Here is a 71,919-nt window from a genome sequence, read left to right as displayed (position 1 = left end):
GGGCCCTATTCTCTCCCTAGTTACCCTTTTGTCCTTAATGTATCTATAAAAACCCTTTGGATTCTCCTTAATTCTATCTGCCAAAGCTATCTCATGTCCCCTTTTTGCCCTCCTGATTTCCCTCTTAAGTATACTCCTACTTCCTTTATACTCTTCTAAGGATTCACTCGATTTATCCTATCTATACTTGACATATGCTTCCTTCCTTTTCTTAACTAAGCCCTCAATTTCTTTAGTCATCCAGCATTCCCTAAACCTTCCAGCCTTCCCTTTCACCCTAACAGGTATTTACTTTGTCTGGATTCTTGTTATCTCATTTCTGAAGGCTTCTCATTTTCCAGCCGTCCCTGTACCTGCGAACATCTGCCTCCAATCAGCTTTCAAAAGTTCTTGCCTAATACCGTCAGAATTGGACTTTCTCCAATTTAGAACTTCAACTTTTAGATCTGGTCTATCCTTTTCCATCACTATATTAAAACGAATAGAATTATGGTCACTGGCCCCAAAGTGCTCCCCCACTAACACCTCAGTCACCTGCTCTGCCTTATTTCCCAAGAGTAGGTCAAGTTTTGCATCTTCTCTAGTAGGTACATCCACATTCGTAATCAGAAAATTGCCTTCTACGCACTTAAGAAATTCCTCTCCATCTAAACCCTTAACACTTTGGCAGTCCCAGTCGATGTTTGGAAAGTTAAAATCCCCTACCATAACCACCCTATTATTCTTACAGATAGCTGAGATCTCCTTACAAGTTTGTTTCTCAATTTCCCTCTGACTATTAGGGGGTCTATAATACAATCCCAATAAGGTGATCATCCCTTTCTTATTTCTCAGTTCCACCCAAATAACTTTCCTGGATGTATTTCCAGTAATATCCTCCCTCAGCACAGCTGTAATGCTATCCCTTATCAAAAATGCCACTCCCCCTCCTCTCTCGCCTCCCTTTCTATCCTTCCTGTAGCATTTGTAAGCTGCCAGTCCTGCCCATCCCTGAGCCATGTTTCTGTAATTGCTATGATATCCCACTCCCATGTTCCTAACCAAGACCTGAGTTCATCTGCCTTCCCTGTTAGGCCCCTTGCATTGAAATAAATGCAGTTTAATTTATTAGTCCTACCTTGTCCCTGCCTGCCCTGACTGTTTGACTCACTTCTGTTCTCAACTGTACCAGTCTCAGATTGATCTCTTTCCTCATTATTTCCCTGGGGTCCCCCCCCCCCCCACCTTACTAGTTTAAATCCTCCCAAGCAGTTCCAGCAAATTTCCCTGCCAGTATATGGGTGGCACGGTGTCTCAATGGTTAGCAATGCTGCCTCTCAGTGCCAGGGACCTAAGTTCAGTGCAGCAGGTCAGACCTGCTGCGCTTTTCCAGCAATACATTTTCAGCTCTGATCTCCAGTCCTCACTTTCTCCACCTTGGTTCAGTTCCAGCCTCAGGCAACTGTCTGTTTGGAGTTTGCACATTCTCCCTGTGTCTGCGTGGGTTTCTTCCCACAGTCCAAAGATGTGCAGGTTAGGTGAATTGGCCATGCTAAATTGCCCATAGTGTTAGGTGTAAGGGAATAGGTCTGGGTGGGTTACTCTTCGGAGGGTCAGTGTGGACTTGTTGGGCCAAAGGGCCTGTTTCCACACTGTAGGGTATCTAATCTAACCTATATTAGTCCCCTTCCAATTTAGGTGCAATCCGTCCTCCTTGTGGAGGTCACTTCTACCCCAAAAGAGATTCCAATGATCCAAAAATGTGAATCCTTCTCCCATACACCAGCTCCTCAGCCATGCATTCATCTGCTCTATCCTCCTATTCCTGCCCTCACTAGCTCGTAGCACTGGGAGTAATCCAGATATTACTACCCTTGGGCACCTCCTTTTTAAATTTCTGCCTAACTCTCTGTAATCTCTCTTCAGAATCTCAACCTTTTCCCTTCCAATGTTAAAAATCACACAACACCAGGTTATAGTCCAACAGGTTTAATTGGAAGCACACTAGCTTTCGGAGCGACGCTCCTTCATCACCTAATGATGTATTGTGATTTTTAACTTTGTATACCCCAGTCCAACACCGTATAGTCCAACAGGTTTAATTGGAAGCACACTAGCTTTCGGAGCGACGCTCCTTCATCACCTAATGAAGGAGCGTCGCTCCGAAAGCTAGTGCGCTTCCAATTAAACCTGTTGGACAACAACCTGGTGTTGTGATTTTTAACTTTGTATACCCCAGTCCAACACCGGCATCTCCCACCAATGTGGACAATGACCTCTTGCTGGCCCCCCCTCCCCCGTGAGAACATTCTGCACCCTGAGACAGCCTTGATCCTAGCACCAGGGAAGCAACAAACCATTCTGCTTTTTCTCTGCTGGCCACAGAAAAGTCTGTCTGTACCTCCTGACTACAGAATCCCCGAACACAATTGATCTCTTGGAAGCTGATGTACCCCTCGCTGCATTAGAGCCAGTCTCAATACCAGAAACTTGGCTGTTTGTGCTACGTTCCCCTGAGAATCCATCACCCCTACATTTTCCAAAACAGCATACCTGTTTCAAATGGGTATATCCACAAAAGACTCTTGCCCTAGGTGCCTACTTCTCTTACCCTTCCTGGAGTTAACCCATCTATGTGACTGTATCTGAGACTTCCTTCCCCCCCCCTCCTTCCCTTCCCTTCCCCCCCCCCCCCTATAACTGCCATCCATCACATACTGTTGCTGTTGCAAATTCCTCATCGCTTCTATCGGTCTCTCCAACCGATCCACTCGATCTGATAAGATTCGCATCCAACATCGTTTATGGCAGATATAATCTGCAGTAACCTTTAAACTCTCCTTAAACTCCCACATCTGACAAGAAGTACCTATCACTATCCACTCGATCTGATAAGATTCGCATCCAACATCGTTTATGGCAGATATAATCTGCAGTAACCTTTAAACTCTCCTTAAACTCCCACATCTGACCTATCACTGCAAAGGCCATTTTTGCTCCTTCACAATCTACAGACCTAGAAAATAACATCGTCTTATTCCTCTACAAAACACTGCACCAGGTTAAATTTTTATATTTTAAATTTAATCAGGAGACTTATCTCCAAAAACACATAATCAAAGAACCCACTGTACTCACTAATACAGCCTTTCTCTTGGACAGACTTAACATAGAATCAGATAAGTTAATTGTTGTTTTATGAACTTCGCCCAAACCGCTTCCTCCAAGATTAGTTGTGAAATTGTGTTCATTTTCCCAGATGCACTCCAAACAATGTCCAGCGACACATGAATTCAAAAACAGCAAAGGCTCTCTCTCCTGCACTGTCCTCACCATGTGCAAAGGACCGAAGGGTCTGTTTCCATGTTGTACATCTTTATGACTCTAAGGCTGTGGTCAGACTGGAATATTGTGAACAGTTTTGGGCCCTGTTTCAGAGGAAGGATGTGGAAGGCCTTGGAGGTGGTCCAGAGGGGGTTTGTAAGAATGATCCCAGGGATGAAGGTTTTGTTACATAGAGGTGTAGTTAAGGACTCCAGTCTGTACTTGATGGCATACCTTTTAGAACTTAGATAAGAAGGAATTTCTTAAGCTAGAATCTGATGGTAAATCTGTAGGACTCATTGTTGCTGAATGCTCTGGAGATGAACTCATTGAGCATATTTAAGTGATAGGTTCTTGATTAGTCAGGGTTATGGGGAGAAGGCAGGAGAATGCATTTGAGAAACAAAGCAGCCATGATCGAATGGTTCAGCAGACTTAATGGGCTGAATGGCCTAATTCTGCTCCTATATCTTATGGAAATTGATGTTAAGGCCAGTCACCCTCATAAGAATTTCATTAGGAGTAAGCAATTCAGGTCCTTGAGCCAGCTCTTCCATTTATTATAATCACAGCTGATCTTATCTCTGCCTCAACTTTTACTTTTCCTGCATGCTTTTCATCCTTCAACCATTACGGATTAAAAATTTGTCTATGTATGTTGTCCTTAAATTTACTCAATATTCCAGCATTCGTCACACTTTGGGGTAGTGAATTCCACAGATTCACAACTCTGGGAGAAGAAATTTCTCATCTCTGTTTTAGATCTGCCCTTAAAATTATGACATTTCAATCTAGATTGTCCCATTTGAAGCATTTTTTTCTATGTTTACTTTGGTGATCAAAAGAATGAAAAGAGTTTTAATTGGTATCTAAGATGCTAAAGGGGATTGACACAAAGTATAGTCTCAAACTGCTCAATCTGTCTTCATGGGACAAATCCTCCTTTCTGGAATCAATGCACTGAAACTCGTCGAAACTTCCTCTAATGCAATTATGTTCCTTTTCAAGAAAGGATCCAAAAATCTTTTGTCCACTATTAAACTAGTGCTGTCATGAGGTTGGGAGTAGAATGGCCCTGCTGATGACCTAAACATCCATGAGCGGAACTGTACAGCATGTTCTAGAGCATACTTCTGTAGTATTATTAGAATGTTCTCAGCCTTTGCAGTAGCCAGGGCCTCCACTTGTTGATCTTTGATACCACGTTGAGTGAATGTGGTGCTGGAAAACAAAGGAGGAGACTGAGCTGGAGTGTTATCTTGGCATTTCTGGATGCAAATATTTCAACCTTGTCTGTAACACTGATGTATAGGGGATATTCTGTCACGAATAATAGCGGACTACTGTTTAACCAATTGGACTGCAAAGCTCCATGCATGTGACATGATATCAGAGCTTTGGTTGTAGGATCACTTTGCATGCTGCTTCAACAGTTAGGAATGTATTGTTGTGTTCGTCTTTCTTGTGAAATAGTGCTTATTGATTTCCATCCTGCCTGTCTCATGATGTTTCCAAATTGGACTGAGAAATACATTAACAAAGCTGTACTTAAGAGCCACATCAAGCTCAGGTTACAATCAACAGCCACCAATGTTTATTTTATCCATATACCTGTATAGATTTATTTCCCAAATGTGCTGCTATTCCTTTATAATTGATTCCAACATTTTACTGACAATAGATGTCATTTCATGTTTTTAAGGTAATGGCTCCAGCCTTCTCTTTGTGCTTTTCCTTATGCTACTGAGCATTGCTACTAGGCTACCCAAACTTCCCCTCATTCTTGTAATGTTGGATCATATGTTCTTCATTCCTGAAGAAGGGCCTGTGCCCGAAACGTCGAATCTCCTGTTCCCTGGATGCTGCCTGACCTGCTGTGCTGTTCCAGCAATAAAGTTTCAACTTTGATCTCCAGCATCTGCAGACCTCACTTTCTCCTCATATGTAATGGAATGGATTTTGGAAAATAGCATGTCAACTTGTTTCTTTGACTGTCAGAAACTGGGAAATATGCACCCAAGTTGATTTCTATAGTGGGTAAAGAGTTTAAGATAAAGGAAGCAATCTAAATTGTTAGTTAAAATCTGAGTCACTACTACCATGGAGGTACCCTAATCTCCAGCAGTAACTTTGCCAGATGTTTATCAGAAACCATATTTTTCTGTGGTTTATGCTCAAGTTACAACATTAGATTAAAAGTGCTCTCAAACTGATTTTTTTCCCCTCAAAGTACAAGTAACTTCAGAGCTAACATTGACCTTTTGGGGGTTAAAAAAATGAAACTCCACAAAGAGCATAAGAAGGGATGTAGCTACTACACAAGCTTATAACGTGCAAGCTGGATTAGTAATTGGTTAGGATTAATAATTGGTTAATGAAAAATAAAAGGGGTTATTCACAATAATAGTTTTAATCAGGAACACAGAACCAGAAGGCATCATGGACCAATCCTGTGATCTGTGCTGTTCATAATGTTAATTGCTTTGACAAAGATATTCAGAGCAGATTTTTAAAAAACATAACAGCAGGATATACCAGGATCAAATAATTTAATCATCTACGTGAGCAAGGTATGATAAATACTATTTAGTACAGTAACAAAGAACTCAACATAGAATCATAGAGATGTACAGCACAGAAACAGACCTTTCGGTCCAACTCGTCAATGCCAACCAGATAGCCCAAAATAATCTACTCCCATTTGCCAGCATTTTGCCCATATCCCTCTAAACTCTTTCTATTCAGATGCCTTTTAAATGTTACAATTGTACCAGCCTCCACCACTTCCTCTGGCAGCTCATTCCATACACGCACCACCCTCTGAATGAAACTTTTGCCCCTCAGGTCCCTTTCATACCTTTTCCCCTCACCCTAAATCGATGCCCTCTAGTTCTGGACTCCTCTACCCAGGGAAGCGACATTGTCTATTTACCCTATCAGTGTCCCTCATGATTTTATAAACCTCTATGAGGTCACCCTTCAGCCTCTGACGCACCAGGGAAAACTGCCCTAGCCTATTGAAGCCTCTCCATATAGCTCAAATCCTCCAACCCTGGCAACATCCTTGTAAATCTTTTCTCAATCCTTTCAAGTTTCACAACATCCTTCCAATAGGAAGGAGACCAGAACTGCACAAAATATTCCAAAAGTGGCCTAACCAATATCCTGTACAGCTGCAACATGACCTCCCAGCTCCTGGACTCAATACTGACCAATTAAGAAAAGCACCTGTGACTCTACTTTTGGCACTCCAAGGTCTCTCGTTCAGCAACATTCCCTAGGACCTTAGTAGAAGTCCTGCTAAGATTTGTTTTCCCAAAATGCAGCACCTCACTTATCTAAATTAAACTCCATCTGCTACTCCTCAGCCCATGGCTCATCTGATCAAGATCCCCTTGTAAAATGAAGTAACCTTCTCCACTGTCCAGTACACCTCCAATTTTTGTGTCATCCGCAAACTTAACTATACCTCCCTATGTTCACCTCCAAATCTTTTATACAAATGATGAAAAGTAGTGGATCCAGCTCCACTGGTCACAGGCTTTCAGTCTGAAAAACAACCCTCCACCACCACCCTCTGTCTCCTATCTTTGAGCCAGTTCTATATCCACATGGCTAGTTCTCCATGTAGACCATGAGATCTAACCTTGCTAACTAGTTTGCCATGGGGAACCTTGTTGAATGCCTTACTGAAGTTCATGTAGATCATGTACACCGCTCGGCCCCCATCAATCCTCTGTTACTTCTTCAAAAAACTCAAATCAAGTTCATGAGACATGATTTCCCATACACAAAGCCATGTTGACTATCCCTAATCAGTCCTGGTCTTTCCTGTCCCTCAGGCTTCCCTCCAACAACTTGCCCACCACCAGTCTATAGTTCCTTGGCTTGTCCTTACCACATTTCTTAAACAGTGATAAGTACTTAGTCCTTTTTGCTTTGACACAAATCTAGATAAGAATAGTTGTGTTGTTTAAAATAACTTTTATCGCCAGTTGATTCCAAAAGACAATGAGCTTGCTGTTATTGCTTATACTGGCTCTGACCCCCACCACAGAATTTTAAACTTGTGTTTCAGAAGACAGCAGAATCCGAATAATTAAAACAATAAAATAAGAATTGTAAATCTTATCTGAAAGTAGAAATGCTGGAAATACACAGTTCAGTCAGCTACTACAGATGACTACATGTTGACTGTAATTAACAACTAAAATGTTATTTGAAAAATGTTTGGTTTTTATTATGATATAAAAGTAGCTGAATAGTATCAGAATTCTAGTGAAATGACTTTGATGACTTATACTTTCTTAATTTGAAGTTTCAGCAATTCAAGTAAGGCCTATGGGGAACACAAACTAGTTTTAGGATTTTATTTCTATCCATCTGTCCTTGGCTGTAGCTAACCTGAATGTAAATCTGAAGGGAAAACTAAATATTTGGATATTCGTTGTTTTGTTCATAAGTTATTAATTAACAATGTTGCTGAAAAAAATACATTTTGTCTAACAGGTACAGCATATTGAACAAAGCGTAGTCAGTTAAAACTCTATTAACATTTGACCATAGGATAGAAGAACATTACATTCCTTGTCCACTGACACTCATGCTGTGAAATGTTTGATATAGATCATGAAATACCAAAACCAATAGAAAGATATTTGGAATTGCTGGTAATTAAACCCTATTGTAATAGAAATTGCATGGCATATACCCTGATGGGATCGATTTCTACTTCCTAACACCCAACTTCAAGGATATTAAGCTAAGGTTGTCAGTCATACTTGTTAAATCAGCCTTTAAGAAATTTGAAGAACAAGGATTTGTAAATACAATCCATGTATCTCTAACCAGCTGAAACTAACACAGAATGGCAAGAATACTAAACAGTAGCAGGAACATGCGAGAGACAATGCTTGGCACACCATCACATCAAAGCTTTCCAGTCCTGTCTCTTCCAGTCATGAAAGGTGATGGACAATTAATCTAAACAAAAGAGGCTCCAGAAACATTCACATCCTCAATTATAATAAAAATAAAACACTGGAATAACTCTGCTTTCTGGTGGAGAGAAACACAGAGTTGATTATTGAGTCCGGTAATGACCTCTTTGGATCTGAAGTAGTCATACAAATTTTAAATCTTTCTCTCTCCACCCATACTGCCAGACCTGCTGAGTTCCTCCAGTACTTTGTTTTTATTTCAGATTTCCAGCATCCACAGTATTTTGCTTTTATTTGCATCTTCAAAACTGGGATCCCTACATATCAGCGCAACATTCAAGGCTGAGGCATTTGCAATCATCAGCCACAAATGCCAGGTAAATGATCCACTCGACTAGAAAGCTACTACAGGCCCTGACATGTTTGCTGGCTATAAAATCAAAGACTTGAGTAATCATGTTTCTTGTATAACAGTTCCAGTACAGGTACAATATTGCCACCAAATAAATTCAGCCAATTATTATCCAATCAGTAAATAAAACTGCAGTTAACTCAGCATTAATGTAATTATCAACGTTCAGTTTTGGTTTTGTTTGAAGCCATATGGTTTAAGACATTGTTGGTCTTGGTCAAAACATGAACAAAAGAACTGAATTCAAGAGATACGTGGAAAGTAAACTATCCCTGTCATCAAAGGAGCATTTGACAGGGATAGCAACAAAGACTGCTAGAAATATTGAAGTCAATGTGAAGCAGTGGAAAATTCTTTCCATTGGTTTAAGTCATAACTAGCCCTGGAGGCTAATCATCTCAGCCCAGGATTTCCAAGCCAAACACCATCCTGACTTAAAAAGAAATAATGGCTTTCATCTATATTGTGATTTCATGACTAATATAACATTGTTTAAACTATGCAATAAAATCATTTTGGGATGTTGCTGTTAATGTTAGAGTTGGGAACTTTATCACCATTACTTCACTGTCACTAGATAAAATTATGGATTTCCCTTCTGAACAGCACTATGGGTCTATATTACCAGCAGTGCAGTTTTTCAAGAGTTGTTCAACGACATTTTCATATAGACAGTGAGGGATAAAATGCTGGCCATGCTAGTGATGCTCACATCCCATGAATGAAAATAAAAAAATTTCTTTTATGGAAAAGAGAATTAGCTGTTTTTTAATATCAAAGTACAAGTGAAACAGTTGAATTGAAGTCCATTTGGTGGCTCAGTGGTTAGCACTGCTGCCTCACAGTGCCAGGAACCTGGGTTCAGTCAGTCTTGGGCACCTGTGTGGAATTTGCAAATTTTCCCAGTGTCTGCATGGATTTTGCCTAGGTGCTCTGGATTCTTCCCAAAGTCCAAAGATGTGCAGGTTAGGTGGACTGGCCTTGCTAAATTGCCCAAGGTGTCCAGTGATTTTTTTTTTTGGACGGGGGATTATCCATGGGAAATGCAGGGTTACAGGGATAAGGTAGAGGGTGGAATGGAGTGATATACTCTTCAGATGGTCAGTGTGGACTCCATGGGCTGAATGGCCTGCTTCCACACTGTAGGGCTTCTATGATGATACATTAAAGTTTGATCAATGACTAACATCTTATCCATGTTAGAAAATTATTTCAAAGACTTGAGAACAAGCTGAATATGAAACGTAGCTGCTTTCTACCCCAATGTCAATGTAGCACACACACCCAATGTCAATGTAGCACACCGACTTTTGCTTCAAAATATCACAACGTTGACTGTATTGGATTCAAACAAGTCATTCGATTCAGTAGTTTTTTTTTGAAAGTTAGGGATTTACTTGCTCAAATTAAGATTGATGAACTAAATAATTTGACAACTCAGGACGGCAAAATGGTGAAAGGTAGAGTTAATGTACCGAATTAACTTTACACCTGGTACTGTTTCTAAAAGATTGCTGGGCTGGTAACTTGTTTTAATGATTACTTATTTTAAAGAAAAACAATTCAGCAAGGAAGCTGCTCTTCATTTAAAACTGGTGAGTAGTTTTCTGTGGTCAACGTCATCAGCTTCAGGGCTGAAGCATCGGTTATTGTCAACAATGAAATGCATTAAGTCACTAGTTTTGTTTAGATGAACTCCCTGATGGGTTGGAATTCAAAACCTAGGGTAAATTTTTGGAGCTGTGAAGATCATACTTAAATGACACTCACTTTAATTTGCAAATAAAACCATCAACTAAATGCTAGATCCATTTAAAATTGATTGGAACTGAAGACAACCAGCCTTCAGCAATTCTTTGTAGGAGGTCAAACACTTATAAAGGACCAATCTCAATCTGTGAACCTGAAACAAAAGTTCAGAAAGGAGAAATCTGTTCCAAAAAACGTGTAAAGCAAGAATATTTTCCAGTTAACGAACGTAAGCTCTGGGAGGAAACATGCAATTCATCTCTGTATAATATTTAGGTGGAATGTACAGAATAAAGTAAATGCCATACAGAAGAAAGAAATGACAGGGGATGCTGATTTCTTTGTTCATACTTGGTTAAATCATAAGTTCAGTTTGTATGTTGATAACGATAGCAGCATTCAGCCACTGAGATGTGATGTGCAAAATAATGAACATTTTTTTTAAAAAAAACTTAAGAATTTAATTTTATATGCAGAGAATTGACTTTGAGATAACTTAATTTTTCATGTGCAATATGGCAGCGATAAAGGTGAACATACAAAAACTTAAAATGCAAGTCGTAAAGTTTCTTTGGAATCCAAAACCATTTGGAAAATTATTTATATAAAACACTATTATTTAAGCAACAAATAAACAGCAGCTAGTTTTGTAGGCCCACAGAAGGTAGTGAAGAAATCATTAACAATAGATACACTTTGTGTAACTCCCAAATTGTAGTCACTGCTTTAGCCTCAGTCGTTAGCAAATCAGTATGCCCAAGTACAAACATTACTAACAATCATTGCTGAGAGAGTTTTATATATCATTCTTTAATACATTTGATATTTTACAACTAAGTAAAATAAACACTACAGCAAATATCTTCAAAATCTGTACAAAGTTTGATACAGAACAACCAGTGGGTTGAAAATAAGAATCTAAAATGAACCACACTGACTTTTCTTTGCAATTATCTACAAAATCCAGTTGGTCTTAATGTTCTTCTAAAATTCCCTTGCATGTATAAAAATAAATTAATAAAACAATACTCTTCCAGTCAACAGCACAACTGCCAATTAGAAATATTATAAACCAAAATATTTAGGTTTTATATTTCATTTTTCCTCACAATTACTCAAATTCACCAAAGAATATTTATAGATGAAGTACAAACTGTGCAACATTCAACCTCGAGATTTATTAGTTCAAATACTCTTACAGTTGGATCTGTGGAGGGGGTCAGACAACAGATTGTTCAAATTGGTTCAGCCATATAGAGAGCTGGGAATTCCCTCCAAGAAGAAAGACTATGTACTATTGGAAATTCCTGCTGCTGTGACAGGAATAGTGATTGTGTGCATACTCAGCTGTCTGGAGTTATTTCACAATGGACCTAGCAACAGGCACTTGGTTAGGCTGACAGCCAACACATCCCTCAAAGGAATCTTCCCCGGTGGCAGGCTAATCCATTTCTTCCACTTTATAGATTGATCTTGTCCCCCAGCAGCCAAAGAAATCTCAGAAGCCTATTGCACCACAACTGACTAGCTATGCCAGCAGTGGTCCTGGAAGCATACCACATTCACAGCAAAGGAACAGGACACAACACACAATGCATGCAATGTAGAACTGAAGTGATGCAAATTTCAAGTCCTGCCTGTCACAGCTGCAGAACTAGGTGCAATTTTTTGCAATGTAACTTGCATTTGTAATTTAAAAGATATCTAGGTTTTATTTAAAAATCATAATTTTACTTCCATCTAAACAGTTCAAGACAAGCACAAAACCAAATGATTCATGTTTTACCAATGAATTTGAAAACAGGTTCATTTTTCGGATTGCTCCATGTCTAATGTCTCTTAAATGAGAGAAGTTTCATATTAGTGCAATCAAGCTGCAAGATTAGTAAACCAAATGTTGTGATATAGGAGCATTTATCAAAATTATTTGGGGTACTTGTTCATATATGGTGACTTTCAGTGTATTTGCCACTCTCCTTTAAGGTCCTCCAACCACACGAGTAAGATTCCATTGGTTAAATTGCTGTGAAAATGGGATAGACGTTCTGGAATTTACAAATCCTGTGTCAACTCTTTTCCTGTGTAACAGGACTTCCTTTGTCACTGAGCCTCTGAAAAAAAGAAAGTACTGTATCAACATTTTTCCACGTGTATAATTAATTTATACAGTGTCTCACTTCCATTTCCTAAGTCCCTTTACTGACAGTCATAGAGTCATGCAGATGTACAGCATGGAAACAGACCCTTCAGTCCAACTCGTCCATGCCGACTAAATAGCCCAACCTCATCTACTCCCATTTGCCAGCCACTTGGTCCATATCCCTCGAAACCCTTCCTATTCATATATCCATCCAGATGCCTTTTAAATGCTGTAACTGTACCAGCCTCCACCACTTTCTCTGGCAGCTCACTCTACAGACGCATCACCCTTTGTATGAAAAGGTTGCCCCTTAGGTCCCTTTTATATCATTCCCCTCTCATCCTAAACCTATGCCCTCCCATTCTTTACGCCTACGCCCCCCCCCCCCCCCCCCCGCCCAGGAAACAAATCTTGTCTATTTATCCTATCCATGTCCCACATGATTTTATAAACCTCTATAAGGTCACCCCTCAGCTTCCAATGCTCCAGTGAAAACAACCCTTATTTCAAATTGCCCACGGTTTCAAAATATTTAGTTTAAAATGTAGTCACAGTATTGCAAAAATGTGTAGGTTAACAAAAACATGATTTTAAGAGAACTGTTCACACCATTCAAACCAAATACAGAGATTCAGATATGTACATATGTTTTAAACAAGTCTAATTAAAGAGTTTGAATTTGTGTTTAAGTTCAGCAGTTTGGAAATACAATTCAATTATACATCAAAAAGCAACAGAATAAAATATCTCCTGTTAGAAGCTAAAGTATACTGTTATAGGCTATGACACTTACTGCAACTTTTGGTGTGCAAGTTTCATTATGAATGGATATGAAAGGATTGGGATGGGCTGAGTGAAGTGGTTGAGTTTGGGCATTTGCCAGTAGGTTATTTATAGGGATTGGTGCTGTTCCAGTGATCTGCAGCTGTTGTAGCTCATGTTGTTGATGATGGTGGTGGTGGTGGTGCTGTTGCTGCATTATCTGATAAAACAGAGCTTGATGTTGTTCCTGGTGACAAGGCATGCAAAATATGAATTTAACATTAATTGGCAGCACAAAATAGCATTGAGTACTTTAATTATAAATACATAGATCAAGAGTAATTAGGACAGAGGTATAAAAATAATGTACTTTTAATGGAGTATGTAAAGGCAAAATACCACAGAATATACTCAGCAATCTAACAGAAATAATTAACAAGCCATAGGTCAAATTCAGTTACTCCTATATCCTCTCAACCCTAAAAAAATTCCAAATTCACCAAGACTGCCTACATCTACCTCCATAATATTGACTTACCTTAGTTCACCTTCAACATAATCACAACAAGCTGCCACCTTTTCTCAGAACATGCTAATGTCTGTCAAAGTATCTCCGGCAATACTGGCAATATTACTGTTGCCTTTGCCATCTCTATTGGCTCCTGACTCTAAGCTTAAATTGCTGCATGATTTCCTCCACTGACAGTGCAAACTACTCCAATCTGGTAATCTGCAGTTCTCCAAACTCTAGCCTGCTTTGCAACTCCAAATCCTTTACTATTTTGGCTAACTCTTTCAAGGGTTTTCTCAAAGTCTATTTTTTGAAAATGTAGGCAGCTACAGTTAACTGGTGCCTGTATTTCCCATGCTCTAAGCATTTTGGAAGTCGAACAGTCCCATCTAAACCAAAAACCATAAAAATTTAAAATGCAGCACCATCCAATTCCCAAGATTGCTGGTTTTGAGACACTATACCTGTAGTACTTTCTTCCAAGTCTCAGTGATTATTACTCTGGTGTCCTACAGGATGTTCTCCATACATAAGCCATACAAATGCAAATATTTTTTATTTAATCGTAGTATGTGCATTTCGGTGGCAATGCAAGCATTGGCTAGGGACATGCAACCAATCTTGGATTTACGGAGTGGCTCACTCAGCTCGTATCAGAGGACAGTTAAGAGTCAACTAAATTGCTATCGTTCTGGAGCTATATATAGATCAGACCAGGTAAGGATGGCAGATTTCCTTACCAAAAGGACAACACTGAACAAGATGGATGTTTACGTCAATACATGATGATTGTCATGGTCTTTTAATTCCATATTTTAAAAATTTCACCAGAAACCTAGTCCCCAGAACATTACACTACTTTCCTAGTGACAATATCACGAGGCCATCGCTCTCCCAAATTGGTACACATTACAGCAACAATCACTATTACATTGGACGCATGATATATTTAATTTGTATATCCAGAGTGTCTGGTCTAGCCAGACATCACACTGGATGGAATTCTGAAGTGGACAAGGAATATGAAGAAGCTATGCTATGCAACAATCTCACAATGAGGAACAAATGTGACAGGCAATTTAGGGGAACAGTGGAGTTTGAAATCTGTATCTACTATGGATGTCAGAAGCGAGAGGACAAGAAATTTGACACATCTTCACAAGCCATCTCTAAAAACAGCAATGTTCAGCTTAAGACATTAACTTTTAGTGAATAAATGTCTCCATGTTGTTGCCTAGCCTTGATAGCAATATATTTCTTGATGTCAAAGGTAATATCACAACACACAGTTGATTACTCAATGTTGTGACATTGGCTTTGCAATATTTACTTGATGTTTAATTTCTGAATTAGAAGTCCAGATTTTAAAACAAGCTTTTGTCTTATTTTAATTGCAACCGGTCCATCATGTTAATTTAGCAATGTAATTTCTTGAGACAAGCAAGCCCTTTCCAGTTTTGGTCAAACTAAATGGTTGAGACCTCCGCATCATATGTGGAACAGAATCACAATCATTTGGCTCATCATGCTGTACCAGGTCTTCAAACAAGTAGCACTGCCTAGTGCCAATCTCCTGCTTTATCCCTCATACCTTTCTATCTTAATAATCATCCAATGCCTTCATGAAGGTTTCAATTAAACCTGCCTTCATTATGATTCAAGGCAGTGCACTCCATAACTACTCTCTCTTGTATCATCCTTGCTTCCTTTGCACATCATTTTAAATCTATGCCTTTTGTTCTTGTGCCTATTACAGACAGGAACAGCTTCTCCCTATCAACTCTATCCAGCTATTCATGACTTTGAAAATCTCTGAAATCTCCTTTCAGACTTCTTTTCTCCAAGAAGAACAGTCCCAACTTTTTAAAATCTATTATTCTCATAAGTTTCTCATTCCTGGAACCATTCTTGTAAATTGCTTCTGCAGTCTCTCCAATGCATTCATATCTTTCCTACAATATTCAAGCCGAGAGCTAATAAATATCTAATACAAATTCAATATTACCTCCTTGTTCACATACTCTATGCCCCTATTAATAATGCTGAGGACACAGTATGCCCCACTTGTCCTTCCACCTTCAATGATTTCTGCACATATATACCCAGGTTCCTTTGCTCCTGTGCCCTTTTTAGATTTGAACCGTCTATTTTGTATTGTCTTTCAATATTCTTCCAACCAAAGTGCATCACCTCATACTTTCCTCATTGAGGCACACATTTATTACCTACATCTATTACCTATGCCCACTTCACAAACTTGCTCATTTTGGAGTTCCACACTGTCTTCCTCAGTTTACAATTGTTCTCAGCTGAAAGTCATCAGTAAACATTGAAATTGTCCCCTGTACACTGCACATCATTAATATACATCAGGAAAAATGGAGGTCCTAATACCAACCTCAGGAAAACCTCCAATATAATCACCAAAGTGGTAGGGTATTACATTTTCAGCTTAGTTTATTTATACACTTAAAATCTTCTCAAAATCACAATTTAATTTATACTTGGAAACAATTTACTTAAAATAGAAAACAATTATATTTATTGTAAATAACATGATATCAAATTAATAAGCTTTCTTCCATCAATTTTAAATATCATAAAAGAATAGTCTTACTGGAGTGAGCTGCTGGGATGGCAACAATTGTTGAAGTGGTTGTTGCTGTTGGTGAAATAACAGTTGTCTTTGCTCAGAAAGTAAACTCATTCCTGGCACACTAAAAAATAGAAATATTTTGCAAAAAATATACAAAATACAATTTTGAAAAAAAAGGCCTTCTAAACTATGCATTTTTTAAAGGATTTGATTAATGAATTTCATCATTTGATCTAGTTTTTTTAAAAAATCTTTTTGTTTTGCAAGGGAGAATAATGATGAGAGTACTTTAGCCTAAATAATTTCAGAATAGCATTGCCATCTGATTGTTGGACTTACTGACAAGTATCAATCTCACTCCACACATTGTATAATGACTCTGTAAATAAGTACAGCATGCTGATTGGAACTGTGCCATAAATATTTCTGCTTTAACACCAGGTTTGTGCTAACTGAACAAATATCATGGATGGCCTTAATATTCAGAGAAGGAGTTAAAATCAAAGGATGTGCCATGTTAAGCAGAGTAGGTAGCTAATGCTTTGTTGATATCCACACAACACAATGACAACAAGGTCATCCAATGCCATAGTGCCATCTGTGCAAAATAGCAATGCAATTGGGAATTTAAAAGTCAAGTGAAAGAGTTATTTGCAGTCAGTTTTAGCCAAGCCTCAACCAACACTGGTGGTGGGATTGGTCATAACCCCAGCTAATAAAGGGAAAGCATAATCCAGTCCTGTCTACTGGAAATTACATAGCATGAGTATTTGGAGAATAGAATCTATTTCAAGATACTATAGAATTGAGGAATATACAGTATCCTTATTACTGTTGAATTACAGTAAAGATGTGAGAATTTAATACATTCCCATCCTCTGTAAAGCATCTTTGAACATATATTTCACCACTAAGGGAGAACGCCTTCAAAACGGCTTTTAAAAAATATAGTTGGAGAAAGAACGGCAGAGCTAGGAGGAGTGGGGTGAGGTAAATCAGAATTGAGTCAAGATGAGAGGTTGGAAGTGATTGACTTAGTGAATTGGATACCAGTATAGTTCAGCAAAGAAAGGGGAAATGCATAAATGAGACTTTGCTGGATAGAGTGAGAATGGCTGAGGATGACGAGAGTTGTGATATGGGTTGAAAAATGAGGAACACAATAGAAAATATGATGGAAAAGTCATCAGAAATGATGATTTTGACAACAATGACACAAGAGATGGTCAAGTCAAAGATCTAATAGAAATATCTGGCATTTAAACGTACAGTTAGATCCGATCCAATTTTATTAATGATCGAGTACACCACCAAGCATACAAAATGCTCATCAAACTGGAATATAAATTGGCACTCTAATTCCAAACTTTGTTATTGATTGCCAGATAGTTTACCAGAGCAACTCAGCAGACTTCATGAAGTTTTCATCTCACCATGTACTGTGCAGAGATGGATTTGTAATATTCACAAGGTATTTATTAAATGTATACATTCATACTTTAATGGTCAGGTTTTTAACAGTGTTACCTTCAGTTAGTTTCTAAGTTAACTTTTAAATAAGCCAAATCATGAAGTAGAGCCTTTATAAGTCTTAAGCACCGAAATGTCATCAGCCTGAAAAATATCCATTAACTAATACTCTTTTTTTATTACTGTCAATTTTGTATCCATGTTGCTACTGTTCCTTTTATATCATGACCTGTAACTTTCCTATAGCTAAGCCACTGTGTCAAAGCATATCATTTGCTGAACTAAAGGGTGGTAGAATCTCATTAACAGTTTAAACACATTTTACCACATCTAATTTAAAAATGGCAGGCCAAGCAAGAAAACTGTGGAAGCATGTATTTTTTTAAAGTAGGTCTGTCTTGAACTAGAAACATCTTGTTAAATATCTTACATTACTTTTGCTAGATTCTTGCGGAATCCTTTTGCTTTTTTCCACTGCAAATTTCTACACAGGACTGGAATTAGGGTGTGCAATTGCACAATCTGGCCACATGATGGTAGTTTGAAGAAAACCTCCAAGGTTGCTCTCAACTCTGATACTTTGTTGTGCAATCCCAATGCAGTTCATCTCTTTGGCTAAGTTTACATTAAACATGATTTTAAAGTTTAAATTTGTTCTGATAGCTGATCCCCTATAGTTCTTCATAAAGGAGTCAAGGGCAGGTGAATTGAGTTTCAAAAACTGATTTATTTTGCCCTGAATGGTGCTCAGCATTGAATGCTGTAGGAGCTGCACATATCCAAGCACTTATAAGTGGTGGGCAGATTTTGGAAAGTCAAGAGGTGAGTTATTCATTATAGAAATGACAAGTCTTTTATCTAATCCAAAGCTCACAATTATTATGTTTGCATTCATTGGTAATCTTCAGCAAGATTTTCAGAAATGATAATCATTGTCAATGAATGTTCAAAGGAGATGCTTTGATTCTTGGATGCAGGGACATAATATACAATAGCCAGATTTGCAGATGACACGAAAATAGATGGAAAAGTAATTTGCAAAGCGGAAATAAGAAATTTATAAATGGCTATGGATTGGTTAAGAGAACAGGCCAATTTGACTGAAGTTTAATTGGCTAAGTGTTAGGTTATTCATTTTGATTGGAAGAATAAAAAAAGCTTATGTAAATGGAAAGAAACTTAAAATGCTTAAGTGCAGCGGGATCTGAGTGTCTCTTGCATGAGTTGCGGAAAACTAGTATTTAGGTACAGAGTGTAGTGCTGGAAAAGCACAGCTGGTCAGTAGGAGAATCGACGTTTTGGGCATAAGCCCTTCATCAAGCCCTGCTCCTCTGATGCTGCCTGACCTGCTGTGCTTTTCCAGTAATACACTCTTGACTCTGAGCTCTAGCATCTGTAGTCCTCACTTTCTCCTAGTATTTAGGTACAGCAGGTAATAAAGGAGGGCAAATAGAATTTTGGCATTTATTGCTAGAGGAATATCTGCTCCCCTTGTCCTCCCCAATGGTAGAGGTTGCAGGCTTGGAAGGATCCAGAGTGAATTACTGCAGTGGATTTTGTTGATGGTGTACAGTGGTACTAATGCATATTAATGAAAGGGACAGAATATTTGAAGTGTATTACTTTCCACCATCACAACTGAATGTGGCAGGACTAGAGAGCTTAAATCTGATCCAATGGCTGCAGGATTGCTTAGATTGTTGGGCATATAAATAGACATAATTCCACCAGCTTGGTACCTCATTTTTAGATATGGTTGGCCCTGCTCCTGGCAAGCTGTCTTATACTTTTTAAACCAGGTCATTGAAGTCCTGCAGTTAGAGTACACAGTGTGTCCTTAACATCCTAACTGTTTCCTCCATATGACCATCAACATGGAGAAGCATTGATTCATCAGCTGAGGGAAGGTGGTGGGTGGAAATCTGCAAATAGTTTTCTTGCTTATGCTTGACCCAAAGTAGCTTTACAGAGTCACAGTTGAGGACTTGCATGACAACTCCTTCCTGACTGCTTCCCATTATGCCACTTATGGGAGGGCCCTTGATGGGACAGGACATACAGGAATGGTGGTGGAGGTGCCAGGATATGATTCATTGAGTACTATATTAGGTGTTACTCCCAAATCTTTGCAGCATTTTCCATACTGGGAATTGTGCCGAGTTAACATTGCTTTTTCTGGAGCTCAGGTCATTGCCAGGTAGTTGATCTTGTTTTATTCTTATTTGACTTTTCCCTGTAATTATGATACCATAGAGGTTTATTAGACTATTTCAGGGAGCATTTAAGAGAGAATCATTCTACTGTAGGTCTGGAATCACATGTAATACAGACAAGCTAAAAGTTAGATTTCCTTCTCGAAAAGGACATTATTAGACATGGGTTTTGCAACAATCAAATAGTTCCACTATTATGAGAACAGTATTTCATCTATTAATTAAGATTTGACTGCACAGCTTCAATGTTTTGGCCTGAGCTTCAGGATTATTAGTTCAATGACATTATCACTACACTAATATCTCTCTAATTTGTCTTTATGATTACTAAGGGAAAAGATGCTGACAAAGTATCACTTGTGGTTGAATGAGGTTATGGAAGGACTAAAGTTGAAGAAGAGGTTGTACTGGAAAGGATGGCTATACATAGACTTAATCAAATGGTTCACATCCCAGGTCAGCAAGGACAGTGGGGTTAGAGAAGTGGAAGGGCTTGTCATAATTTCCAAACATCCATGGATACAGGGAGCATCCACGAGGAACAAACAGAACATTTGAACATAAGAACTCCAGAAAATTTGTCAAACATGATTTCTATTTCACAAAACAACGTATGACTGTATTAAACTCTGCTTGATTATATTAAGCTTTTCTAAATGTCCTGCTACTTCTTCATTAATAATGGACACTAGCATTTTCCCAATAACAGATGTTAAACCACTCCTGAAGCCTAAGGCAGGAGGTTTAGAGGGGATTTGAGAATTTTGTTTTCCCTCACACAGGGGTGGCGGGAATCTGATGCACTGCCTGGGTACTTGGATGTGCACTTGAAATTTATAACATTCAAGGCTATGGGCCTAGTGCTAGAAAGTAAGACCGGTACAGATTTAGACCTTTTTTTTGTCAGTGCTGACTTGATGGTCCGAAGAGCCTCACATCTGTACCATAAGCTTCTGCTTTCTGTTCCCTTTCCTTCTTGAATAGGGGCATCACATTAGGCATTTTCCAATCCTCTGGAATGTCCCAGAATCCAGCCAGTCATGAAATGGATTGGGCTGTGCTTCCATTATCTCTGCAGCCAATTCCTTTAAAACACTTCATTCATAGACTATCAAGCCCCATTGATTTGTCTGCTTTCAGTCAAATACATTGTCCTTTCTGATAGAGGCTATAACAAGACTTTTCCTCCCACTGCTATCCTGCTTAGTTGATACATTTGGGATGTCTATAGTATGAAAACTGCCATTTCTCTGTTCCCCATTATCGGTTCCCCAGTTGCATACTCCAATGGCCCCAAACTCACTTTGGATATAATTTCTGTTTGTATATGCATAGAAGCTCTGCCTGTTTTCTATATTTCTTGCCAACTTACTTCAATAATCAATTTTCTCTCCTTTTATTGGCTTTTCAGATGACCATTGCAGATTTCTAATAAATTCCCAATTTTGTGACTAGTTTTCACCACTTTATATACCTTCGCTTTATTGATCACAGATGGCTCATCCTTTTATTTAATCCTTTATATACCTTCTTTTGGACTGCAATAAATTTAAGTGTTATGAAGTTTCTGCTGTCTGCCACTGCACATCAAATGTCTGCCAACTCCCCTCAGACTATTTCTCAGCAGCTTTAGACAACTGTTCTTTCATATTTCTGTCACGGTTTTTGTTTAAAATGAAGGCACTGATTTGAAACCTGAAATGGTCTCTCTCAAACTGAATGTGAAATTCTACCATTTTGTGACCCCAGACGATGCTGAACTGAGAGATCTCTGCAGTCTGGAGTGGCCTCAGCGTGGACTTTCATCCTTGAGATGATTCCAGAGTGGTCTCCTGGCCTCAAGAACCTCGAGGTGAAGGCCAGTACAGAACAAAGTCAAGTTCCAGCTAGAGGACGAGAGGCCAGGTGTTGGCATGAACTGGATTCGAAGAACTGTTATTCTGAACATATTTCTTTATTTTTCCAATTTATTCCTATGATCTGTAATTCTAGACTTTTATTTCTTTATTTTTCAATATTTTCCCCCAAACGTTTGCACTTCAGAATATGTACTTTGTACTTAAGATAGCATCGTAAATGGTAACTTGTAAACTTTTCACTGTATTCTATTCCATCCTCACTAACTTAGCTCTATGTATTACGAAATCTAAAAGAGCCTGTATCTCAGTAGGTTGTGCAATGTAGTGCTCCAAGAAGGAATCCCCTGATGTACTCTACAAATGCATCTTTCACATTACTCTTGCTCATCAGATTTCTCCAGTCAATATACAGATTAAAATAGCTCATGACAATTGTAGTGCCCTTCTAACATGCCTCCTGTATTGCCAGATTTGTTTTGTCCTACAGTGAGACAAATCTTTGGTGGCTCCCACCTGTGACTCCTTTCCTTGGCTGTTCCTTCTTTCCACCCAAACTGGTTCCACAACATGGTCAAATGCGTCTATATCAATATTCAACAAGACTTGGAGGTGCAGTGGTTGGACTGGTGTGGACAAACCTAAAAATCACACATCATCAGGTTATCATCCAACAGGTTTATTTGTGAGCACTAGCTCGGTGCTCCGAAAGCTAGTGCTTCCAAATAAATCTGTTGGTCTATAACCTGGTATTGTGTAATATTCAACAAGACACTGATACCTTCCTTTGTTAACAACACAATCCCAAGTATTTTTGCCTATTTTTCTAGAATAGAGTATCTAGTCTTGATCACCCTGTAACCACATCTCTGAAATCGCCATAAAGCCATTCATATAGTCCTATTTGTGCTGTCAACTCATCTATCTGGTCACAAATGCTCCATGCATTCAAATAAAGAGCCTTTTTAAGCTCTGTATTTTCACCATTATGCTCCATCCTTATGCTTATATTACCTTTCTATTTCCTTCATTTCCATTTTTTCCTATGATACTTTGATATCTTTTGCCTTTTAAATGTATATGGCATGAGTGAGGCTGCACCTGGAGTATTGCATACAGTCTTGGTCCCTTTACTTGAAGGGGGATGTAATTGCATTGGAGGCAGTTCAGGGGAGGTTCACTAGATTGATACCAAAGAATTGTTTAAGAAAGATGATAAGGAAAAGCCAGGGAGCTTGGGAGACCAGTCAGTCTGACACCAGTGGTAGGAAAGTTTTTGGAGGGAATCCTAAGGACCAGGATTTACATGTATTTGGAAAGGCGAGGACTTACGAGAGACAAATGAGGACTGCAGATGCTGGAGATTGGAGTCAAGAGTGTCGTGCTATTAGGGACAGTTAACATAGCTTTGTGCATGGGAAATCATATTTCACTAACTTGATTGGGTTTTTTTGAAGAAGAGGCAGCGTGATGATAAAGGCAGAGTGGTAGACATGATCTATGTGTGCTTCAGTAAGTTTCCTTGGTTAGCAAGCTTAGATCACATGGAACAGAGGAGAACTAGCCATTTGGATACAAAATTGATTTGAAGCTAGAAGACAGAGGGTGGTGGTGAGGGTTACGTTTGAGACTGGAAGCCTGTGACCAGTGGTGTGCCACAAGGATCAGTGCTGGGTCCACTGCTTTTTGTCAGTTACATAAATGATTTGGATATGAATATAGGAGGTATGGTTAGTATGTTTGCAGATGACACCAAAATTGGAGGTGTAGTAGACAGCAAAGTTTACATTGGAGTACAAAGGAATCTTGATCAGATGGGCCAATGGGCCGAGGAGTGGCAGACAGAGTTTAATTTTGATAAATGTGAGTTGCTGCATTTTGGAAAAGCAAATCAGGGCAGGACTTACCATTAAGTGTATAAGGACCTAGGGAGTATTGAGACCTTGGAGTGCAGGTTCATAGTTCGTTGAAAATGGAGTCTCAGATAGATAGGATAGTGAAGGTGCAGTTTAGTATGTTTGCCTTTATTGGTTAGTTGGGAGGTCATGTTACAGCTGTACAGGACATCAGTTATGCCACTATTGGAATAGTGTGTGTAATTCTGATCTCCCTGCTATAGGATTTTGTGAAACTTGAAAGAGTTCAGATAAGATTTACAAAAATGTTGCCAGGGTTGGAGAGTTGAGAGAGACTGAATAGGTTACGGCTATTTTCCCTGGAGCACGGAGGCTGAGGGGTGACCTTAAAGAGATTTATAAAATCATGAGGGGCATGGATAGGGTAAATAGACAATTTATTTTCCCCAGGGTGGGAGAGTCCAGAACTGGAGGGCATAGGTTTAAGTTGCGACAGGAAAGATTTAAAAGGGATCTCAGGGGCAACTTTTTCACACAGAAGGTGGTGAGAGTATGGAATAAGCTGCTAGAGAAAGTGATGGAGGCTGGTACAATTACAACATTTAAAAGGCATCTGGAGGAGTGTATGAGAGGAAGGGTTTAGAGGGATGTGGGCTAAATGCTGGCAAATGGGACTAGATTTTATAGGATATCTGGTCGGTATGGACAAGTTGGACTGAAGGGCGTTTCTGCGCTGTATATCTCAATGACTCTGAGGGATTTGTCACATGAAGACAGATTGAGCAGTTTAGGCTATATACTCTGAAGTTTAGATGAAATATATGACATGCTAAAGGGTGTTCACAAATTAGATGGAGGAAGTGGTTTCCTCATGTGGGGTAATCCAGAATGATGGGTCATTGTTTTCGGATAAGGGGTAGCAGATTTAAATTGGAGATGAGGAGAAATTATTTTTCTCAAAGGGTAGTAAATCTGTCCTTTACCAGCTCAGCATATGATGGATGCCAAGACATTGAGTAAATTTGAGATAGACCGATTGTTAATTAGTAATGTATTTGAAGGCTTATTGAAAGTGAGCAGAAAAATGGAGTTGAGGCTCAGATGAGATCAGCCATGATCATATTAAATGGTGGAGCAGGCTCAAGGGGGCTGAATTGCCTATCCCTGCTTCTATTTCTTATGTTCTCATGTTTACTACCCTGTACTTCTTTCATTTCCTTTTGATTTGATAAGTAAGTCTTCAAGTGAACCTTTCCCCTCCACTCATTAAAGCCCCATCTAGAAGCCTAATTGTATGATTCTCCAGGACACTGATTCTAGCATCGTTCAAATGAAGCCTGTCCCTCCGAAACAGGCTCTCTCTTTCCATAATAACGAGCCCCATGCATTATAGTCATAGAGATGTACAGCATGGAAACAGACCCTTCGGTCCAACTCGTCCATGCCAACCAGATATCCCAACCCAATCTAGTCCAACCTCCCAGCACCTGGCCCATAACCCTCCAAACCCTTCCTGTTCACATAACCATCCAGTACTAGCCTCCACCACTTCCTCTGGCAGCTCATTCCATACACGTACCACCCTCTGCATGAAAAAGTTGCCCCTGAGATGTCTTTTATATCTTTCCCCTCTTGCCCCAAACCTATGTCCTATAGTTCTGGACTCCCCCACCTCGGGAAAAAGACTCTGTCGATTTATCCTATACATGCCCCTCATGATTCTGCAAACCTCCATAAGGTCACCCCTCGGCCTCCGACGCTCCAGGGAAAACAGCCCTAGTTTATTCAACCTCTCTCCATAGCTCAATCTTCCAACCCCGGCAACATCCCTGCAAATCTCCTTTAAACCCTCCCCAAATTTCACAATATCTTTCCAATAGGAAGGAGACCAGAATTGCACGCAATATTCCAAGTGGCCCAACCAATATCCTGTACAGCCACAACATGACCTCCCAACTCCTGTACTCCCTACTCTGACCAATAAAGGAAAGCATACCAAATGCCTTCTTCACCATCCTATCTACCTGCGACTCCACTTTCAAGGAGCTATGAACCTGCATTCCAAGCACTCCTTGTTCAGCAACACTCCTGAGGACCCTACAATTAATTGTATAAAGTCCTGCTAAGGTTTGCTTGGAAACCATTTCTCCCATACCAATCTTTGAGCCAGATTTTTACTTTTGATCTACTATCCAGAGATGCTTTTATTTGAAAGTTTTACCCCACCAGCAAATCACCTGTGTTCTTTGTTTCAAAACCTTTATCTGCAAATATCAAGTTACCTGGGTCTCTAATTAAACAAAACATAACAAAATTAAGGAAAGATAGGACGAAAGAGCAAAATTAAAATGGAATTCGAGGGGGCACATTTACTTTTGTAATCTACTTATCTTATTCCTAATTGCATTTAGCTCAAGGAGTAATCTGGAAATGATCATCTTTGTGGTTTTGCTTTACAATTTAGCCTCACCTGCTTGCAACCTCTCAGCAGATCCCTTTCCCAAGTCCTACTTAGGTAATTGGTACCTACCTAGATCATGATAACTGGATTGTTCCTCTCTAGCACAGATGAGATGCCCTTAACTTTGACACCAGGTAAGCAAACCTTGGGTCGACTCTAGCTTTGCTGCAGATATCAGCATCTATTCCTCTAATTATGCTATCTCCTATTACTACCACTACAACATTTCTTTTTCTCTCAACTTGAATGCACTCTGTACCAGTACTATCATCAGTTTGCTCATCCTCTCCTGTCTGCGCCCTCATTCATAACAAGAGCAAGAACCATGTACCAACTGGGCAATAACTGAGAACTGAGGCTGCAAACTTAAGTTCTGGATCTCAATAGCAGCATTGGCAGTCACACTCCCCTGACCATGGACAAAATTTCATGTGATGTAGTTAATAAAAGGGGCGTGATTGTCTCTGAACGAGTGTCCAGGTAAATCACAGAAATATTACAATACAGCAGGAGGCCCTTTTACCTGTAATGGCTCAGTAAATGAGCATCATTATCTAGTGCCAATCTCCTGTTTCTTCCTCATACATTTTGTACATTTATTTTGATCCAAATAATCATCCAAAGCCCTTTTGAATGCCTCCATTGAACTAGCCTCCACCATATTTCCATACAGTGCGTTTCATACTCTAGCTCTTCACTCTGACTTCAGCTCATCAATTCTGAGGCGAAGGTGCTCAAGCAGCCACCATGTTTTGCAGATGTGCTCTCCATGAAACACACAGCATCCACCAGCTCGGTCTATTGCATTTAATGAATCGATTTGTATGTTAAAAATTTTTAAAACAAATTTTCTAATTACTTTTCAGCTGTAACAATGTCCAAATTAGTTCAGACAAACCAGAATACATTTCTAAAAATCCTCACTAATCACCTGAATCTTTTGATGAAGTAACAGAGAAGAGTGATGGAGAGAAGGTAGTGGACGGTGTCAATGTGGATTTCAAGAATGCGCTTAACAAAATACCACATAAATGTTTGATGAATCAAATTAATAATTATAAGAGGAGTATCAACATCACATTAGATTATTAAAAACTGTTTTTCATCCCTGAGTCAGTAAGTTGTGGCAAATGTTTTTTTTGAAATTGGAGAATAGTACATAGTGAACTCCCCAAGGATAGGAACACTGCTTCTTTGAGATTAATTACCTGTACAAATTTTTAAAATTTGATGATACCAAACCCCAGAGGTATGGCAAACAACTACTATCTTACCAATTGATTACCAACAAGATACAAACAGGAAACTGAGAAGTGATGTATTTTGGCAGAGGAGAAAGGGAGAGGCACTACACACTTAGTAACACCATTCTGAAGTGTGCAGGAATAAAAGTAGTCTGGACTTACATATGCAGAGAAATTTGAAGATAGGAGGACATATTCAGAATATGGCCAGCAGAGCACATAGGAGTTCACTCGACCCAAAAGGTTACCTCTGTTCTTTCCACAGATGTTGTCAAACCTACTGAGCTTTTCCAGAAATTTCGGATTTTGAAAGCAAATAGGGTGTTGGATTTCATAAATAGAGGTATTGAGTACAAAAAAAGGAAGCTATGTTGTAGTTATATAACAAAGAACAGTACTGCATAGGAACAGGCCCTTTGATCCAAAACTGAGCCAACAAATGATGCTTTTCTAAACCAAAAACTTTGCGCCTCACATGGTTTGCGTCCCTCTACTCCCTACCTATTCATGTATCTGTCAAGATGCTTCATAAACATTGCCATTGTACTCATCTTCACCACCTCTTCTAGCAGCATATTCCATGTAAAAAATGTGCCTCTCACATCTCCTTTAAACACACCCATTTTTAACTTAAACATATGTGTTCCCTAGTAATTGATATTTCTGCCCCGGGAAAAAGACTTCACCTGTCTATGTCTCTCATAATTTTGTAAACTTATCAGGGCTCCTGCATCCTTCAACATTCAAAATAAATGACATTTGTCCAATCTCTTCTTGTAGGCAACATCCTGGTTAACAGTTTCTGTACTCATTCCAAAGCCACCACATTCTTCTGGTGGTGTGGCAACCAGGACTGCGCACACTATTCCAAATGTGATCTAACTATAGACCTGATTCTCCTGTTCCTTGGATGCTGCCTGACCTGCTGCGCTTTTCCAGCAACACATTTTCAGCTATAGATCTATACAGCTGCAACATATATTGTCTATTTTCATACTGAATGCCCTGACTAATGATGGCAAACATTCCAAATGCCTTCTTGACCATCTTATCCACTTGTGTTCACACTTTCAGGGAATTGTGGACCTCTAAGTCCAAGTTCCTCTGTGTGATGATGCTACAAAGAGTTCTGCCATCGACCGGACAATTCCTTCCTACATTAGATATCCCAGAATGCATCACCTCTCAATTGTCTGGATTAAACTCCATCTGCCACTTCTCTGCCCAAACCTTTCTATCTCCTGCTATATCCTCGAGCAAACTTCCTCACAATCTGCAACTCCCCAATCTCTGTGTCGCCTGCAAGCTTACTAATCAGGCCACCTGCATTCTCCTGCAAATCATTTATTTATAATTACAAAAAAAAGATCACCATACTGACCCCTGAAAAACACCACTGCTTACAGAGCTCCAGTAAGAAAAACACTCTTCCAGCACTAGTGTCTGTCTTCTATGACTATAAGCCTGCTCTGTATCCATCTCACCATAGAGCCCATTTGAGTTCACCTTTTGTATCAGCCGGCCATGAGGAACCTTGTCAAAAGCCTTGCAAAAGTCTACATAGACATCAGAAATGACCCTACCTTCAACAAACATCTTTGCCACTCCCTCAAATGATCAAGTTTGTGAGGTACGGTCTTTCTTGCAGAAAGCCATGCTGCCTATTGCTAATAAGGTAGACAAGCAGAAAGAATAAAACAAGCCAGGCAGCATCAGGAGGTGGAGAAATCAATGTTTTGGGTGTAACTCTTCTTCAGGGCTGGTGTAAAGGGTGCTGTAGATAAAGGGGAGATAGGGTGGTTGATGTCTGCACCTCCTGATGCTGCCTGGTTTGTTGCAGGCGGAGGGGGATTGGTTTCACATTTAAAAAAGGACCCGATGAACCACCTTTTCACACAGGTGGTATGTACATGGGACAAGCTGCCAGATGAAGTGGTAGACACTGTACAGTTACATAGATAGGAAAGGTTTAGATGGATGTGGGCCAAATACAAGCAAATAGAACTAGTTCAGTTTAGGAAAGCTGGTTGGCATGAACCATTTTGGGCCGAAGGGCCTGTTTCCGTGCTGTATACCCCTATGACTCTATAAGCTGAGGGTACAAGATTATGGGTAAGAGATCAGTGGAGTAGTGTAAGGATAAATGTTGTTTTCCCCTCCATAAGTGATGATAACTTGAACATGGTACCTACTCGACTAGTTTAAGACAATGAATGACTTGAAAAGAAAATTCAAAGGCTACTGAAAGAAGTAAATGTTCAGAACTACAGGAATAGATCAGGGGAATGGAGCAGACTAGATTTGATCTACAGAGCTGATATGAAGAAGAGTTGTCATCTGGCCTCCTTCTGTTCAATAAAATTGTTGCAAAAATATCGGAATACATGATGGTATTCAAAATCTATTTTGACACAAAGCAACTATTCTTGAACTATCTTAAAGATAAACAAAGACACCAACCTATCATTTGCATAAGGCAAATTAACATTTTTGATTGGCTGGCAAGTGATACATGATCAAACACGCATGCAAACATCCAATCACAGTCGGAAATCTTGCTGCCATCTCTCATCAGCTAACCTGATCAGGATTGGCAATGATCCCTGTGCCAGTTGTTAGCACTAGTCATGGCTACAGATAACAACCCTGCTTGCTGCCACAGTGTAATATCCCATCATCTCTTACATCGATACTGTCAACTTACAAAATACACAGAGTACTGCAATTAGTTGTTCACAAGATTGTTAAGGGAAAAGGGGGAATAGGTAAAAATGTCCAAGAAAAGTGGAGGCGAACATAAATTTGGCAACATGGAAACTTTAAAAAACACTTCATCTGAACTGCCTGTGCATTGACACTGGAGACCAATGTTAACACAGCTTTAATCATTACTACATCAAGAAAAACATCAGTCTTCTTCAATATGCTCTGATTAATAATTGTTTAGTTCAATTTTGTTTTCAGAAACAATAAACTTCCAAGCAAAAACCTGAAAAATTCAGCATGTCAAATGTTCTCTGATAACATTTGAATCATAAGACTGACCAAATGAAACTCAGTGCTGATTTTATAGGCCAAAAGCAAGTTTTCAAAATGCTGGTAGAAACGTTTGAAAGATCTTACCTGTTGTTTAGATTGGTAGACAATGGAACACTCACATTAGGTGGTACAGCTGCATGCGTTAGCGGACTTGCATTTTGCGCTATTGAGATGGGAGTCTGTATAACTCCATTTAAAGTACCCACAAATCCATTTATTGCTAGTTGATTTCCTGGTAAAGTTCCCATTAACCCACCTACTGAAGACATTGTGGGGATGGAGGAGGCCATAGTCTGCATACCGCTAGCTAGTGCTCCTGACATACAATTAACCTGATGAATTCCTGATCCTTGCAGAGCTGGACTCTGTCCAGTTGTCGGTGGACTAGCGAGAGAAGAACTGCTAGTACTCTGTCCACTGCAAGCCCGTTCCTAAAATTATAAGATTCAAATTTACTATGCAGCTTCTTTATAACGAAACATAAGACAACAAGTGATTTAGAACTACATTTATATAGTACAATAGTTAACTACTAAACAAAGTTACTCACAAAGCAAAGACATTGAAAATGAGTAAACATGACAAAATAAAAGGGAATAAGGGGTAACGGCACAGAACCACATTGGGACCAATTTTCTGGTGAATCAAATAACTAGGGCTGTAGAAAGGGCTTTAAACCAATGGTGGGGGAAGGTGCGCGCAAGCTTGCAAGCTAAAATGGCAGAATTACACGGCAGTTATTTTGATAATGATAACCAGAGTGGGACAGAAAGAGACAGTACACAAACAGTAAATAGGGTGAAGGGGGGAATAATTATAGAAGGGCAAAATTAATGGCTAATCACTTTGAATCCCTACAACTTGTGAACAGGTCATTCAGCTCAGCAAGTCCATACTGACCCTTCAAAGGATCCCTATCCTTGTAACCTTGCATTTCCTATGGCTAATGCACCTAACCTACACATATCTGAACACTATGGGCATTTTAGCACAGCCAATCCACCTAACTTGCACATCTTTCGACTGTGGGAGGAAACTGGAGCACCCAGTGGCGATCCACTCAGACAAGGGGAGAACATGCAAACTCCACACACAGTTGCCCAAGGTTGGAATTGAACCCGGTTCCCTGACACCGTGAAGCAGCAGTGCTAACCACTGAACCACGGTGCTTGCCCTTGAATGAGAATAGTGTTCAGAACAAAATAAATGAATTAATAGCACAAATGCAAGTTAACAGATACGATCTGTATAGCCAGTATTAAGACAGTGACAAGTAGATCAAAGCTGGGAACTAAATGTTCAAGAAGATGCAAATTTTTGGAAGAATAGGAAAGGGTGGGGAGGTAGCATTAATAGTACAGGATGAAATAATTGTGATAGCAAGAAATGATCTTGGATTGGAAGGCGTAGAATCCACATGGCTGTGGGCAAGAAATAAAAAAGGGAGGAAGACACTGGTAGTTGTTGTCTGTAGGGTCCCTAACAGTAGCTATATGATGGAACAGAAAATAAATCAGGAAATATTGAAGGCATGTAACAAAAGCAGTATATTATGCATAGGTGACTTTAATTTTCATGTAGATTGGGATAGTCAGATTGACAGAAACAGACAAAAAGACGACAAGTTACTAGACAAGTTGATGAGGGTCGAGCAGTGGATGTGGTGTATATGGCGTACATGGCGTATATGTGGTGTATATGGACTTAAGCAAGGCATTTGATAAGATTCCCCATGGTAGGCTCATTCAGAAGGTCAGGAGGAATGGGATACAGAATTGGCTGGTCGACAGAAGACAGCGAGTGGTAGTGGAAGGAAAGTATTCTGCCTGGAAGTCAGTGGTGAGTGGTGTTCCTCAGGGCTCTGTTCTTGGACCTCTAACTCTTTGTAATTTTTATTAATGACTTGGATGAGGAGATGGGTTAGCAAGTTTGCAGACAAGACAAAAGTTGGAGGTGTCGTCGGCAGTTTAGAAGTCTGTTGTAGGCTGCAGTGTGACATTGACAGGATGCAGAGATGGGCTGAGAGGTGGCAGATGGAGTTCAACCTGGATAAATGCAAAGTGATGCATTTTGGAAGGTCGAACTTGAAAGTTGAGTACAGGATTAAAGACAGGATTCTGGCAGTGTGGAGGAACAGTGGGATCTTGGTGAGTAGGTACATAGATCCCTTAAAATTGCCACCCAAGTGGACAGGGTTGTTTAGAAAGATTATGGTGTTTTGGCTTTCATTATGGTGTGGGGATTGAGTTTAAGAGCAGTGAGATCTTGTTGCAGCTCTATAAAACTTTGGTTAGACCACACTTGGAATACTGTGTCCAGTTCTGGTTGCCCTATTATAGGAAAGATGTGGATGCTTTGGAGAGGGTTCAGAGGAGGTTCACCAGGATGCTGCCTGGAATGGAGGGCTTATCTTACGAAAAGAGGTTGACTGAGCTCGGACTTTTTTCATTGGAAAAAAGGAAGAGAGGGGACCTAATTGAGGTGTACAAGATAATGAGAGGCATAGATGGAGTTGATAGCCAGAGACTTTTTCCCAGGGCAGAAATTGTTAACACGAGGGGTCATAGTTTTAAGCTGTTTGGCGGAAAGTATAGAGAGATGTCAGAGGCGGGAGCTTTACGCAGAGTTGAGAGAGCATGGAATGAGTTGCCAGCAGCAGTTGTGGAAGCGAGGTCATTGGGGATATTTAAGAGACTGCTGGACATGCATATGGTCACAGAAATTTGAGGGTTCGTACATTAGGTTTACCTTACATGAGGATCAATGGTCGGCACAACATTGTGGGCTGAAAGGCCTGTTCTGTGCTGTACTGTTCTATGTTCTATAAGAATTCATAGTATGTATTTAGGGCAGTTTCCTAGAACACTATATGGTGGATCCAACCAGAGATCAGGCTAGTTGGATCTATCAATGTGTAATGAGGAAACAGTGACCATAACATAGCAGAATTTATCATTAAGTTTTAGTGGGGTCGGGGGCGGGGGGGGGGGGTTTGGATTTTGGGTCAGAAACAACTGCGTTAAATTTAAATAAAGTTAATTACAAAAAAATGATGGCAGAGCTGCTTAGAGTACTCTGGGACAAGGACAGTTAAGAAACAAGGGGTAAACGCTTAAGACAACAGCTCATGGCTCACAACAAAGATACATCTTACTGAGGAACAGAGATTCTAAGAAGTGGATAAACCCACTATGGTTAAACAGGAAAGTGAAAGATCATATTAAATTAAAACATACACTGTGGCAAAAATTAGTAGTAAGCCAAAGGATTGAGAAACTTTTAAAAAACAACAAGATTATCAAAAAAAAGGGAGAAAATAAACAGTGTAAACTTGTCAATAATATCAAGATGGACAGCAAGAACGTCTTGAGACATACAAAGGGAGAGAGAAACTAAAGTAAATATAGCCTCTTAGACTACAAGACTGGGGAAATAAAAATGGGGAACCAGGAAATCGCAGTAGAGTTAAATAAATACTTTGAATCAGCCTTCAAAGAAGACAACACTGGATAGTTTTCCAAAATTATTTAATAATCAAGGAGCAAAAGGTGATGAAATAAATACAATAACTATCACCAGAGAAAAAGTGCTACTGAAACAATTGGTGGTAAAGATCAACATGTTTTCTGGACTTGATGTGATGCATCATACGTTAGTGAAGGATGTAGCTAGAGAAATACTAGATACACTTGTGGTAATCTTCCAAGAATCCTTAGATTCTGGAAAAGTTTCAGGACTGGAAAGTTATCAATATAACAGTTTTATCTAAAAAGACATGGAGATAAAGAACAGGTAACTATAGGTCAATTAGTTTAATCTCTGTATTTAGGAAAATGCTAGGTTCTTTTGAAAAGAATCTAATAACAGATCATTTAGAAATAGATAATATGATCTTGCAATGTCAGCATGGCTTCTTCAAGGGGAAGTAGACAGACAGGAGGCTGGAAGAACACAGCAGGCCAGACAGCATCAAGAGGTAGAGAAATCGACGTTTCGGGTGAAACTCTTCTTCAGAACTGGGCATGGGTGTAGGGGGAGCTGCAGATAAAGGGGGTGGATAAAGGGGGTGGGTTGGGACAGGTTGGTGAAATGGGGATAGGTGAAGACAGGTAGAGAGTACGACCCGGTTGGTAGCAGAGAGCAGTGGCATTGAGGGGGAGGGGCTGGAAAGGGAGTTAGGGGATGGGGAGGGAGGTTATTTGAAATTGGAGCACTCAATTGAGTCCTCCGGGCTGTAGGGTGCTCAGACGGAAGATAAGGCGTAGTTCCTTCAATAGGCGCTGTGGCTCATTGTGGCAATCGAGGAGGCCAAGGATAGTCATGTTAGAAAGGGAGTGGTTGGGGGAATATAAATGGGTGCGGACTGGGAGGTCAGGTCGGCCCCCGCTGACCAGGTTGCAATGCTCGGAGAGCTGTTCCCTAAGCTTAAGTTCGGTCTCCCCGATGTAGAGAAGATTACATCAGGAGCATCTGATGCAATAAGCTGGGTTGGAAGAGAGGCAGGAGAACTTGTGTCTCATCTGGAAGGATGTTTGGGGCCCTTCGATGCAAAGACTAGTGGGGTGGTAGGTGAAATCAAGGGGGACTCTGTCCTTATTGCGTTGAGGGGGGTTTTAGAGCAATGGTTTTAGGGGAATGGAGGTGATGCGGTGGAGGGCTGTCTAGATGACTGAGGGAGGAAAAGTGCATTCCTCAAAACAGGTGGGTATCTGGGATGCTCATTAGTGGTATGTCTCCTCATCTGAGCAGATGCAGTGGAGATGGAGGAATTGGGAGAATGGGATGGAAATTTTGCAGGATACTGGATGGGAGGAGGTGTAGTCCAGATAGTTATGGGATTCTGTGGGTTTGTAGTAGAAGTCCATCTGTAGAAAGTAGTTGGAGATGGAAATGGTGAGGTCACAAAATGGGAGGGCAGTGTCTGAGATGGACCAAGTGAATTTGAGGGCAGGGTGGAAGTTGTGGGTGAAGTCGATGAACGGCTCCAGTTCAACCTGGGTTCAGGACGCTGCACCGATGCAGTCATCAATTAACAGTGGAAGAGTTGGGGTACAGTGCCTATGCAGGTGCTGAAGAGAGACTGTTCGATATGGCCGATAAAGATGCAGGTCTAGCTGAGGCCTATCCAGGTACCCATGGCCACACCTTTGATTTGGAGGAAATGCGAGGAGTTGAAGGAAAAGTTATTGAGGGCCCAACCACCCAGCAGATCCACCATCTTGGCAAGTTCCTGCCCCACCGAACTCATTCTCGTCCTACCTCAACTCCATCCTCTCCCCCATAGTTCAGGCACTTTCCACTTACATCTGCGACACCAACCACGCCCTCCATATCTTCAACAACTTCCAGTTCCCCAGCCTGCAGTGCTTTCTCTTCACTCTTGACATGCAGTCCTTATACACATCCATGTCCCACAATGACGGTGTCCTGGCCCTCCGCTTCTTCCTCTCCAATAGACCCATCCAGTACCCCTCCACCAATACCCTCTTCCGCCTCCCTGAACTGGTCCTCACCCTCAATAACTTTTTCTTCAACTCCTCCAATTTCCTCCAAATCAAGGGGGTGGCCACGTGTACCCGGATGGACCCCAGTTACATCTGCCTTTGTCAGCCATATCTAACAGCCCCTCTTCAGCACCTACTCAGGCACTGTACCCCAACTCTTCTGGTGTTACATCGACGACGGCATTGGTACTGCATCCTGCACCCAGGCTGAACTAGAACAAGTCATCGACTTCACCCATAACTTCCACCGCGCCCTCAAATTCACTTGGTCCATCTCAGACACCTCCCTCCCCTTTCTCGACCTCACCATTTCCAACTCTGACAGCAGTCTGCAGACAGACATCAACTACAAATCCACAGACTCCCATAACTACCTATTGGAGGAACACACCTTATCTTCCACCTGGGCACCCTACAGCCTTGAGGACTCAACATTGAATTCTCCTCCTCCCACCCAGTATCCTGCAAATACTCCATCCCATTCTCCCAAATCCTCCACCTCTGCCCAGACGAGGAGACATTCAACTCGTGAGCATCCTAGATGTCCACCTAGTTTGAGCAACGCACTTTTCCTCCCTCCCTCATCCAGACAGCTTTTCGCCGCACCACTTCCCCTTCCACTGCTCTAAATCCCTCCTCCCCCAATGTAATAAGGCGATAGTCCCCCTTGTCCTTACCTACCATCCCACTAGTCTCTGCATCCAATGCATCATCCTCAAACACTTCTGCCAACTCCAAACAGACCCCACCACCAAGAACATCTTCCCTTCCCCACCTGTCTCAGTCTTCTGCAGTAACCATTGCCTCTGACAGTCCTTCGTTCAGTGGCTGGGGGTGATGTGAACACCCAGGTATCTTTCACTGCAACCAGAAAAATGCAAAACCTGCTAGTACACCATCCCCTCACCTCCATCTAGGGCCCCAAACAGTCCTTCCAAGTGAGACAGAGGTTCAACAGCCTCTGCTCCAACCTCGTTTATTGCATTAGGTGCTCCCGATGTGGTCTTCTCTATATAGGGGAAACCGAATATAAACTTAGGGAATGACTCACCGAGCACCACAGCTGAGTCCGCAGGGGCCGACTAGACTGCCCAGTCAGCACCCATTTCAATTTCCCCAACCACTCCCTTCCTGACATGACCATCCTTGGCCTCCTCCATTGCCAAAATAAACCACAGCGCCTATTGGAGGAACACCTTATCTTCCACCTGGGCACCCTACAGACTTGAGGACTCAACATCGAATTCTCAATTTCAAATAACCTCCCTCCCCATACCCTGACCACCTTCGCAGCCCCTACCTCTCACAGTCACTGCTCCCTGCCACCAACTGGATTCATTCCTCCCATTGACCAACCAGGTCGTACTCTCTACCTGTCTTCACTTATCTCCACTTCATCATCCTGCCCCAACCCACCCCCTTTATCTGCAGCTCCCCCCACACCCACCCCCAGTCCTGAAGGGCTACACACAAAACGTCGACTTCTCCACCTCCTGATGCTGCCTGGCTTGCTGTGTTCTTCCAGCCCCCTGCCTGTCTACTTTGGATTCTAGCATCTGCAGTTTTTTTGTCTCTGTCTAAACTTCAAGGGGAAGTCATAACTGACAAATTTATTAGAATATCTTGAGCAGATGACAAGCACGATAGATAAAAGGAAGCAATGGATGTAATATATTTGTTATTTCAGAACGTTTTGAGAAGGTACCACACATTAGGCTACATAATAATAGCCCGTCGTGCTGTAGATAATATATTTGCACGGATAGAGGGGTGGCTAGTTAGACAGACAGTTGGGCTGAGGGAGGCATTTTCAGAATGACAATCTTTAACTCGTAGAAATCCATGCTTGGTCCATAACTATTAAACACAATATATATTAGTGACTGGATGAATGAATGCACTATAGCCAGGTGGATGAGACAAATGTAAGTGGCAAGGGAAATTGCGAAGATGAGACTAAGAGTCTGAAGATGTATACTGACAGGTTAAATGAGTGGGCAGAAACTTGACAGTTGGAATATAAGTTAATGTGAGGTTATGCATTACGGGAGGAAGAATAGAGGAGCTGATTATTATTTAAATTTTAAAAAACTGCAGAAAGCTGCAGCAGAGGGGGTTTTGGAAATCCTCAAATGAATCACAAAACGTTAGCAGCCAAGTTCAGCAAGTAATAGGGAAGGCAAGTTGAATGGTGGCCTTTAATTGATACATTTTGCTAAAACTACACAGAGTACTAGTCAGACCACAGCTAGAATACTGTGAATGTTTTTTTGTTCTGTTACCCAAGAAAAGATACACTGGCATTGGCTGTATACCAGGCACGGAGCAACTGTCATACAAGGGGAGGTTAAGTAGATTGGGCCGGTCCTCATTGGAATGAGAGGTGATCTTACTGAAACCACAAATCAAAGCAATAAAACAGCACAGAAGGAGGCTATTCAGCCCATGTTATCCATGCCGACCCATCTTCTTATACATGGCACAGAGCCCTGCAGCTTGTAGCACTTAAGAGGCAGATCCAGGTACTTTTTTTTTTAAAAAAGAGTTTAAGGTCTCTGCCTCAACCACCAACTCAGGCAGTGACTTCCAGACATTCATCACTATCTGCGTAAAAACATTTTTCCTTGCATACCCGCTAATCCTTCTGTCACTTAACTTGAATCTATGACCCTAGCTTTTGAACTCTCTGCCAAGTGAAATAGGTTCCTCCTGTCTACTCTATCTCTAACCTTCACAATTTTGTATGCCTCAATCATGTCACCCTTCAGCTTCTCTGTTCCAAGAAAATCAATGCCAACCTCATTCTAGTAAATCTTCTCTGCATTCTCCTCTGAGTAATTACTTCCGTTCTGTATGTGGTGACCACAACTCCACACAGTACTCCATGTTGTGGACTCAACAGTGTTGTATATCATTATACCTGCATCAATATCTTTATTTTTGTATTCTATACCTCGGTCAATGAGGGGCAACATTCCATTTGTCTTTGTTACCTTCTTTGAGGAGAAAGTGAGGTCTGCAAATGCTGGAGATCAGAGCTGAAAATGTGTTGCTGGAAAAGCGCAGCAGGTCAGGTAGCATCCAGGGAACAGGAGAGTCGACGTTTCGGGCATTCCTGAAGAAGGGCTTATGCCCGAACGTTGACTCTCCTGTTCCCTGGATGCTGCCTGACCTGCTGCGCTTTTCCAGCAACACATTTTCAGCTTTGTTACCTTCTTATCTACCCATAATGCTACTTTTAGATACTGTGCACTTGCACGCCAAGATATCTCACTTCATTTACTCTTCTCAGTATATTCCCATTTAAGGCGCATTGCCTTTTTACTCTTTGACCTCCCAAAATGCATTAACTTCACACTTATCAGCGTTGAATCCATCTGCCACTTTCCTGCCCACTCCACCAACCCATCCAAATCATTTTGGAACTTACAGCTATCCTCTACACTGTCCACTACAAAGCCAATTTTTGTGTTGTCTGCAAATTTCCCAATTGTGCCTCATCTGTTCAAATCCAAACTGTTGACGTATAAACCAACAGCTGGACCCCAACACAAAACCTTGCAGAACACCACTTGAAATGGCTTTCCATTTGCAATGAAGTCATTGACTATTACTCTTTATTTCTTGTTACTAAGCCAACTTTGATCCAATTCAACAATTACCCTATACTCCATGGGCTTTTATTTTTTTGACCAGTCTGTCATGTGGAACATTGTCAAACACCTTACTAAAATCCATGTAGACAGTATCCACTGCATTACCCTCATCAATACTCTTGTCACTTCCACAAATTAAATTTGTGATGCATGACTTTCCCTTTACAAACGCATGCAGACTATCCCTGACTAATCCAGGTCTCTTTAAGTGACAGTTTATCTGATTTCTCAGGATTGATTCTAACAAATTGCCCTCCATGAAAGTAAGCTTAACTAGCCTAAATGTTTGGTATTTCCTTTGCACCCTTTCTAACAACAGGAGCCTATTTATATTCATCCAGTCCTCCAGCACCTCATCTGTCTAGTGAAGCTTGGAAAATAACCCTCAGAGCACTTGCTGTTTCCTGTCTGGCCTCCTCCAACATCCTACAGAACAATCTATCTGACCCTGATAACTCATCCATTTTCAAGGATTCCAACTTCTCTAATACTTCCTCTCTCATTATGATTATTTTGTATAATATTCCACACAATAAATGGGAATATACTGAGGGGGGTAAATGAATTGAGAGACCTTAGCATGCAAGTACATAGTACTTAAAGGTAGCATTATGGGTAGAATAAGATTCTAACAAAAGATACAACATAACAGGAGGCAGGGTAGAGGAAACGAGTCTGGAATAAAAGGAATGTTAGAATAACATAAGAATAAAGAGAGCCTGGGGCAGGCAAATCCAAAAGACTTTAAACTTGTGCTATGATTGATGCAGCAGGTGCATGAAGAAAGCAGAAAAAGGGAATGACAAGTTCTAATTCTTCACTACCAAAAGCAGCATTTGATTGTGGAACAGGAGCAACTTTTAGGATAGTGCTGTCAAATGTATCAATCAGATCAGTTATTTAATAGGTTAGCTCAAACCTGGAGTTTAGGGTATACTCTTGGGGGGGGGGGGGGGGGGGGGGGGAGAATGAGTAGGAGAGAATTAGAACAAAACTTCAAGAGCAGAACTACCGAGCAGTTCAATTGATACAACGGTTATAGCAGGTGAAGGGCAGTGGAGGAGAACTAAGAGAGTATGACTAGCAAGTGTTGTATAGAAACATGGTGCAACATTACTCTCCCACAGCAGAGTTTGAGGAGAGTGATAATGGAGCTTAGGCAGTGGACAGATAAGGAGGTGGTAACAAAAAAAAAGCAAATAATCAGAAATTGCCGAGTCAATGTTTGAGACTTTGAAGATAGCGTGTATACTGAAACGACAGATAATTATCTCAAATACTAAGTAAAAGTAATAAATAAGAAACACCTGGGTTGGTATTGGAAGTGAATTTTCAGGCAGAAAGCTGTTGCTCAGATGGGAACCTTTGCTGCTGTGCAAGGAAGTTGCGTGGTGAACTAAAGAGAATACATTAAAATTGAATTTTTAACATAAAATAGTATTTTTCATTGCAAACAAAATAATTTTGACCAATAAAGTTGAGCATAATATCACTTACCGGTTTGTACAGTGAATGGGTGTATTGGAGTTGTTGGACTGGTATTTGAATTCATGACAGGAAATGGGACTGAAAGCTGAGCATTTAGTAGCTGGAGGCGCTCCTTCTTAGCTGTCAAATTCTTAATTTGCTCCTCCAGCTGTCGATTTTCAACTTGAAGTTGGTGTAGTGATTTCAACATTCCCATAACTATTTGGACAAAAATGGGTGAATAACTTAAAACATTGTTGTACCAATGACAAACTTCAAACAACTTAACCAAAAAATGCAAAGAAATTAAAGATTTGGAGGAAATTAGTGAAAGGAAGCATATCATAAATGGTAAGATTTCTAATAGTAGAGGAAAAGTCAGTCAGGTGGAGAAAATAAAATTTTAAACATAGGTATGAAGCTAAAAATGAAATGCAATTAGAGTTCTATTTTACACATAAGAGCAGTTAAGTTGAATATTTCAAAGACACTGGTTATTACATAATTGGAGTTTTATATGCTTTTGTGAATATCTCAGCATAGTGAAGATATAAGAGGCATGGAAAGGACACAGTGAGGATGCATCAGAATTACACTAGGAATTGTGTTATGGTGTAGAGAAAGCCTTCTTGAAAGGTTAGGGCTCTTTTAGCTTGAGTAAGGAAGGCTCTGGGACTTAACACATCTTTTAGCATTGTGGAATGTTTAGAGAAGGCAAATAATTACTTTCACTAATTGGTGAATTAGTAACAAGAGGATATACATGCAACATTATCCCAAGAATGACAAAGATGTGAAACTAGAAGAAACATTCTCATATTTCAGCTCCACAAGTTGGATAGAACAAGAAATATATCACAAAAGACTACTGAAGTAGAAATACTTAACATCCTTGAAAACAAATAAGCTATGTGGAAAATCAGGACAATAGGATTACAGCACACTATGAAATTTGAAGACCTCATATTAGCCTGTGTTGCGTTAGGTCCCAGACAAGCCCCAAATTTGATATGATTCCAGAAGGAATCCCTAAACTGTTAAGCTCCCTGGTGAGAGGGCGGCAGATGCACGAGCTCACCCGCTCCTTCGTTTGTTGCAACAAGATTAATTTACAAAAAGATCCCTTCCCTTGTGGATGCCTTTCCCTTGAGATGCAAGTTTTAAAAGGAGCTAGTTTAGCCAGGTTTTTTTGAACTAACAAGAGGGAGTTCATTCAATAGTAAAGTCACAAAAAATTGGTCATCTAACCACTTAAACAATGATTAGAAATAAGAGGCAATCCAAAAGATAACTTTCTTTTAAAGAATGGATAAATTGTTCACAAAGAATGGATAGTTTACTGTTGCAGTAGAGGTTACCAGAAGTTTTAACATTGGTAATTGAACAGTCAATTTCGAGATTCTTAGTTTTGCAGGTTCATTGAGAACCTATTATTCTACTTTCTTTTGACCATGACTGAATCTCAGTATTCATGTTGAGAGAAAGCCCTCTGTTTTCCTATAACCTTTGTCTGATCTACCTGTGAGCTGACTTCTAGCACTCTATAAGAGAGTTCCTTTACCAGCAACACAGGGGTGACTAGCGGATACTTTGCCAACAGTGACCTTCACAGTACACAATGCTCAAACTCTGGCTTGCACACACAGGCATCTTAGCCCAAGGGCATGCACAAGAAGCTCCGTCCTACCAGTGCATACAAGTAGAGTCGAAGCTGGCTTTTTAACTCATGTCCCTTGGGCATTCTTTAGAGAGAAAAACACAATGTGTCTGCAATTTGGGACATAATTCATAGCGGGTGGCTCACTGTCAGCAAAGAGGCCTCTCGCTAACTTTGTACTCACAAGAGATCACAGTCTAACCTGATCTGACATCTTTTCCCCTTTTGAAGGGCTGTTGTTTGAAGTTCCTTCAACATCCTTAGGTATGCCATTCTATGGTTTGGTTTCACCAGACAGCCACTTAATTTACATCCAAAGCAGTCAGCCCTCTTTTAAAAACACATTTTGGAATTACAAATTAAAATGTCCATAATATGATCGGTTCTGATCAGTGGTCACGAACACTTGATAGATAGAAAAGTGGTTCTATGCACACTACCGTAATCTTTGAATCTTAGAGGAACCATATAAACTCAGTGTAAGGAACCATTGATCATTTGGAATCTTCATCTCATTACCTAACATGGAGGTTTTGCTGATTTTCTTTCCTCCAAACTTAAGCAATAATTCCTAAGGTTTCTTTTCATTTGACTTCATTACTAGCAAACTTGCTATATTTTAAAACAGCCCTTCCTGAAGAAGGGCTTATGCCCGAAACGTCGATTCTCCTATTCCCTGGATGCTGCCTGACCTGCTGCGCTTTTCCGGCAACACATTTTCAGCTATATTTTAAAACATCAAATTCACATCAAAAGGAGAAGAAATTAATGTGAGATAAAAACTGAAAATCTGTATGTATACTTTAATGCTTATCTAGCCAAATATTATATTATAAATGTTTTGGTGACAAAGTGCAATTAAAAGGATCAAAATGCCAAGACTTACAAATGAGTTCAAGCCTTTAAATCAGAAAGTTGGCAAGTCATAAATTTTCAAATGAAAGATTATTAGATCTGGCCAGGAATTTAAGTTTGGTAAAATCTGATAAAAATATTATTTTAGCTATTAATGCAGCTTATGCATCCAATAATAATTATGACATTTAGACAAGGAAAGCCACAAGTCTATGGTGACCTATTGAAATGCAGCTGGTAATTGGTTAGAAACTGATGTTGTGGTAAATGAACAATCAATCCTGTTCCGGTCCTGATTGTAGTTATACTAACAACAGAAATTATTGTGGCAAAGTTGTGAAAAGGCAACATTAGATACAGATGTGATAGAAATCATTGTTAAATACTCTGTGTGCAATTATGGTTAAGATCTGCATATAAGACTTCTGGTTCTGGAGGGTAACTGGTACTGTCTCTCTCATATAGTGGTCAATATAGAATAATACAACAGAACTATGTTGTTTCATCTAGTCTGCATCAGCTTGTTTTTGAAGAGAAATCACATTGATCCAACTCCCCAGCTCTTTTCACATTATCATTACTTTTTTTCCTTCCAATATTTATGCAACTTCCCACAGAAAGTTACTATTGAATCTATTTTCACTAGTCTATCAGACAATGCTTTCCAAATGCAAACCATCTTACAAAACAAATAAAAACAGAAGTTGCTAGAAAAGCTTAAAGATCTGGCAGCATCTGTGAAGGGAAATCAAAGTTAACATTTCAGGTCCTGTGACCCTTCTTCAGGATTTGCAAAACAGATTTTTTTTTCTGATTGCCAACATTGGGTTCTTTTGCTCATCTTATAACCTTAAATGTGTTCCCTCTGGTTACCAATATTTAGCTAGTGAAAACATTTTCTCTTCATTTACTCTCTCAATCTTTCATGATTTTATGCACCTCTAGAAAACTTACTCTTGGTCATCTCTGCTTTCAGGAAAGAAACCCCAGGTTCTTCAGTTTATATAAACACCGTTCTTCAAAATATTCTGGTAAACCTATACTTCACATCAGGAAGAATCGCGTGGAAGGATCCCTCTGATATCTTGCAAGAATTCACACCAGGGTTGCTCGTCACTATTCTCTTGTGGCAAGCTCCTGTGCATTACTGGATTAATATCAGCAGTGACAAGATGAGACCTTTAAAGCAAGTGTTAATTGCCTACTTAAGTGCCACAATTGGCAGAAGAGGACACTTGTCCATGGACTTTCATGCCATGCTCTTAATCAATGTAGAGACTGGAAGGTGATGATTGTCTTACTCTAAGCACATCCTTCTTAAAATGTTGCAAAACGTATGCCAGAACAAAATTAAGCTTATATATGTAGCATAGATTTTGTATTCTATCCCTATATTAATAAATTACATGCTTTATAAACTGCTTTGTCAACGCATCCTGCTAGCTTCAAGTAATCCTGCATCATAAGTCTTGCTTTTCTTGCATCCTCTTTAAAATTGTGCTATTTACGTTCTATTACCTAATCTTAATCTTCACATCCTTCAATAAAGGAGAGAAAACTTGAGGGGAAAAATAGCCAACTGTTAATTTATGCTTATTACTAATTTTCTGGCAAATACACTGGAAGATATGATCCCAAACATTTCTTTCAGAAGCATGACTACTTAAAAAACTCTTCTCTTGCAGTCCCTCAAGATCGAGGGTTATTTGCTCCAACTTAGATTCAAATGAGATCTGAGATGGCCAATAAGTTCATTGTAAAATCTGCACATTACCACATGCAAGACATCTAGTATTTGAAGGGGCAGGCAGATAAGTATTTTGGAGGTGTGTACACTTAGGCTAACATTTTATTGATATGCTAGCTGTATCAATCTTAAGCATACATAAGTGAAGGGCATGAAGTAGCTTGAGCATATGTAAAAAGATACTTCTGAGGCTCTTGTAATTCAGTGGTACTGTCCCTTAACATGGTTCCAAATTCTACATGCAACACAGGTGTGCCATAACATGCCTGAACAGGTTGATTTATACTTAGACACTTTTCGGACACTGTACTGGGAGGAAGCCAGTCACATTCTGAGAACATCTATAATTCTTTTCGACAGACCTCCTGGGAGTGTTGTCATGCCTGAGCTCAGAGAAGGGAAGTTACTTGAAGAGTCTGGTTTCAAATGACATATCCTAACCAGTACAGCTGGTTTTGAATATTTACTGCTTTGATGGTCGGTACATTCACTTGGGAGAGGATACTGCTGTTGGACCACCTCCCTTCGACCAGATTTGTAGAATCTTATGAACATATTCCTGCATACTATACTCCAAGTCCAGCATTTATCGACAGGTGTGGTGGAACCATCACAACAAGAACTGTTCAACCTATGCTACATTCAATCCATTTTGATATAGAAACACAGCAAACAGGATCACAAGTGAGCCATTCAGCCCTTTGAGCATGCTGTGCCATGCAGTGTGATCATAGCTAATTATCCAACTTAGCACCCTATTCCTGCTTTCTCTTCGTGTCCTATGACTACAAAACGACTGCAATCGCAGTCACAAACTCTATCATGTAGATGATAATTGGTGTATACTCACTCAGCAATTGAGCTCCGGATCACAGTCCATTCATTCGGCAGGGCACGAGGAACCTTTCATTAAACACTGGGAAAATGAAATTCCTATTCCAATAAACTTCCACAGCATAACAACTTAACTAAGATCAATAAGATCAATAAGATGAACCTGGAAAATGTAGACCATTTTATGACAAAGGTAGATGTGACAACAAAATCCACAATAATTTCTGATGCTGTAGAATCATAAAGATGTACAGCATGGAAACAGGCCCTTCAGTCCAACTTGTCCATGCCAAACAGATATCCCAACCTTACCTAGTCCCACTTGCTAGCACCCGTCCCATATCCCTTCGAATCCTTCCTATTCACATAGCCATCCAGATGCCTCTTAAATGTTGCAATTGTACCAGCCTCCACCACTTTCTCTGGCAGCTCTTTCCACACACACACACACACACACACCCCTCTTTATGAAAAAGTTGCCCCTTAAGTCCCTTTTAAATCTTTCCCCTCTCGCCCTAAACCTATGCCCTCTAGTTTTGGACTCCCCCACCCCAGGGAAAAGACTTTGTCTACTTATCCTATTCATGCCCCTCATGATTTTATAAATCTCTATAAGATCACCCCTCAACCTCTGACATTCCAGGGAAAAACAGTCCCAGCCTATTCAACCTTTCCCTATAGCTCAAATCCTCCAACCCTGGCACCATCCTTGTAAATCTTTTCTGAACCCTTTCAAGATTCACAACATCCTTCTGATAGGAAGGAGACCAGAATTGCACACCATTTCCAACCAACGTCCTGTACAACTGCAACTTAGCCTCCCAACTCCTATAGTCAATACTGAAATATGTTCACTCAATTTGGCTGGATGCGAAAAAGATCTCAAACCCAAGACGAAAGCCATGGTTTATTGGGCTGCAGCGAATTCTGTGATCCTACATCTTCAAACTTCGACAACCTACAGCAGACAGTTTAAATCATTGGAAAAATACCACCAGAAAAGCAATTTCAACATTTAAAAAATGATAAGCTTGTAAATATCTTGCATTTCCACTCCTTCATTTTGATATAGAAACATAGCAAACAGGAGCACAAGTAGACCATTTAGCCCTTTTAGCATGCTCTGCCATGCAATTTGATCGTAGCTAATTATTCAACTCAGCACCCTGTTCCAGCTGTGGTTCTGTTCACTGAGCTGGAAGTTTTTGTTGCAAACGTTTCGTCCCCTGTCTAGGTGACATCCTCAGTGCTTGGGAGCCTCCTGTGAAGCGCTTCTGTGGTGTTTCCTCCGGCATTTATAGTGGCCTGTCCCTGCCGCTTCCGGTTGTCAGTTTCAGCTGTCCGCTGTAGTGGCCGGTATATCGGGTCCAGGTCGATGTGTTTGTTGATGGAGTTTGTGGATGAGTGCCATGCTTCTAGGAATTCCCTGGCTGTTCCTTGTTTGGCTTGCCCTTCGTTAGCTGTCTTCCTGTTTGTCCTATGTAGTGTTTTGTACAGTCCTTGCATGGGATTTTGTACACTACATTAGTTTTGCTCATTCTGGGTATCGGGTCCTTCGTTCTGGTGAGTTGTTGTCCGAGTGTGGCTGTTGGTTTGTGTGCCGTTATAAGTCCTAGTGGTCGCAGTAGTCTGGCTGTCAGTTCACAGTTCACACTTTTGAAAGATCTCAACCAACGCCTCCGCTATTTCCTCAGCCACACACACAGACCAAGTCCTGAACTATGAAAGCAACCACCCCAATACACGCAAACGAAGTTGCATCAAGACACTATTCAAAAGGGCCACAACACACTGCAGCACACCAGAACTACAAAAAGAGGAAGGGGAACACCTATACAAGGTATTTGCCAAAAACTGATATCCTCGCAATTTCATCAACAGATGCCTAAGGGAAAGACAACGGAACGAGGACATGCCGCAACCCAAAGGACTAGCCACACTACCATACATCAAGAACATCTCTGAACTGACAGCCAGACTACTGCGACCACTAGGACTTATAACAGCACACAAACCAACAGCCACACTCAGACAACAACTCACCAGAACGAAGGACCCGATACCCAGCATGAGCAAAACTAATGTGGTGGACAAAATCCTATGCAAGGACTGCACAAAACACTATATAGGACAAACAGGAAGACAGTTAACGATCCGCATCCACGAACATCAACTAGCCACGAAACGACACGACCAGCTATCCCTAGTCGTCACACACACAGACGACAAGCAACATGAATTCGACTGGGACAACACTACCATTATAGGGCAAGCCAAACAAGGAACAGCCAGGGAATTCCTAGAAGCATGGCACTCATCCACAAACTCCATCAACAAACACATCGACCTGGACCCAATATACCGGCCACTACAGCGGACAGCTGAAACTGACAACCGGAAGCGGCAGGGACAGGCCACTATAAATGCCGGAGGAAACACCACAGAAGCGCTTCACAGGAGGCTCCCAAGCACTGAGGATGTCACCTAGACAGGGGACAAAACGTTTGCAACAAAAACTTCCAGCTCGGCGAACAGAACCACAGCAACGAGCACCCGAGCTACAAACCTTCTCACAAACTTTGAAACCTGTTCCAGCTTTCTCTTCATGCCCTATTTATGTACTAATCAAAATACAATATTTAGCAGTATTTTCATTGTATTTGGAAGAACAAATTGGTTTCGCCATAACCTCAACAAGAGGGTTTTATTTTCAGAAATAAGAGAGAATAGTTGAGTAGCTCTTCCTCACCGACTTCCTGTTCCTCAAATAATTCTAAATACCAAAGCACTATCCAGTCACTGTTCATACACTCCAAGCAGGAATCTACGACATTGCAAGGGGTTATTACTAGTCTAATACAAAACAAAGAACTGCAGATCCTGGAGACCTGAAAAAAGAAATTTGGTGAAACTCAGCAGGCCCGGCACCATTGTGGGAAGAAAACAGAGTTAACGTTTTGAGGGCAGAAACTCATCAGAAAACTGGTTATTACCAGTTGTTCAATTTCTATGAAGCCTTGTTTAAAAAAAAAGTCCACTGTGACCTTTCAAATGCTTTTAAAAGAAACTATTCCAGTTATTTCCACAAAAATTTAAACAAATTGATTTTTCCACAAGCCTTCAAAACCCAAGCCCATATTAAATATGAAGCATCTTCATGATAATAATCAAAGACATTTGGAACATAGGAATGTCGGAACAGGAGCAGGCCATTCAGCCAGTTGCCTACACTGTCGTTCAATATGATTATAGCTGATTGAACACTCAATTATTTTTATCCACTCTATTCCCGTAAGTGTGGAATAAATCTCCAAGCAGCATCTTTTTTTGGGGGTGGGAGGGGGGGGTTGGCTAGAGCTGATCATAAACAGAACCGGACCAGGCATTCAAATACTGTGAATGCAAAAGCAGGTCCAAGGCTGGAATTCAGTGTAGCTCACCACTTGATTTCTCAAAGTCTGTCCACAGTCTACAAAGCATGAGTCAGGATTCTGATGGCATACTCTCTTCACTCCCTACATGATAGCAGCTCCAATGACACAAGAAATCAACTAAGAAAAATCAGACCCATTGACTGCCACCTCATCCATCACTGATGTACTACTGTGGCAATACACATTACAAAAGACACCAAAGCAACTGAAAAGGCTTCACCAGCAGTACTTTCCAACCTGTGACCTTGAGGGTCAAAGGCAACAGACGCATGGATATGTCAGAGTTGGAACTATATCACCATTCTTTCACCATTGCTGTGTCAAGCAGTGCAGCATCCTCTCCAATAGCTATGTGGACATGCCTACAGCACAATGATTGCTGTAGCCACGGTGGTAGTTCACATCACCCTGAGGGCAATTAGGGATAGATCACATTTCAAAAACAAAAAAAAATTGGAAATCATCAATAGTTATTGCAGAATTCAGGGAATCCTGTGTTTTAATGAACCCTGAAGTACAATATATCATAACCATAAGACAAAGGATCATTGAGTCTGCTTTGTCATTCAGTGAGATCATGAATGATCTAATAATCTTCAACTCCACTTTGCCTTTTACCCATAACCTTTAATTCCAATATGCATTAAAAATACTTCTTTTGTTTTGAACAAGGGTCACTGAACCTGAAACATTAACTCTGCTTTCTCTCCAGAGATGTTGCCAGACCCACTGAGTTTTCCCAGCAATTTCTGTTTTTGTTTCTGATTTCCAGCATCTACAGTTCTTTAGGTTTTTTGCATTAAAAAAGTCTTTCCCGTCTTGAATATACTTAATGAGCCACACCTCAACAGTATTTGAGTTCAAGAATTCCACAGATTCACTGCCTTCTCAGAGGTCTGTCTTAAACATGCAACCACTTATTGTGAGATTTTTGACCTCTTGGCCGAGACTCTCCCGGAAAGGGAAATAACCTTTCGGCATTTACCATGTCAAGTCTTGCATGAATCTTGATTTGGAGATGCCAGTGTTGGACTGGGGTGTACAAAGTTAAAAATCACACAACACCAGGTTATAGTCCAACAGGTTTAATTGGAAGCACACTAGCTTTCGGAGCGACGCTCCTTCATCAGGTGATTGTCACCTGGTGAAGGAGCGTTGCTCCGAAAGCTAGTGTGCTTCCAACTAAACCTGTTGGACTATAACCTGGTGTTGTGTGATTTTTAACTTTGCATGAATCTTGTGTGTTTAAATATGGTCAATATTATTCTTCTATATTCCATTAAGTATAGGCCCAATCTACTCAGTCTCACCAATAATGGCTAAAGAAATATCCATAAGGCCAGAAAAGGTGGTGATGTATGGTACATGTCTTTGAAGATTGGGACCCACAACTACATGATTTATTCATGTATTTAATATACGCCAATAAAAGGTGATGCACACAGGATAATCATGAAAAAAATAGTAAATCAAAAAAGACATCAGTAGCATCACTGACTGCGAGGAAAAGAACTGTACAGAATTATGAAACAGGCACTTTTATGTATGAAATAATAGATGCATTGAAAAGCAAACCTGCTGTAAATACATACCTTCTCCAGGAGTGCCCTGTTCCAAAAGAAACTGCTGCCCTTCACTCCACTGCCTTTCCAATAACTGTTCTATGCTCGATGCAACTGGTGGCAGATTCTCCAAGACACTGTTACTTGACTGGTCATAACGAATTTGTAAACCACTTGCAGGAGATCTGTTTGAAATGTTAGGATTTCCAAATTAGAAGTAGTACAATTAACTCTTATGGAATCTAGTGTCAAAAAAAACAGCATCCTACCCCAACCAGACCTCCCAATCTGACCTAGTCCCATTTGCCAGCATTTGGCCCATATCCCTCCAAACCATTCCTGTTTATACACCCATTCAGGTGCCTTTTAAAAGTCGTAAGTGTACCCACCTCAAACACTTCCTCTGGCAGTTCGATCCATGCACGCACCACCCTCTGCATAAAAAGGTTACTCCTCCGGTCCTTTTTAAATCTTTCCCCTCTTACCTTAAACCTATACCCTCTAGTTTTGAACTCACCCATCCTTGGAAAAAGACCGTGGCTATTCAACATAATCCATGCCCCTCATGATTTTATACAGCTTTATAAAGCTCATCCCATAGCCTCCAAAGCTCCAGGAAAATGTGCCCCAGCCCGTTCAGCCTCTCCTGTACCTCAACCTCCAGTCCCAATAACATTCCAACAAAAATTTTTTCTGCACCCTCTCAAGTTTAGCATCTTTCTGATAGAAGGGTGGCCAGAATTGCAGGAAATATTCTAAAGGTGGCCTCACCAACGTCCTGTACTGCTGCAACACGACATCCCAAGTCCTATACTCAAATGTAATCAAACATGTCCATCCTGCGCAATATTAGAATTTCAGATGGTCACTCCACTTAACTTGGGAATAATGCAACAGGACTAAAATATTCTGCTTAAAAGAAACAAAATATCACAATAACTTTCATTTAGGGGCGGCAACCGATGGCTGAGTGGTTAGCACTGTTGCCTCACAGTGCCAGGGATCAGGGTTTGATTCCTGCCTCAGGTGAAAGTCTATGTGGAATTTGCACGTTCTCCCAGTGTCTGCATGGATTTCCTCTTGATGCTCCGGTTTCCTCCACAGTCCAAAAGATGCGCAGGTCAGGTGAATTGGCCATGCTAAATTGCCCATAGTGTTAGGTGTATTAGTCAGAGGCAAATATAGGGTAGGCGAATGGGTCTGGGTGGGTTACTCTTCGGAGGGTCGGTGTGGACGTGTTGGGTTGAAGGGCCTGTTTCCATACTGTAGGGAATCTAATCCCAAATCCCTCTTTGATTAGCTAGTTGTTTACTAGCAATATATTAAAAGAACACTACACATTTAAATTAAAATTCTTAACAAGAATGAACAAACAGATTGATGAAAGACAATATTTTTGGTTCAGTGGCATTATGTTCAAATTGTGTAGAGGACAATAGATTTCGCTGTTGAAAATACCCAAATCTAAATGATCCACTCCAACAGAGATATTAGCAACACTGGAGAGACTGTGATTCTCCAGAAGGTGGTAATAAGAAATCCACTGGTAGAATCTGGCAGTGTTGCAGGATGACTACTCCGATATTATCTATGCTTACATTCCTCTGAAATATAATCAGTTCAGAGTGGTATTTGCAAATATTGAGAGCAGGTAACCTAATTGCAGTTCTTAAGAAGAGTATATCAAAGAGCCTATTAAATCTTATAGGAATAAATGATACTCAAAATTCAAATGGCAGATGGAACATTTTAACAGAAGAAATAAGAGCAAGATATGACCCATCAAGCCTCTTGGCCATTAAGTATGGACAAAGCTATGCTTCAGCTTTCCTGCTACTTTCCAATATCCATTCATTCTGCAAACACCAAAAACCAGTGTGTCTCAACCAAACATCTAATTTATTCACCAGCAGTGAAGTTCAAAAAATCCGCAGTACCATTTTAGCGAAGAAATATTCTCTTACATAAATCCTAAAATAATCATACCCTTATCCAGAGACAGCGCCCACCATGATATAGATTCCCTAACTAGGAGAATCAACCTCTCAGTATTAATCCTGTTAAGCCTTTCAAAGTCTTGTTTATCATAATGAGTACAGGAACACGAGATGGGAGGAGTAACCCGATTCAGCCTCAGTCTTAAATGATTGGCTCATTACCCTGAAATATGCTCCTGTGCTTTTATTGCTGCCGGTCTCTCTATATCTACCCTATCATTGTAAGTTTCAATGAGATTCCCTCTCATTTTTTCAAAGCTCCACAGCATGTAGACTCAATTCATTCAGCCCTTCATCATAAATTAAACCTTACATCTCAGGGACCAACCTACTAAACCTCTGCTGTATTGTCTCTTAACGCAAGAATCAGCATTAGTCAGAATTTTGCTCATTCTTGGAAAGAAGTTAAATTCTCCGCAACAGGATATTTATCAGCAAGGGGAATTTGATCTGCAGTTTTGTGCTCAAGGGCTATCTGGTCATTTTTCCACAATTTTTGGCAGAAGTCAGCTATTCAAGCTTTACAGAGGCAACTTTGCTTGGGTCTAGATGTAAGCTCATACTTGGCACAGATTTTTTTGTTTAGGGTGTAGCTTTGCTCACTGAGCTGTAGGCTTGACATCCAGATGTTTCATTACCTGGCTAGGTAACATCATCAGTGGCGACCTCCAAGTGAAGTGAAGCTGTTGTCTCCTGCTTTCTATTTATATGTTTATCCTGGATGGGGTTCCTGGGATTTGTGGTGATGTCATTTCCTGTTCGTTTTCTGAGGGGTTGATAGATGGTATCTAGATCTATGTGTTTGTTTATGGCGTTGTGGTTGGAGTGCCAGGCCTCGAGGAATTCTCTGGCATGTCTTTGCTTAGCCTGTCCCAGTCGAATTGGTGGTATTTTTCATCCGTGTGTAGGGCTACGAGGAAGAGAGGGTCGTGTCTTTTTGCGTTTCAGAGTTTCAGAAATGACAGCCAGACTACTAAGACCCCCTCGGAATCCTAGTAGCACACAAACCCACCATCACTCTCAAACAAAAACTAACAAACTTAAAAGACCCAGTACAACCCATGGACAAAACCAACGTCATCTACAAAATTCCATGCAAGGACTGCACAAACATTACGTAGGACAAACAGGAAGAAAGTTAGCCACTAGGATACATGAACACCAACTAGCCACAAAAAGACCCGACCGTCTCTCCCCCGTAGCCCTACACACGGATGGAAAAAAACCATCAGTTCGACTGGGACAACACATCTATCCTGGGACAGGCTAAGCAAACAAAGACATGCCAGAGAATTCCTAGAGGTCTGGCACTCCAACCACAACGCCATAAACAAACACATAGATCTTGATACCATCTATCAACCCCTCAGAAAACAAACAGGAAATGACATCACCACAAACCCCAGGAACCCCATCCAGGACAAACATATAAATAGAAAGCAGGAGACAACAGCTTCGCTTCACTTGGAGGTCGCCACTGATGATGTTACCTGGCCAGGTAATGAAACACCTGGATATCAAACCTGCAGCTCAGCGAGCAAAGCTACACCCTAAACCTCAACCTGAGTTTCAAATCTTCACAAACATTGCAAAAAAAGATTTTTTCGTATTCACCAGCTGGGCACTGTGGTAGTTTAAGATGGGATGTTTGTAGGGGCTCCTCATTCTCCTTAGCATCTTCATTGCTTATATCAATTCACAACAGAATATGGCAGGGCTGCAAAGCCCTGATCTGATTCACTGAATGAGAGATCACTCTACTGTATTAATTACTCGATTCACTGCAACACAATATCACTAATTCCACAAGATCCTCTCTTTGAAGAAGTGTCCCATGTCTGATCAAAAGTGTTCTGCAAAGGCCCAGACAGATAATGACCGACTATTGGTTGCCCTCTTCCAATTACCTTGCTGACTTCAAGAAATTTGAATTGCGATGGCAACTTTTTGGAATTGTAGCCTTTTCTTTCCTCTCATGAAAGCCATGCTGAGAACTCCCAATATGACCCTCTCCAAGTGGTCACATAGTGCATCCCTAATGATTACTTGGGCATCTTATTATCAAATTAGTGGGCCTACAGTTGTCAACTCCTAATTATACAATGATAAAAGGGCTGTAGTCAGTGTCAAAGCCAGTATTTCACTTCTCACATGCACTATAATAAGATGATCCAAGACTATTTGTCATATAATAAACACGGTGCAGCAGATTAATATCAAAAGATTTAACTGTCACCATAAGTGATAAAGAATTCCATGATATGCAAGAATTTTGGAGGTGGTGGCGACAAAGTGGTGATGAAGGTGGATGAATAATCCAGAACCCCAGGCTAATGTTCTGTGTGCATGGGTTCAAATCCCATCATTGCGAATGGTAAAATCTGAATTCAGTAAACAATTGACAAGTCTAATAGAAACATATAAGCAATGTCAATTCTCACATTAAAAAAAAATCAATCTGGTTCACCAATGGTTTTTTGGGAAGGAAATCTGCCTATGTGATTCCAGACCCATAGCAATACGATTGACTCTTAACTGCAGTACATGCAATAAATGCAATGCTCACATTCCACAAATTAAGATAAAAAAAGTGCCTTCAGTTCCACTTGAAATCGCAGCTGAATCTTGGTAAACCTTTTTCAGGTTAAACAGATTCCTATGAAGGAGACAGATATCAGCTGAACATGTGGCAGTAGGGATAGTGCAGGAGGGAGGGTTTCAGATATATGGATAATTAGGGCTCATTCTGGGGAAGGTGGGCCCTGTTACAAACAGGACGGTCTTCACTTGAACCAGCGGGGTACTAACATCCTGGGTGGGAAATTTGCTACTGCTATTCGGGCGGGTTTAGATTAGATCACCGGAGGAATGGGAACCTGTGGTGTAGTTCCAGTGCACAGGAGGATGAGAATAGGAAGGACACTGACAGGGTTTCACGGGTCATAGGAATGTGCTGGCAGACAACAAGCTGGTTTGAAGTGTGTCTACTTCTACGCCGGGGTATCTGGAATAAGGTAGGTGAGCTTGCAACATGGATAGGTACCTGGGACTTCGATGCTGTGGCCATTTTGGAGGCATGGATAGAGCAGGGTCAGGAATGGATGTTGCAGGTTCCAGAGTTTAGATCGTTCATTAAGATCAGGGAAGGTGGTATAAGAGGGGGAGGAGTGGCTGAAAGAACTTTTGACGAGGACTCATCCATGGAGGTGGTATGGGCTGAGGTCAGAAACAGGAGAGGAGAGGACTGCTGGGAGCTTTTTTTATATAGGCCTCCGCAAAGTTCCAGGGATGTGGAGGAGAGGATTGGCAAAGCGATTCTGGGTAGGAGTCAACAGAACAGGGTGGTCATTATGAGGGACTTTAACTTCCCAAAATTGGCTGGGAATGCTATAACTCTAGTACATTGGATGGATGAGTTTTTGTCTAATGTGTGTAGGAGGGTTTCCTGACACAGTATGTCAAAGGGTCGACAAGAGGAGAAGCCACACTGGATCAGGTACTTGGTAACGAACCAGACCAGGTATTTGATTTAGTGGTAGGTGAGCACTGAGATACGGGCTATTAGACTCGAAAGGATTGAGGTTAGTAAGGAGATGGTGTTATCAATTCTAGAAGGTGTGCAAGTAGATAAGTCCCCTGGGCTGGATGGGATTTATCCGAGGATTCTCTGGGAAGTGAGGGAGGAGATGGCAGAGCCTTTGGCCTTGATCTTTGAGGATTGCAAATGTTGCGTTCTTTTTCAAGAAGGGCAGTAAAGATGACCCAGGTAATTATAGACCAGAAAGCATTATGTCTGTTGTCAGAAAAGTTTTGGAAAGGATAAAGAGACAGGATTTATAATCATCTAGCAAGCAACAATTTGATTGCAGATAGTCAACATCGTTTCGTCAAGGGCAAGTGGTGTCTGACAAACTTCTGAGTTTTTTTGAGAAGGCGACCAAGCATGTGAATGAGGGTAGGGCAGTTGACGTGGTGTACATGGACTTCAGTAAAGCCTTTGATAAGGTTCTACATGGCAGGTTTTTGAAAAAAATGCAGAGGCATGGGATTAAAGGTGATTTAGCAGTTTGTATTAGAAACTGGTTTTCTCTAAGAAGGCAGCGAGGGGTGGTTGATGGGAAATTAAGCCTGGAATCCGGTTACTAGAGTGTGCCACAAGGCTGCGCTTTGGGACCACTGCTGTTTGTCATTTTTATAAATGACTTCGACACAAGCATAGGTGGATGGGTTAGTAAGTTTGTAGATGACACTAAAGCCAGTGGAGGGGTGAACAGTGTGGAAGAATGTTGCAAGTCGCGGGGGGACGTGGATAAACTACAAAATTGGGCTGAAAGGTGGCAAAAGGAGTTCAACGCAGATAAATATGAGGTGACTCGCTTTGGGAAGAATAACAGCAAGGCAGAATACTGGGTCAATGGAAAGATTCTTAGTAGTGTGGATGTGCAGAGGGATCTTGATGTCCATGTACATAGATCTCTGAAAGTTGCCACCCAGGTTGATAGTGCTGTTAAGGCGACATAGTGTGTTGGGTTTTATTGGTAGAGGGATTGAGTTCCAGAGCCGTGATGTCATGCTGCAAATGTACAAAATGCTAGTGCGGCCTCACCTGGAATATTGTGTACAGTTCTGGTCGCCCCATTACAAGAAGGATGTGGAAGCATTGGAAAAGTTGCAGAGGAGATTTACTAGGATGTTGCCTGGTCTGGAGGGAAGGTCTTATGAGGAATGACTGAGGGACTTGGGTCTATTCACATTGGAGAGAAGGCGGCCAAGAGGGGATTTAAGAGACATACAAGATGATCAGAGGATTAGATAGGGTGGACAGTAAGGGTCTTTTTCCTAGGATGATAACGCTTGTATGAGAGGGCATAGCTGCAAATTGAGGGGTGATAGATTTAAGACAGATGTCAGAGGCAGGTTCTTTATGCAGAGTGGTAAGGGCGTGGAATGCCTTGCCTGCCAATGCGGTTAATTCAGCTACATTAGTGGCTTTTAAACCGTCCTTGGATAAGCACATGGATGATGATGGGATAGTGAAGGGGGATGGGTTTAGATCAGTTCACAAGTTGGTGCAAATCGAGGGCCAAAGGGCCTGTTCTGCAATGTATTGTTCTAAGTATAATCCTCTGTTCACGCACAAGTTTTTTTTAATTGATGATAAGCCTGATACAATCCTTTGGCATAAAAAAGATGATTCTGGACCTTTTTCGACTGTCTCATATTTTCAAAGTAGACTGCTACAGTCACTCAGAGCTACTGGATCCCACAAACCGCAAAAAGAATTGTGAATGAATCTAGTCAAAAAATGCAATAGCATATTTTCCATCCATTAAGAAATACAGCTCTTGACACTAGCATTCCAAGCACTGAAAAGTATCAGCCTAGATTACAGGTCAAGTCTGTGTAGACCAGAGTTCGCAATCTTTAACAGAGATGAGAGTGCACCATTAAGCCAAGCTGTTACTTCTCCTCTGCATAATCCAATGATCTCTGCAGCAATCACGTATACACTGAAGCCCAAAAATGCCACTGACTTCATCACAAAATAGCATGAAAATGTGACTAAAAATGTCAGCTATTCTATTATCATCTAATATTTGCAAAACACATGGCTTACCGTGGTGAAAGACTTCCTCTTGGTGAACTGCTCCTACCAGGAAGATTGCGGCTATTCTCCAAATCCTGTTCTGAAAAATAAACAAAACTAGTTGGCAAAATTGTTTAGGCAAATAACATACATCATTTTTTTGAAACATATTTTGTATAGACTACTTTCATAGGATTATCATCACTCTAGATTACACCCCTCAGACTTCCACTTTGCATTAGGCCACTTATTAGTGAGGAGACATGAACGGGCAAGGGGAACAAGGAGAATTCAACCTTTTGGAGAATGATTTATCTTTTTCTCATACTATTTTCAAATCATCGTCATGGATCCTGCAAGCTAAAAATGAGGATATAGAGTATGCAGCAGAGTTCTCAACTGCAGCTACCATAAAGTCTCAATAGGTGACAACAAAAAAGTTAGCTCAATTTAAGAACAATTGTTTGGTTGGATCAAGAACTAATCAGCTCTGAGGGGAAGTGGAAGGAAAAGGAGAATGGAAATCCGGACCACAAACTTGGGGTAAATGCCAGGTCTGTGCATTTGCAGGTAACTAGTTCAGAATTGTACTAAGCTTACTACCTGGAGGCAACAGATGTGCAGGCCTGAAAAATAAGTGAGAAATTATAGAGAAAATGACGTCAAAGGAGGAACAAGATTTCTTCTTTTAAATAAGAGGTTAATGAATTACCGGAAGGAGGCAAACATCTTTTGATCTCATAGTCAGCTATCCCAGTACTTTCATGCCTTTGATTTAGGCCCACAACTGAATTTAAAACTTGCCTTCTGAACTGCACATCACCTGCTGCTGAGATATTAAAGATCTTGGTTTAGTAAAAGTTTCTTAAGAGGAAACTTTGCAATTCCTATCCAAATATAAACTTGTAATGCTGGAGTCATGGTCACTGCTAAAAGCTGACAAAACTACCAAATAAGAAGTTGGAAAATTAAGTTGAGAATTCCAAAGATTCACTGTTCTGTGGAAAGAAACTCATCTTCTCAGGTCTAAATGACTTTCTTCTTATTTGGAGACTGTGTACCCGGATTTTAGATCTCTCTGGCCAGAGAAAACAGCTTTTCCATATCCATCCTGTTTTGCCATTCGATATTTTGTAACTTTAATGAATTCTCCTTTAATTCTTCTAAATTCCAGACAGAATACAGTCTCTTCAATCTCTGCTCATGCAAAAGTTTCCTTGTCCCAGCAATCAGTCTGGTGAACATCACCTGCACTCCCACTTTGGAGAAAATATCCTTCCTAAGGGAAGGGAAACTGAACTGTACACAATATACCAGGTACTATCATGAAGGTTATATACAATTAAAACATGACATCTTTAGAATACAAGAACCAGGCACAGGAATAGACAACTCAGCCCCTTGAGCCTGGCTCTGCCAGTTAACATTATTAGTATTTTCCTGATTAGATCCCATAACTAATCAAAAACTTATCCATCTCCTCAAATCTATTCAACATCCTGGCATCCACTACACTCTAGGGTATTGAATTCCAAAGATTCAGAACCCTTTGAATAAATTTCTCCTCATCTCTGTTCTGAATTTGCTACCTCTTACTCATACTCTAATCATCTTACAATAAAAGTCAACATACCACCTGCCCTCCACACTGCATCTGCATGTTAGCTTTCAGTAATTCATGAAAAAGGCCATCTAGCATTTTGAGGATCAAAACGCATCAGCCTCTGAATTTAAGAAATACTTTTCAGCTCCATTCCGCTTACCAAGGTGGATACCCTTAAAATTATCCATATGATTCTGCATCTTGGGGAGGTGACAGCCTACTGGTATTATTGCTGGAATGTTAACCCAGAGATCCAGGTAATGTTCTGGGGACCCGGATTCGAATCCTGCCACAGCAGATGGTTGAATTTGAATTCAACAGAAATCTGAAAATAAGAATCTAATAATGAATCCATTGCTAATTGTCAGAAAAAAAAACACATCTGGTTTACTACTTTTTGTTTAGGAAGGAAATTGTCATCATTACCTGTTCTGGCTTACATGCAACTTCAGACCGCAGCAATGTGGTTGGCTCTTAACTGCTGTCTGGGCAATTAGGGACAGGCAATCAATGATAGGCAATAAATGTTGGAATAGCCAGTGTCTCCCTCATCCCATGAATGAATTAAAACAAAATCTGCCATGCTGTTGCTCACTCACTCATCTAGTCCAAATTCTTGAGAGTCTCTTTGCATCCTTCTCAAATACACATTACCACTTAGTCTTGTATCATCCACAAATTTGGAAATATTACATTGGAGTCAACATATCCAATTTATTGATAAGGATGGTAAACAACTGGTGCTTGAGCACTAATCCTTGCAGTACCCCACTAGTCACAACCTGCCAGAGAATAGTCTATTTTTCCTCCTGAATTTTTCTGTCCATTAATGAATCACCACTCCAAGCTGGTATAATCAACCCTGATCCCATATGCCTTAATCTATCTTGTGGGGGACCTTACTGACAGCCTTCTGAAAATGCAAACATGCAACATCCACTGGTTTCCCCTTATTTACCTGACTACAATATTCCTCAAAAACCTCCAATAGGTTTGCTAAACATAATTTCCTTTCACAAATCTAAGCTGAGTCTGTTCAATCAGATCATTACTTTCTGAGTGCCCAGTTATCACAGCCTTCAAAACATTCAAAATCACTGACGTCAGATGAACAGGACTATAGTTCCCCATTTCTGCTCTCTAAACATTCACGAATAGTAAGGTTACATTTACCACTTTTGTTCAGAATCTATAGAATTGTAAAAGATTACCACCAATCCATCTACAAATTCTAAAGGCATTTCACCCAAAATGCTAGGATGTAGGTAAATCCCAAGGATCTGTTAACCTATGTTCCATTAATTTCTGGTACTTTTTAGAAAAACCAGTATCATGTAGATCTATATTTAGTTGTTAGCATTTTCATCCAGAAGACAGACACATAGCATTTGATTAGTTTCTCTGCCATACTTTTTCTCCTATTAAGAGTCCTCTCGATTTTGCTTGACGTGGACCCACTTTTCTGATGAAGGGCTTAAGCCTGAAACGTCAATTCTCTTGTTCCTTGGATGCTGCTTGGCCTGCTGTGCTTTTCCAGCATCACACTCTCAATATGGACCCGCTTTTGTTTTAGCTAATCTTTTCCTTTTTTGCATACCTTCTAGAAGCTTTTACATCAGTTTTTATGTTGCTTACTGGTTTATTTTCATTTTAGTTTCCCTTTCTTAACCTTTTCCTTGATTATCTTTTATGCCCAATCCTTTGATGAAACATAATCCTTGATTTCTTTCATTAGCCATGGTAATAACAGCTTTTGTATTGTACTTTAATGCTTTAAAAGTAATTTTGTTGTAAACTACGTATTAGTTATAGCTTTTCACAGTTTCCCCTATCCATCATAGCCAATCTGACAATCATACATTCATAGTTACCTTTACTTTGATTTAGGGTCTTAAATCTCTGAGAAACTATCACTTTCAAACACTCCCTAACAACAGTTTCTCACTAACCAATGAACTGATGGTTTTCTGGTCAAGACAATTGGATTTATATTTAAAGACAAGCAGCTCTTGAAGGCTTCCAATTATAGCTGCTCCCAAGACATTCCAACTTCTCTCCCCTCCCTGACAAGAATGAAAGCCCCTCCTTGCCCTCTATTTATTAATCCTCTTTAGAGACGCTGCCATGCAAGTCTATTGTCTCCATTCCCTGAATGTAGTGAAGGCCCCAAGCCTCATTCATTTATCTAATCTCAACTACAGTTGGAGCCAAGCAGGACAGAGTGCTTGCTACTCACTAAAGCTGAAGTCGCAAGGCTTGTCCTCTAATCCTTTTTAAAGGTGTTTCCATTCAGTTCCACTTTCTGTCCACTTCCAGAAGATAGCAAATATCACAAACCTTGACCTTTATTTATCCAATCCTGATTATAGCTGCTCCCATTCCGGTCCAGCTTCTCACTGCTGGTTGAAGATAGTGAAGGTCCAAAGTCTCACCCTCTATTTATCCGATTTTAATTATACCTCTTTTTGAGCAGAGCCAGCTTTTCTCCCCAGTCCCTGAAAAGTCTATTAGTGTCGCCATTCTAGTCATAGTTGGAATAATACAGTTCAAAATCAGAAATGATGTCAGCAAATTGGCCAGATAAGAAAATTTCTGCATTCCCCTGTAACTTCTGCAACACAGGACATGAGATTTTTTTTTCCTGCCACACAGCTTAGAAGATTTAGGGAAAACAACTCATTGGGTAGAAACAGAGCAGTAGATGTTGTTTATGTGAACTTCAGCAAAGTGCTTGACAAGGTTTACATCATAAATCTCATGGAATCCAGGGGAGCAAGTCAATTGGATACAAATTAGCTCGAAGGCAGGAGGCAGTGTGGTGCTAGAAGGTTGCTTCTGGACTGGAAGCTTGTGACCAGCAGGGTGTCACAACGATTGATGCTGGGTCCACCACTTTTTGTCTTAACAAACAATTTGGATGTGAATATTGGAGTTAAGGTTAGAATGCTTGCAAATGACACCACAATAGTTTGTATAGTGGACGGTGATGAAGACTCTCTCAGATACAGTGAGACCTTGACCAGATGAGCCAAGGAGTGGCAGATGGAGTTTAATTCAGACAAATGCGAGGTGTCACATTTTGGTAAGGCAAACCAGGGCAAGGGTATACAGACGTTTCATTACCCTACTAGGTACCATCTTCAGTGGGCTTCAGGTGAAGCAATGCTAAAAATTCCTGCTTTCTATTATATAGAAAGCAGGAATTTTCAGCATTACTTTGCCTGAGGCCCACTGAAGATGGTACCTAGTAGGGTAACGAAATGTCTGGAAATGAACATTCCAGTTCAGCCAGCAAACCTACATCCAAAACCTCAATCTGAGCTACAAATCTTCTCAAAACTCGCTAAGGGGTATACAGTTAAAGGTAGTGCTCTGGGAAGTGTTGCCAAACAAAGAGACAGAGGAGTTTCTTGAAAATGGAGTCACAGGTAGAGAGAATGGTGAAAACAAAACCATTTGGCACATTTGCCTTCATTGGTCAGAACATTCAGTATAGGGGTCATGTTGTGGCTGTACAAGACATTGGTGAGACCACCTTTAGAATACTGCATACAATTCTGGTCACCATTCTACAGGAAAATGTCATTAAACTTGAGGGGGCACAGAAAAAACGTACAAGAATGTTGTCAGAACTGGAGGGTTTGAGTTATAGGGAGAGGCTATTTTTCCCCTGGAGCTTCGGAGGCTGAGGGGTGAACTCAGAGGTTTATAACATCATGAGGGGCATGGATAAGGTGAATAGCCAAAGTCCTTTCCTACAGTGAGGGAATCCAAAACTAGACTGCGTAGGTTTAAGGTGAGCGGGGAAAGATTTAAAAAAGGACTGAGGGGTAACTTTTTCACGCAGAGGGTGGTGAGTGTATGGAATGAGCTGCCAGAGGAAGTAGTGTAAGCAGGTACAATTACAACATTTAAAGGTATCTCGATGGATATACGAATAAGGAAGGGTTGAGCGGGATACGGGCCAAATGCTGGCAAATGGGATTAAGTCGATGAGTTGGACTGAAGGATCTGTTTCCATGCTGTTTGACTCTGACTATTAGGTCATTCAGTCCCTTGAACTTATGCCTTGTCCTGGTTCAGATGTAGACTTTAGACCAAACTAGATCATGACCAATCTAGGTACTAACCAGACAACTCTCCTATCTAAGCATGACAGAGGATTACTATAAGGCAGGTCAGGCTTACCTTAAAGCTTTAAATCAGTTATAACACCTGGTCTAAAATTACATTCAGGCTATGATAACATCATCTAGGAGAAAGTGAGATCTGCTGGAGATCAGAGCTGAAAAGGTGTTGGTGGAAAAACGCAGCAGGTCAGGCAGCATCCAAGGAGCAGGAGAATCGAGCCCTTCGGGCTCATGCCTGAAACGTCGATTCTCCTGCTCCTTGGATGCTGCCTGACCTGCTGCACTTTTCCACCAACACATTTTCAGCTATGATAACATCACCCATGTTTCTGTAACTAGACCAGAAACCCAGAGCTCAGATACAAGTTGGGAAAACTGAACTAAATAAACTTGGTAATCTGTAGACTAGGAACAGAAAATGAACATGAAAATCACGCAGACTAATTAATTATTGGACTATTTTCAATGTCATGCAAATTCAAAGTCCAAATGGTAACTTTTCTTTCAGGCATTCTTCAGTATGAATTTTTATGTTCCACTATTACTCATTGAGGGCACAACAAACAATGGACCTTTGTTCTAACTAAGTCATTCCTCGCTTTCCTTCTCAAAACTGTTTCTACCTCTGTCCATGATATCTATTGCCAGAGTTTGTGCATGTCTGTGACCAGCAGTATAACAAATGTTGCTTTTTAGTTTCAACAGGAAGTGACTGAGCCATTTCTCAGATCATGAAGACAGTAGATAAAGTTTCACGAGTAAATAAATTAGTATTTTCTTTTCTAATTATCTAGTCTCAATTAGCATATGGAACATTATCATGTTACACAGCATGCAAATCATGGAGTAGAATCAAATGACAAGATACATACCACAACTCCAGAGTTGTCCCCCAAGCATCACTAACCCCATGCTCTTCAAGCACTCCCCGAAGAGCTTCATCATATGGAACCATGATATATGGTCACGCAGTCTACTGGTTGTTCCACCCTGAACCCTCCAATTATATGACAATTTATCCTGCAAACATAAGAGCATTGGGGATCATGACACCCCAAACCGGCCATGGAATTTGTTCCTTGCAATATATTTTCCCATGTCATGTATGGTTATAGACAATTTATTTTCCAAATTCTTAACATTGCTTTTATTTAATAAAGTTTTCCTTTGAATACACATCTTGCCAAATTACTCTTGTACATATGTATTCAATATTAATTAAGGCCCCACAAATAGCAATATGATAATGATAAGAGAAGTTGACTTAGGTGAAGGATTAATATTGGCCAGAACATCAAGAAAAGCTCCCCTGTTCATCTGCAAAATAGTGCCACCTATTTCATTTTTTTTTACTTGAAAGATGGCAACTCAAACACTCATGCCTTACTTTGAGATTTTAAGCAGGTGTCTAATTTTCATCTCCGACAAGGTTCTTCGGATTATTAGCACCATGTAAATCATGACAGTGAAATTATCAATAAGTGTCACTTCTGTTGTTTGAGACATATTTTACCTTAGAAATACCTTTAATATAGTTCATAAGAATCTGGAAATGCATCTCCTTTGAAAGAACTTTTTTTGGTTGTTCTATTCTCAATTAAGCAGTTTATTTCATAGCTGGATTAATAATGTTTTACATTTTCATCAATTGTTGGCATGCTGGTTGCTATAAGAAGTGCACATCAAATTTATTCTTTCCTGGCATGTGGGCATTGTTCGATTAGGTAGTATTTATTGGCTATCTCTAAATGCATTTGTGAAGATGGTGGCAAGCTGTCTGCTTGAACACCTGCAGTCCATATAGATAGGCAAACACACAGTGCTAATAAAGAAGAAAATCCAGGATTTTGAGCTGGAGTCATTGATGGAATGGTCTCATAATTCCAAAGAAGCCTGATGTGTGGTTTGGAAGAAAATCTGCATAAGGGTCTCAACAGAATGTGTAGGGAGAAACTGTTCCCACTTGGAAATGGATCAAGAATTAGGTAACAGTTTTGAAGTGTTTTACGAAAGAAGCAAGAATGAGATGAGAAAAACTATTTCATAGTTAGTAGTCTGCAATGCATCACCTGGAAGTGCAGGAGAGGCAATATTGCCCTTTGTTTCCCCCAAAGTCATTTACATACATCATGAAATACTATGATTCATCATTGGCCAAAACTGCCTGACACCTAGGATTTTATTCAGAGTCTCTTTCTGATCCGTCAACCAATTCTCAATCCATGTCAGTATATCAATCCCAATCCTGTGTACAAGAACAATACACAGAGGAACAGGTCCTTCACCACATTTTGCCCTTCCACACTAAAACTGTCTTTACTTGCAGGATCTATATCCCACTGTTCCTTTCGTATTCATGCATTCGGTCATGCTACTTGAATGCTGCTGTTCTATCTGCTTCCATGACCTCCTCTGACAACGCACTCCAGACACTCACTACCCTTTTCATGGAAAGCTTACCAAACATTTTTTATAAACTTCTCCCCTCGCACCTTGAACCTCTGTCCTCTAGTAATTGACTCCTCCACCCTGGAAAAAAGCCTCAATTTTCACTCTATCCATGCCATTCACAACCTTATAAACGTCTATTAGGTCGCTTCTCAACCTCCAGTGAAAACAAACTCTGTCTTTCCAACCTTTCTTCCTAGGTAAAATCCCCGATACCAGACAACACCCTGGTAAACCTTTTCTGTATCCTCTCCAAAGCATCCACATCCTTCTGGTAGTGTGGTTACCAGAACTGTACGCAATATTCCAAATATGGCCTAACTAAAGTTCTGTAAAAATGCAGCCTTACCTTTATCTTTATATTCAATGCCTCTTCTAATGAAGGCAAGCATGCCATAAGCCTTTCTTTTACTACCTTATCAATCTGCACTACCACCTTCAGTGAGCTGTGGACCTGCACACCTAGATCCCTCTGCATATCAATAATCCTGAGGGTTATGCCATTTGCTGTATAATTTCCATTCGTACTTGACCTTTCAAAATGTATCGCTTCAAATTTGAATGGATTAAACTCCTTCCGCCATTTTTCCGCCCATGCCTCCAACTGATCCATATTCTGCTGTATCCTCCGACAACCCTCCTCACGATCTGCAACTCCAATCTTTGTATCGTCTGCAAACTTACAAATTAGACCAGCAACGGTTTCCTCCAAATCTTTTATGTAGATCATAAACAGTTGAGGTTCCAGCACTGATCCCTGTGGACTACCACAAGTCACAGCTCTCCATTCCAAAAAGCATCCTTCTACTGCTACCTTCTGTCTCCTATGACTAAGCCAGTTCTGCATCCATCTTGCCAGTTCACCCGTGATACCATATGACTTCACCTTTTGTACCAGTCTGCCAGGATGGTCCTTGTCAAAGGCTTTACTGAAGTCCATTTAGTCAAGATCAACCAGTTTTCCCTCAAACATCTTAGTTACCCCCTTAAATAACTTGATCAAGTTAGTGAGGCATGACCTCCCCTACACAAAACCATGCTGTCTGTTGCAAGGAAGTCCATTTGCTTCTATAAGCATATAGATTTTGTCCCTGACAATCTTTTCCAATAATTTCCTGGCCATTTGGAACCCTGTAGTATACCCCCAACATTGTGATTTCACCTTTCCTATTCTTGGGTTCTACCAATAATGCTCTCTGCAAGAGTCCTCTGATGTATCCTCCCTCAATACAGTAGTGTGATACTCCCTTACCAGTAATGCAACTCCACACTCCTTTTACCTCCCTATCACACCTGAAACATCTAAATCCTGGAACATTCAGCTGCCGGTCTTGTCCGTCTTTCAACTAAATCTCTAATTGCTATAACGTCATAGCTCCAAGTACTAACCAAAGCTCCAAGGGCATTGACCTTGCCTATTATACTTCTCGCATTGAAAAACATGCATTTCAGCAGTGTTTCCCTGCCTGTTCTTGTTCTTAGTAACGTTTGCCTTGTTTGCTATCTCTCCCTCAATTTCTGCAACTACCACCCTACTCCTCTCGTCCCATCCCCCTACCACATTAGTTTAAACCTACCCCAACCGCTCTACAAAGTATTGCCCAAAGGATATCAGACCTGGTTCTGCTCACGTGGAACCCATCCAGTTTGTACGAGTCCCACCTCCACTAGAATTGGTCCCAATGCCCCACAAATCTGAAACACTCCCCCTCACATCATCTTTCAGCCATAAGTTCATCCTAGATATCCTGCTGTTTCTACTCTGACTCGCTCGTGGCACTCGTAGCAATCCTGAGATAACTACCTACATTTCAACTTTCTTCCTAGTTCTCTATATTCTGCTTTTTAGGACCTCATCCCTTCTTCAGCGATGTCATTAGTTCCAAATGTATACCACAACCAATGGCTGTTCGTCCTCCCCCTCCAGAATGTCCTGCAACTGCTCCAAGATATCCAGGACCCAACGCCAAGGAGGCAACACACCATTCTGGACTCAAGTTTGCGGCCACAGAAACACCTATCTATTACCTTTACAATTGAATCCTCTATAACTATAGGATTTCTATGCCTATTTCCCGCTCCCTCTGCAGCAGAGCCAACCATGGCGCCATGAATTTGGCTGCTACTATTATCCCGAGACCATTCCACTCAACAGTATCCAAACTGATACATCTGTTTTGCAGGGGAATAACCACTGTCTGCTTAAATTTTGTCCAAAGTTCCTAGTGAAATTCAAATATACCACTTCCACTGGTTTCCCCTCACCTATTCTCGTGAAATTCTAAAACACTCCAATAGTTGAATTAAGCATGATTTCTCTTTCTTAGACTTGTGCTAACTTTGTCTAATCTCATTGGTGTTTCCTAAATACCCTGTCATCAGTTCTTTTATTATAGATTGTAGCAGTTTCCTCAATATTGATGTCAGGCTAACTTGTCTTTAATTCTCTTCCTCGTGTTTTAATATTAAAAAATATAGAAGCACTAAAGAAAGTGAAAGAAGCATTTGCAGGGATTGTGCTAGAATTTAAAAAAAATTACCAGGGAAAGTGCAATAGCTTGGGCCTTTCTGGTAGCAAGGTCTCAGAAAATGGTCTAGAAAGTTATGCTGTAAGGTTAAGAGGGAGAAGAAAATGAGGCAGGAATCTTGCGAGGTACAATCCTCAACACAGGTTATCTGAGCTGAATATCTTGAAGTGGAAATAAAACTGAAACAGATGAGATTAGGATGACATTTAACTATAAGAGGGAATATAAAAATCATCAAATGGCATGTAAAAAACAAGTGAAGTCAACAGTAATGGAACAGAGGATGATATACACATAGCATTATATAGCAATATTACAATATTAAAGAATGCCTTATATTGTTATAAAGAAAAAAGTGATTGCTGACAAAATATCGCAAGACAGTAATGGTAGAGATGGGGTAAAAATTGACCAACAATATACAAGCAACCTGATTATGCTTAGAGAGGATAAATCACCCGGTTCAATTGTTTGCATTGCAGATTAAAAAAGGAAGTGGGGGTAGAGAGAATAGAAGGGTCTGCAATCTTTTAATCTTCCCTAGATGTATCTTTTTGTGCAGACAGCTGGGTCAAAAGACTGCCAGATGTCACACTCATTTCAAGAATGAGTGTAAGAACAGCATTTACTGCCCAACCCTTGTTGCCCTCTAGACATAGATTTAATATTTAATGTTAGTGATAGATAAGCTTTTAGAAATAATAAGCAGAAAAACAACAGACACTTTGAGAGGTTTAAGTTAATTAGGGAAGGCCAGCATGAATTTGTACAAGGGAGATCATGCTCAACTAATCTAACTGAATTATTTGTTGAAGTAACAGTTGATGAAGGGAATGCAACTGTTTGATAGAGTACAATTTCAACATTATACCAATGATAGCAAGCCTAGGGTTGTGACAAACAGAGAGGATGATATCAGCGAACTATAGGAGGATAAATCTTGGCTCAGTGTGGATTGACAACTGGCAGATGGAATTTAATATGAGGAAGTGTGAGGCGATGCATTTGGCATAAGGGGTAGGGAGCAGCAACAGTTAGATTTAATGTTACAGTTCTAAACAGTGAGTGAGGACAGGAGTTCATGTGCATAACTGGAGCATTACATCCAGTTTTGATCACTAGTTTAGGATGGGTGTGAGGGTCTAAAGTGGTTGTAGAGAAATTTTACACAATGGTTCCAGGGATGAGGAATTTCAGCTACAAAGTTAGTTTGGAAAAGCTGGGGGTTGATTCCCTTGACGTGAATGAGACGGAGGGAAGATTTAATAGAGGTTTATAATAGTATGACAGATTTAGACAAAGTTAAAAATCACACAACAGCAGGTAATAGCCCATCAGGTTTGTTTGGAAGCACTAGCTTTTGAAACGCTTCATCACCTGAAGAAGCAGTGCTTCAAAAGCTAGCGCTTTCAAATAAATCTGTTGGGCTATAACCTGGTGATGTGTGATAGATAAAGTAGACAAAAATAAGGTGTTCATATTATTTTCTCATATAACAATTAGAGTACACAGATTTAAAGGGCAAGAAATATAACTTAAGTGAGGGAATAAAATGTAGGCAAAAATCTTTTTTGTTATGAGTAGTAACGACCTGGAACTTATTGCCTACATTGGTGCTGGAAATGTAAGCAAACGATCTTTTCAAAGGAAAATTAGTCAGTCAGTCATGTGAGGATAACCAATCTGTTACACTATAGGGATTGAAGTGGGGAAATGGGACTGACTGGATTGGTCTTCAGAGACCTGACATGACTTTGTTGGGCCAAATAGCCTTTTCTGCATGATAATGACTTCACAATTTTTAGTCAAGCCTCAAAATGGAGGTGTTAAAAAGCTGAGAAATACCACGTTGGCATTTTTACTGGTCATCAGTTATTCCTATTGACAATGACTTTTATATAAATCCGACACTCAAAAGAGCAGTGTATTTCCTTTTGAAATAAAAATTATTGCATTCACAAAAGTAAAATTATGAAAACTAGTTCACAGAAACATGAGGGGAATTTAATTTTGTCTTCTTAATTAAATGCAACAGGTGTTTGACTGGGAATTTGCAAGCTTTCATAATTTGATTTCATGGAATCACTGAATACCCTACAGCATGGAAGTCCAAAGATGCGCAGGTCAGGTGAATTGGTCATGCTAAATTGCCCGTAGTGTTAGGTGAAGGGGTAAATGTAGGAGTATGGGTGGGCTGCGCTTCGGCAGGTCGGTGTGGACTTGTTGGGCCGAAGGGCCTGTTTCCACACTAAGTAATCTAATCTAATCTAATCAAATCAATCAGAATAAACTACTTGACAAGATAATGGTGTTCTTCGTACGGCTTATGAGAAATTCTGGAAGAGCTGTTGTTTGTCA

General features: G+C 40.4%; 1 protein-coding gene across 1 annotated transcript; it reads right to left on the bottom strand.

Annotated features, from left to right (window-relative positions):
- Positions 1-11,190: 11,190 nt before the first annotated feature.
- LOC122550025 (protein AF-10-like) lies at positions 11,191-60,715 on the bottom strand. Its single transcript, XM_043690432.1, has 9 exons — positions 60,616-60,715; positions 58,883-58,952; positions 51,299-51,453; positions 41,210-41,398; positions 41,020-41,108; positions 30,637-30,983; positions 16,435-16,534; positions 13,338-13,553; positions 11,191-12,515 (listed from the first exon to the last, which is right to left on the bottom strand). The coding sequence occupies exons 1-9, from the start codon at positions 60,653-60,655 to the stop codon at positions 12,471-12,473; spliced, it is 1,251 nt and encodes a 416-aa protein (XP_043546367.1). The 5' UTR covers positions 60,656-60,715; the 3' UTR covers positions 11,191-12,470.
- Positions 60,716-71,919: the final 11,204 nt, after the last annotated feature.

The sequence above is a fragment of the Chiloscyllium plagiosum genome, chromosome 5, assembly GCF_004010195.1.
Source record: "Chiloscyllium plagiosum isolate BGI_BamShark_2017 chromosome 5, ASM401019v2, whole genome shotgun sequence".
NCBI classification, from domain to species: Eukaryota; Metazoa; Chordata; class Chondrichthyes; order Orectolobiformes; family Hemiscylliidae; genus Chiloscyllium; species Chiloscyllium plagiosum.
This window is presented reverse-complemented; position numbering and strand designations above follow the sequence as displayed.

Bases quoted from the DNA above. Each gene is read 5' to 3' on its own strand.
- LOC122550025 (XM_043690432.1), bottom strand. From the start codon at position 60,655: ATGCAGAATCATATGGATAATTTTAAGGGTATCCACCTTG. The intron at 51,454-58,882 runs GTAAGCCATGTG...CATTTCAAACAG, and splicing joins AGAGGAAGTCTTTCACCACG to ATCTCCTGCAAGTGGTTTAC. The intron at 13,554-16,434 runs GTAAGACTATTC...CCTTGTCACCAG, and splicing joins CATCCCAGCAGCTCACTCCA to GAACAACATCAAGCTCTGTT.